General features: G+C 36.6%; 2 protein-coding genes across 2 annotated transcripts; both read right to left on the bottom strand.

Annotated features, from left to right (window-relative positions):
• Positions 1 to 7252: 7252 nt before the first annotated feature.
• LOC105042661 (probable serine/threonine-protein kinase PIX13) lies at positions 7253 to 11669 on the bottom strand. Its single transcript, XM_010919955.4, has 6 exons — positions 11470 to 11669; positions 10596 to 10945; positions 9827 to 9962; positions 9174 to 9316; positions 8965 to 9088; positions 7253 to 8069 (listed from the first exon to the last, which is right to left on the bottom strand). The coding sequence occupies exons 1-6, from the start codon at positions 11534 to 11536 to the stop codon at positions 7603 to 7605; spliced, it is 1287 nt and encodes a 428-aa protein (XP_010918257.1). The 5' UTR covers positions 11537 to 11669; the 3' UTR covers positions 7253 to 7602.
• A 27143-nt stretch (positions 11670 to 38812) lies between these two features.
• Positions 38813 to 53432, bottom strand: LOC105042662 (probable serine/threonine-protein kinase PBL21). The gene is made up of 5 exons (XM_019850174.3): positions 52536 to 53432; positions 52311 to 52456; positions 52020 to 52209; positions 40628 to 41019; positions 38813 to 39336 (listed from the first exon to the last, which is right to left on the bottom strand). Exons 1-5 carry the CDS (start codon positions 52636 to 52638, stop codon positions 39025 to 39027), a joined length of 1143 nt encoding a protein of 380 aa, XP_019705733.1. The 5' UTR covers positions 52639 to 53432; the 3' UTR covers positions 38813 to 39024.
• Positions 53433 to 72089: the final 18657 nt, after the last annotated feature.

Here is a 72089-nt window from a genome sequence, read left to right as displayed (position 1 = left end):
AGCGAAAATTCAGTACAGAGGTAAAATGGTAATTTTAAAATTTTTTTAAAATTATTATTTTACAGCTGAATTATTAATTAATCTCATTAATTAATACTAATTAATCCTACACTAGGATCTAAATATGATACTACAGCATGCATTTAAATTTGAAATTCAAATTTGAAACAGTAAACTTTTTACTGTACTGTGTTCAGAACACATCACCTTTTGCGGATAGTCGATCACCACAATCTGATCACCGTCGGAGGGCTCTGATCGTCATGTCGTAGCCACACTAGTATCTGACCTCTGCGGATCATCCACACGAAGCTCCTGTCTGATCGGCTCCTCACGAATGCTAGTTCATGATTTTACCTTTTTAATCGCTGATGTTGATCGAACTCCTTCGATCGATGTGTGCCGACTCCTCAGATGCTCCGGATCATCTGCACGATTGGTTGAGAGGCTGATGGATCTCTCCCTAAAATTTGATGGGCTCACGACACTCGTGGCATACAAATCTCACTTTCCGAACCCTAGGTAGAAACCCTAGGGTACACACCAAAAACCCTGCGCCCAATTTTCTTTCTTTTCTTTCTTTTTCTCTCGAAAGGTTTTGGACCTTCACCTCACGCACAAGGCTTCCTCACGCCCCACTTTCTTTCTCAAAATTTTTTTACGCACGCCCCAGCTCCCTATCTCTTTTAAAATAGTTCAAAACGTGTCTTATCCGCGTGAGAGGATAAAGACAAGTGATTACACATTTGAATTCAAATCAAATTTGAATTCAAACTAAAACCAACTCATCCCTATCCACTTGGGCATGAGAAGAGAAGGTGCGAGTCTGCTTTGTGCGTGGAAAGGTTTCACGAGAAACTCTTTCTCGTGTGAGATGTGGGGTGCTAAAGTGGATAATGTCAATGTATGCGCAAGAGATAAGTTATCCATTCAAATTCAAACACGCTTTGAATTTGAATGGCTAACTAATCATCTTTATCCAAATATTGGCTCATGAATTCAAATGGGCGCAGAGATTTAAGGTGGTGCAGGGATTCAAATTCAAATGGTGGTTTGATCTTAATTGAACCAACATAATCAAAATAGGTTAAGCACAATTAGACTAAATTAAACCCAACTTAATTAGGCTTAATTAGGCTCAATAAAATCCTAATCAAATCAAAAATTGACTAAGCCCAACCCCTGATCAAATCAGGGACCAAACCATCTCGACGATTAGGTCAACTCTTAACCTAATCGGGTCAAACCCAACTGAATCCAATTCAATTGGACTTGATCCAAAAATAATTACTCAATCAAATTGAGTTAATTAGCGATCAAATCACTAATAAAACCTCTCATAATTATTGAGTCCAAATCCGATGGGCAATCGGGTATCAAAGTTCATCAATATGAAATCTTGATCGAAGAGTTCAAATTTCAAATTCAAAATTTGAAATTCAAAATTTTGACTCCGGTACCCAAAATGTGTGGAACTCATGATCAGAGAATCCTAATTCTCAATCATAAAGTCCCAGACACATAAGACTCATAATCAGCCATCAGATCAGAAAGGAACCTCTAATGTGTGTGACCCCGCAGGTTCGAACCTAAGCCGGTAGCACAGGAACCAATTCCTGTACTAATCGAAGTGACCATCTAGCAATGGTACCCGACGATCGTATAGGTCGAATAGTCGCAATCGCAACATTCAGAACCTACGTGAATATGGTTACCGTATAATTCATCCCTTTTAACCCCTGTGTTTAGGACGACTCAGGGTTAAACTGTCAACCCTGATGAGATCATCCGAATCATGCTCAACTCAATCAGTCCTGTGACTCCTCACTAGGACTATCCTGGCCAAGATTTTGCTAAATTGAAACACAACTGTACACAGCTCCTAAACTGGAGTGGTCAATCCCATCTTGACACACGCACCGACAAGTCAAGTACTTGACTACACCCAGTAGCCTTCCATCACTGAATTAGAAATTCAGGTAGTCCAGTGCCTAAGTGCAGTGAGTTGCTTGCAAGTCACTGTGGCGGTCTCAGGTTGGAGGGATATTTACACCCATATCCCATCGAAGCAAATCTTGACAGCAGAAATAGCTCCGGAGTCGATCACGTTCAGTGTAGATGTACCATTACATCTCACCTGTATGCCATACCAGTGTCTCCACACTCCTTGGTTATGAGGACAACCAACCCATATGGCACACAACGATCTATGCTCGATGAACGTTGTCGTCCTTGGTAACAACGTATCATTTGGTCGCGAACAGGTTTAAGGATTAAGCGACAAATCCTCCTTTGTCGAGTCTAAATAGTCCTAAGGACTTCACCACAACACAGGAGTTCATTAGAAGATGAAACATTTGTGATGAAAAAATTTCAAAATAACTTTTATTTATTTATAATTCATGTACTAATACAAAAAAAGCACAACCGTCAACAGGCTGACGATTGGCTTTGGGATACTATTCCCAACATTACTAACATGTCATGTGAAATATGTTTAGGTTATTTTTGTGATTAGCGGATTTATCAAATCTATCTTCGAACAATTTGATGTTGAGCATTATTCTATGAAACATGTCATAAAATTACAGTATCTCATGTAAAAGAGGTATAAAACTTTTATTTCATGCATTCAAAAAGGTATGTTGGCATGGTGCCAAACTCAATGGATGGGATGGATCTGCAGGGGAACATATATTGATTAGGATGGACTATATTTTATCCATTCTAGTTCATTTTGACTTTTGATGGAAACCCAAAGGAACCCCTGAAGAACGAAACCCAAGTGATAAATGGAGCGACGTTATTAAATGTCAAAGACAGCTAGAAATATTAAATTTCCTGCAAATCTAGCCTAGATAGAGCAGTTGAGGATTGCGATAGCTTTAATCAAAAGCTAAGTAGTTAGAATAAGATTCAAGCTTAAATATTGCCTGGAAATTTCCATTTAAAAAGTTCTTCACAACCTGCAAACCATGAACTGGTCCATTTAGTAGGCAGCTACTACACGATAATCAAAAACAAGAATTAAATAGAGGACAAAAATAGTTAAAAAGATCTATGAGATACTGGACAATCCCCACACATCATTAGAAAGCAATCACTCTTTGCATTTCTAACTCAGGAAAATGCTGATACAATGCAAAACATCCTACATTTTTGGATATGATGTTGCACAGTTAGTTTTAGCAAAGGACAAATCTTGAAATATGGGAAAATCCTTTGATACACACACACTTGGCACATAAACCAACACGGTTAGAAACAGTAGCAGGTGCAAGTAGCAACAAATACTGTGCCAAACAACCGATCACACAAGGAGTTTGAAACTTAGGTACATGACTAAAATAAGATCATACTCATTTAAATCTAATTTTCATTAAACTAATCAGTTTTTCAAAACTCTAATACAATTGATTTTACTTAAATATAAAATAATTATAAAAATAAATAATGTTGTCATTCCAACTAAAAGCCTATTTATCATGATACCACTCTTCACCTAATTCTTCAATCTTATAATACAATTTTTTTGACTCTATCCTTAAATCACTATTTCCCTTATAATATCTTGAAGTGAATCATCAACCGATACTAATGACTAGCTTGTAAATTGATCATTTCTAGACAAGCATCAATCTATAAAGTGATATTCTTCACAACTATAATACAACTTATTTAAAATTTTTTGAGAACTTAAAATTTTTATTGATTCTATACAACCACAATAACACTGTTTGTTAGAATAATTTAGCCACGATGAGCTACTCTGAGAATCTATACTAAATTGAGACATCAAGACAACTTATAGGAAAAATAAAATAATATTAATTAATAAAAGAAAATAGGAATAGATGAAGTGACATTAATCTCATATCAAGACAACATATTCTATAAACTTGACTTTTGATACATTATTAACTTCTAATGGTTGAGACATCTACCAGTTGCATTTAGGTCAACAAGAAATGTGCCTGTCAGGAGGGGATGTTCATTTATTCCATGAATTAACAGAATAAACACCGAAGCATCCTCTAAATTATCCTAATGGACGGGGATAGCATGCTTGGTATTTTTAGGAGAATGCATGTCCTGACACGCTAGCAACAAATTTATCCTGATATGGCAGAACCACTCATGTACGTTGTGAGGACCCTAGATTGATATAAACTTAATATATTTGGATAAGAATAGAAGAAAATTTATATTCATATTTTGCAAACAAAGACTGAAACAGACTGGCTGGCACCATTGCCTAGCACGTATTAACATATTTTCTGTTGGACCATTGTACACTGCATTAAATAAATACTTCATTTGAAATCCTGAGAAGTTTGCCACAGCTGAAAGATTTTCTAGTGGGCATCTCATTTTTCACTTGGTCACCTCCATAATTATCCAAGTTGATGCTTCAAGTCATGCTCTTATGAAAGTATGGCGAAGAGTATGACAAGAAGACTAGTAAGCTGATTAAACATCCGATACATTCGACCAGAAATCTAATTGACTTTATTAAATGATACTATTACACTACATACCAATTTCATAAAAGAGGCATATCAAACAATAAAAATTTCATAAATCTCTATCAAAATCAAACAACACTCCAATAAATTGCCTGTCAAAAAAAAAAGGGTTAGGGATCGAATAAAGGACATCAATCTAGGGCTCCGGTAAGGCATTGAGATTGGACGGAGAGGATGGATCAGAAATAGAGAAGGCAAAGTAGCTTCCAATAGGAGGGGAGAACCTGAAAGGTAGCCCGGGATGCATGAGAGGTAAAGAGCTAAGATGCACCAGGAGGCCATCGTCGAAGAGATGAACAATGAAGCTAGAGGGATCTTAGAGAGAAGGCCTATTTTCATAGAAGGGAAGGGTTTTCGCTTCATTTTCTCATCCTTTGTTCAAGGCTATTTCAGTTATTTTAGAAAATTATTATGACATAGCAATTAGGTCCAAGTTAAGATCAATAGGTCACCTAACGGCATGGGTTAGACTATAAGATTGAATAAAACATAAAGAATATAAGTGTAGGTTTTGAAAATTACTAGATATAACTATAATTTTGACCTAACCTCAAGGGGGGTTTTTGTAATTTATAAAACTAAAGAAATTTGGGCTCAAATTATGATTTGGGCTTTGGGTATGGGCCTCACAAGTTTAGCATCTTTATGTTAGTTTTAGATTGGGGCTGAGTGCAAGTCTAGTAGAAGCTTAGCAGACCACAGCTAGGCCCAAATTGGATCATCAGCTCCCACGTAATTCATTTGCTATTTGTCTAAATCCATTTCACAAGTTTTGATATAATCATTTCAGGATATTGCTTACGATGAGATATATATATACATATATATATGTGTGTGTGTGTATATATGTATGTATATATGTATATATGTATATATATATGTATATATGTATGTATATATGTATGTACATATGTATATATGTATGTATATATATATACATATATATATACATATATATATATATATATATATATATACATATATATATACATATATATATATATATATATATATATATATATATATATATATATATATATATATATATATGTGTATATATGTATATATATGTGTGTGTGTGTATATATGTATGTATATATGTATATATGTATATATATATGTATATATGTATGTATATATGTATGTACATATGTATATATGTATGTATATATATATACATATATATGTACATATCTACATATATGTACATATCTACATATATGTACATATATACATACATGTACATATATATATATACATACATGTACATGTATATATATATATATATATATATATATATATATATATATATATATATATATATATATATATATTCTCTCTTTGATGATAACGATGATGATAGTAATGATGACGATAAATGATGACAACCAGCTATTTCTAGTTACCAAAGTCTTCTAAGAAATTATTATTTTAGTAAACAAATGAGATTAATTTTTAATCTTTGATTTATTAATATTATAGTATTTTTAATCCTAGATTTTCTTTTTTGTCTTTTCATTATTGTATATGTCATGTGTTGCCCTCACGTGATCCTTATTTGCATGCATATGAATCAACTACCATTTCTTAGACAAGAAGGATGGCCTCCAAACTCTACAATGTCATCCTAAACTCCATTTTGCCTGCTTGCTGCTAATATAAGAAATGGAGGAGTTCATGCAGTCCATTCTGTGGTCACAGCTAGAAGAGGAACCAGAAATTAAAAAACCGGCCAACAGATCTTTTTTTCTTACACATGACCCCATGGTGGGACCGCATGTTAAATTAGTTTAAAAGAATAAGAAAACAAGATCTGAAATCAAGTCCCAGCTCGGTTGGTTGGGGAATAGAAAGAAGATAGTGGAATTGTAACAATTTTCTCAAGGAGGCAGTTCAAGTAGTTGACTTCATGGCTAACAAAGATGGAGATCAGTCCACATATTATAAAATGGAATCATAACTTTTTCAAGTATTCTGGCCTAGATGGTAACTGCAAATGCTATTTCTTGTTAGGAAATTTGATGGAATTTGATAATAACCCAGCTTAACTTGAAGGCCATATTACTTCCTACTATAACAAATGACAAATGGTGATAAACCAGAAACTCAGGGAAAAAAGGAAAAAAAGAAAAAGGACTTCAAACTGTCTTCTTTTGTCATAATAAAAGAAGAATGAAAGAGTATAAGAAAAGACCAGTTGAAAAGATCCAGCAGGAATTATGCTAAAAATGAAACCAAAATCAGAGTTTCAATAGTTTCTCTTGATCACAAAAAGGGGGTTCTCTGCTTGCAGAGAATAACGGGAATCTATTAAGAAAACTGATATTACTCAAAGGAGAAATTGGAGATTAGGAAGCACAAAAGGTGAAACTTATTGGTCATTTATGTAATTTAATTACATTTGCATGTGGTTGTGGACTGTCTTAACACTCGAGGCATTATCCTCTAACCTTGGACTTTGATATTCTCATGGAGCCTTTCAATTTTGCTGACTTTGTGGCTTAAACAGATGGAGATCGGTCAATACAAAGTAGACTTGATGTCTTTGATTTGTATTCATTCTGGTTAAATGAAGACCTCAGTCACTTAATAAAGAAAATAAGACGGTAGTCATTAGAAAGAGGCCAGAATAAAGTTGGAAAAGCAGGTAACACCTTCAAATGGCAATTGAGTCAGACATTGATGGCCTTCCTCTGATAAATGATATTTCTTATCAAGCTCTCATATCTTGGTTATGCTGATGCTGTCATATTATATGGATAACTATCATACAAATTATTGATGCTTTCTTGAAGCCACATAGCCCTTTGAAGTTTGAATTATAAAAAATAGCAACAATTAGGTTACATAGAACAAAAATGGGCTTGATCTCCAAGTACAACTAACCAAAACAGGGCTTTGATGTCATCTTACTCTAGGATATAGTAATAACGGATTACCAACACAAATTACTTACACATCCTTCAGCCCCTAGAACACCCAAGATTGTAAAAAATAAAATCGATAGTTAAAGTTACATAGAACAAAAATGGGGCTTGATCTACAAGCACAACTGATCAAATCATTGCTTATTGCATCATCTTAATGTAGGAGATTGGTGATGATTGGCTCGAGAACTACTCGAGCCAGTACCATCATGCCTTGGATGAAGTGGTGAGCATTGATGCACCGGGGTTGGGCTATGATTTCGGGCGATATGCCGGGAAGGCAGATCTTTAGACTCCTTTGATCTGGTTTTCAAGGCTTCTATATGCTCAAGAGTCTCCACAACTTCCTTCATAGATGGACGGTTTTTAGGCTCACCTGCAAGGCACCTTAGAGTGAGTTGGGCTGCCTTAAGAGCAGCTTTAGATGAATACTGCCCCTCAAGACGTGGATCCATCAACCTTGCCAGCTTTCTCCTGTCTGATAGGAGTGGTTTAGCCCAGTCTACTAAGTTATGCTTCCCACTTGGTCGGCTTGTATCGAGTGCCCGCTGACCGGAGAGCATTTCCAGCAACACTACTCCAAATCCATATACATCACTCTTCACATATAGATGGCCTGAATTATATAAACTTTGGTCAGGAACTCAAAGAACTGATAAAATACAGTCATCTTCAAGAGGAACCACATGACCCATCAGAACCCTGAGTTAATTAAGAATGCCAATATGCCATTAAATTCTCTCTGAGCTAAGTTTTCACTTCATCCAGATGTAGATGAAGGACAACTACAGGCCTTGGAAAAGGTTGTTTGGTTGAATTTTGACAATATCTGAATTCTCAAGTATAGGCTGTGTCTTCAATGAGATCCACAAAAGAATGTTTATTGCCCCTTTTAGATCTGAAAAAAATTGATGGAGAATGGCTAGAATTTGATACCGTGATCTTCTAGCTAAAGTACAACAGGATTTGACCACTGTCTAGCAGAGAGTAATTTGGTAGAAGTATGGCCGCCTACCATGTAGTATGGGGCATATTGTACTATACCAGGAGGAAACTAGTACGAAACTCAACTTGGAATCAGTACAAGTCTTGTATTGTTTTGTACCAAGCCATACCACCCTATACTGTGATCTACCAACCTATATCAAGGCATACTAAGGTGTGTACAAATACGTACCAAAATGTACCGACCTGTATTGAGGCATACCAAGATAAAAATTAAGAAAAATAGTTAGAAAGCTATTTCGGTACAAGATGCATACTATATTATACCGACCGTATCGCATTGAATCAGTAAGGTACCAATATGGTACCTGGCACCAAGATTGTGGACCTTGGGCACAAGAGTTCTGAAGCATCTAGTGGTCCTTCGTGAGGTCCAAGGCCCGCATTACAGAATTGGTTGGATCAAAGCACCATGATTTTAGCTTTGAGGTTTCATTGCCAACCTAATTATTTCTATCATGAGTTATGTGAACGAGTCCCTGAGGAACTGGTTCAGAGATACGTACCGGTAGCCACATATTCTGGAGCTGCATAACCGTATGTTCCCATGACTCGTGTGGAGACATGGGACTCTCCACCAGTTGGCCCATTCTTTGCCAATCCAAAGTCGGAGAGTTTTGCATTGTAGTTCTACACATGAATGAAGATTCAGTGAGTTCAGTACATCTTCAGAAGAACTTTTTGATCTTTTGGGAGGCATAGGGAAGAAAAATACCGAGTCTAGAAGAATGTTGGAAGCCTTAAAATCTCTGTAAATTATTTGTTTCTCTGATGTATGCAGGAATGCAAGACCACGAGCAGCACCTATGGCTATCTTCAACCTTAGTTTCCATGACAGTGGCTGGAGAGCTGCCCCTCCTGCACAAAAATGATATGTCATTCCCTTGGATCATGCACTATATAATTAATGAAGCCGATAACAAATAGATAATTCTATCAGAGAATATAATCATGATCTTTTGGGTCATTCTAGACTATCATAACCAAAATTACCGAATTGAAAACTTTTTGGCATCACATATTAGAATAGTCAATGGTCTATCTACATTTGTTATCAGTGATAAGCTCCGAATTTTGCTTAAAATCTTTCATTGGATTTTGAGTTATATAGTTGAATAGAGGAATTAGACGGTACCATAATGACAGTTAATAAGAGAACACAGGAGGAAAATAATAAGTTGTGCTCTGTTAATAGAATATTCCCTCTCTGGTTTCTTGAGGTGGGTGATCATAACATTGTAGGTTTGACTCCTTTCAGTATAAATTAGTGAATGATTACTTGGTAGAAGTAATGTTATTATAGCCCAAAAAAGATGGTAGTTCAGCCATTTATTATTTAGAAGCAGCAATTTTTGTCACAGGACTCACTTCTGAAGAGGTGATTTTCTAAGCTCCCCTTCGCCATGAACTCGTAGACAAGGAGGAGTTCCTTATCCTCCCAGCAATAACCCAGGAGTCTGACGAGGTTGGGATGTGAAAGCCTTCCCAAGAAATTCACTTCAGACTGCAAATGCCCACCAAGAATAGAACCAGTAAACAAACTAACAAACTAAACTGACATGCATACCATTAAACAACATCTATTAATCAATCACTGCCAGTAATATTAAAAAAAAAAAAAAAAAGAAAAAGAAAAAAGTTGAAATGACTCTAGCTTCTTTCTCTAATCTCTCTTTCAACAGTTTTTTAAAGCTGAAGATAGGATTACTATATATGCATTTGAAACAAACAAAGAGGATGTTGTGGTGGTCGAACGAAGCAAATAAAGACTAACCCAACTTAAGGTTATGAATGCATCTCAACATCCAAAATGAGAAGCACCAAACATCTGCATTTCTAGAATTCATTGGGGTTGGAAAAAGAAAATTGGCAATGATTGAGAAATAGACTTGGTAATTGAAACTCCATGTGTGAATTGGAAAATTGAAGTATATTAACAAATAGTAACAAAGAACAAGGAAGAAACTGCTTAAACGATAACATCTAAGCTTATCGCCTTTGTACCGGTTCCAAATCCTTGAAATAGCTAAAACAAACTATTTGATCACAGAAATATGATGCCAAGAGAGCTAAAGGATGAATTAGATGCACAAAAGAAAGAAGAGGTTTCCTGAATTGAATGGATATAAGCTATGACCTGCCATTCCTCCAAACCCTGCATGCTCTCAGGATTTAGTTTCTTAACAGCAACCACCATCGCGGCCACACTCTTCGAGGGATTGAGAGACTTCTCATCAACCCATCCCTTGTACACCCTCCCAAATCCTCCTTCTCCAAGGACGGTGTCAGGCTTAAAGTTCTTGGTGGCAGTCTTCAATTCAGCAAATGCAAATATCCGAAGGTTTGGCACCTCCAGGATGCGGCCCTCTGGGTACACCTCATCTATGCTTATGCCGCTGCCCGTGGACTGCCCGAAGGTGCTGTTGCTGATGCTCGACAGCTTCTCAGTCGTGGGAGTGCTGCTGATGCTCTTCGTCGTCAAGCGTCCTGAGCAGTGCAAGGGAGAAGGAAGAGAAAGAAAGATGAAAGGAGGTTACATCTTAGTCCTTAAAAACCAATTCCAATTTACTTAGTCACAAAGGCTATATTGCTCTCCAATGTTTTTGTTCAGTCATCTTACTGGATATTTAGAATTAAGGCATGTTTATCTAACCATGAAGAGAGATGGTAGTTCTCGAATTCGAAAAACATGAAACTGTCTGTGTTTGGTCATAAACTTATTATAATCTGACAAGAAGACAAGGAAAGAAAGATTATTTAACAAACTAAAACAAAAAAAAAAAACAGAGTTTTCATATGCAACCTTCATCACAAACAGAGGGTGCAATGAACAACAAGAATTTATTACGAAACCTTTATTACTCAAGATAAGAGAAATTGGAACAGAGAGAGCAAGAAGAAAGGTAAAAAAGGAAGCACATAATTTGTATGATTCTATAGTTAGCATCAGGAGATAACAGGAACATGAAGTATATCCATAAAGAAGAAGGCAAGCAAATTATAAGCAATACCTGGACTGGGAGGTCTGGTGCTTGCAGGGCTCAAAGATTTCACGGGAGCACCAACGCAGTTTCCCATTTCGAAACCTCTCCTTTTCTCCCGTAGCCTCTCTCTCTCTCTCTCTTTTCTTCTCTTTTGCTTCCAGGATTTAGTGAGAGAGAGGGGAGAAGAAGGAGAAGAGAAGTCAGAAAGAAAGCGAGGGAGAAAGGGGCCTTTGTTCTTGCCGTTGGTGTCCGGCTATATAATCGCAAACGTCAAGGAAGGTCTATTTTTACCGTAAGACGGCCACTTTGATTCTCGGACCTTGTTTTCACCTTCTCTTGTTTTTACTCTTCCATAAATCGCTGTTGGAAGCACTAAAACAATATTAATTATGACTAATATTACTGCTGCTTGTTTTGCTAATATCATTTCTTTATCTCTGTTTACTATTATTGCTATAGCTCATCACTATACTAAAACTGTTATGTTATAGAAACAATTTTTTTATTTTTCCAATATAAGTTGAAGGACCAAACAACAACAACCATGATTTTTGTTTTAATAATGATAAATGTATGGGTTAATTATGTTGGTGTTATTGAAATTTTAGTGGTAGCACTATGGGGCACTGATAGACTATACTTGTAATGCGGATTCATATCTAAAATGCAAACAGTATCGACCACAATCGTATCATGTCAACTTACAATCAACCAAACTAAATCTAACCATGGCCAAATCATGCCGAACTTGTGGAACCATTCTGAGTGGAGTGCTCAATTGATCTGAGCCATGCTAATTTTTGCTAAACCATTTTCCTTTAGGCTAAACTACCCTACCCCATAGTGCTTGAACCATGTTTTCATCCTCACTATATATATGGCATTTTCTTAAAATAGGTTCGGCAATAGATCAAGTCGATTAGGTTCGTGTTGTACAAATCATGCATGCTATATAAACATATTTATCTTAATATAAAACAAAGAAAAAAGGAACTCATCTCATCTACAATCTCATTTCCTCTTATAACATCCACAATCTCATTCTCTCATTCAAAGAAATATTCTCAAGACAGCAACAGATGTAGCTTTTCAGAGTCTGTATCAGGAATGTGATACCTTGTCTGAATTATCCAACAAGAGATGTACTTCTTGCACAAAAGCACAAGTAGATGCAAAGGGATAAGGGAGGGTTGACTCCATGACATTGTGGTACTGCAACAAGTGTCACGCTCTTTGGTTTGTCCAATTTTGGGACCACAGGAACTGACCTTTTCTCAACAATTTGAGTTGGCAGAGAAGAACGGTGTGAAGCGCCCCAAGCCACAATGGAGAAGTCAAGCCCAAAGACAACCCAATTTTGGCCTTTTCTTTATACTTTCTCAAGTCAGACGAAACGTGTCAGTTGATTAACGCGGTCTCATTAACCTACCTCGTAATCGTGGTTAATACAAGACTTTAGACTTGTTGGCACCGCCAGGCGAGAAAGGTTGCTCATGTTCGATGGGAGAAACGTGTGGAGAGCACGGTTTAGAGTAATGTGATGTATAAAAATAACATACTCTTTTCATTGGATTATATATAAAAATAATGTATAAAATAATAATTAATTATAACATAATTTTTAAGCAAATGAATCGTAATTGAAATTATAAAAATGTTAATTTTCAGTTGGAATCTATTTACCATAACACCATGTGATTTTTTTTTAAAACATGAATTTTTTTAATATTATATTTTGAAAGAAGAATTGTTATAACTAGATAACTCTATTATTGCACTTCTTTCCTCCTCGTACATAGCATCATCGTTTTCCAACTGATGTTTCCTCTGAAAAAGATGCCATAAGCACTATTAGGATTTTGAAATTTATGCTTGATGTTACTATGGACCCGTTTGGTTTATGGAAAATGGAGGAGAAAAGAAGCAATTTTTGAACAGTGGAGAGAGGACCTCTTATTTGGTTGGAATTTTAAGATGAGAGAAAATGAAAAAATCTCTTACCACAGGAAGATATTTTTCATATTTCATAGGAAGTGAAAACCCATGGGGGAGGTGGGTTATGAAACTTCCTATGGGATAGGAATTGATAGTCTTTTTTTTAAAAAAAAATATCATTTTAAGATCCACGGTTAGGATTTTGTAAAATATCAATGGATGGTTAGAATGAAATACTGAATAGTGATATTTGTGATTGCGGAACATACAAATTCTTGAAAATATTATTTAAATATTATCCTTATCAATATTAATATAATATAATATTAATATTATCCTAATATTTATATGAATATAATACAATATTTATATTTATATCATAATATTTATTATATTTATTATATTATTTTAATATTTATACTAATATAATTTTTATTAATATTAATATAAATATAGTATATATATTAATATTATATTAATATGATATTATTATTTATATCTATATTAATAATTATATTATATTAAAATATCAATAATATTAATATAATAAATTATTATGATCTAATTTTATATTATAATATATTAATATTATATTTATATTAATATAATATTATTATTTATATAATGTTTAGGAGCAAAAAGGTATAGTCTTATTTTCATTAAGAGTATAATAGGTATTTTATGTAATTTTTTTAGAAATAAATTATTTTTTTATGATCAACTAAATATATCAAAATTCTATTCTTAAGAAATAACTCCTTCTTTTTATGAACCAAACGAGTCCTATAATATTGCAGAAGAGATGTAAAAAAATTTCCATATCTATTTTCAATAGCTGCTCAAAGCTCATGCAAGAAACTAATTTACTAGTCAATTGAACAGGTGATGAGAATCATGCTTGCAAAAATATAGCATCGCATTCAATAGGGGGATAAGTGGAAAGTTATCCCACTAAATGCTTAAAAAAGCCATAGAATAGTCATATCCAAATGAGGTCACATATTCAGATTACGTTGGAACGGAATTATTACATGGAGAAAAGGGATCTTATCTCTTTTGATCATAATCTTGTTCCTATCTATTCTTTCAATATACTGGAAAGAGAGACTATAATTTTATCCTTATGACAAAATTTAAATAATCAAAAAATTTGATGCATTTATGTATCCCTATGAGAATTTTCTAATTATGGATTACCATTAATTAATTAATTTTTTTATTTTATTTTATTAAAAACGGATTGATTATATGATCCAGATCGATGGAGATGCATGTAAGCCCAATATTGTTAGTGATCCTTATGTTTTGGGCTATGCAGGCCTAATGTTGGATGGTGTAGTTGGGACGGTACAGTATAGGCCTGAACCTAATTTGAGCTCATGATGGGAGGATCTATTAAGTTTTTTTTTTTGAATGGCTAGATCTCCTCTCCACTTCCTATAAAGATTATGAGATTAGTTCTCAGGCTTGCCCCATCGAATAGTCACTTATTAAGAGAAAGCTGAAGAGAAGGACTTGACTTTTGGTATTCATTTGAGCATATGAGATTGACCTATTATTTGAAATCTATGGCGAACATAGTTATGCATTTTAGATCTTGATTTATGAATCTCCTACATGTAAAGATTTATTTTTGAATTAAAATTTTGTGTTCTAATCTTCTGCATGAGATCTATGGGAAAATTCTAATAATTATTATCAGAGCACGGTATTTTTTGTAGAGGATTAGAATCAAAATCAATATTTTTGTAAGGAATTAGAATCAAATAAAGAATTGATTTGATTTGATGTAATCAATTAAAAAAAAATTGAAGAACGAAAGGGATGGATCCATGTGGCCATGCCCTCTTCTCCTTTTATGCTCGCTGGCCTGACCGATCTCTAGCGAGATCAAGCTCTGATGGCAACCGAGAATAGTTGGCGGTGAGGGGCCGGTGGTTCTGATCTAGATCCCAAGATCCAAAAAAATAAAAAAAGGATGATGGAAGTCATGAGGGCCGGTGATCCTTCCCGCCATCGTATCCTCTTCTTCCTCCTCCTTACAGTGACTTCCGGCCCCCGTCCGAGCAAGTGGTGGTGACCTTGCCGAGCGTGGGTCTTCCCTTTCCTCGTATTAATGTTCAAACAAAAGAAAATGTAGGGTTTTTGAGGGCCGACAGTCTTCCCTTAATCACCAGTGATTGGCGGCAAATCATGGCGGTAGTCGATGGGGAAGGCAGGAAAGGGGACGGCGGTCGACCTCCCACCGACCGTCGGATCAAAAAGAGATGGGGAGCGGCAGATTCGATGCCTCCTGTGCCACCGCTCTGTGGGGCTTCATTGACTGCCAGTCTTTATGCCTACTAGAGGTGGACGGTAGATCGGGACCAGCAGCCCACCAAGACGACCGACAAGAGGAGGGTGGTTGGTCTCCCGTCGGCCATTAGAAAGGGATTTGAAGAAAGGGGCGTTGGTTCTTGGCCCCCTCTTCCACCGTGAGGGATGAAACCCACTATTGGATCTTGGGTTCGATCTGAAATCTTGACCCAATTTGATTATTTGTTTATGTATTAAATTTATAGTTAAATCCCTATAGAATACAATATTTAATTTCAGTCCAACAAAAAAATTATATTTTAGTCTGTGTGATGTAATTTATTGTATAAAAATTTGTGTGTTACAATTTAGCCTCTGCTGAAGTTTATTATTTCATAATAATCCTTCAGAAACTTCAAATTACTCCCTGAAAAGGTTTATTTCTGATAATAGTGCTCAAAAAATTAATTATTTTTATATTTCTATAATTATATGACATAATATGCTATTTTTGAAATATTTTCTGAGACATGATAGCTTGAAAAATTAGTTTGGCATATGATAGACCTTCTGATAGCATGTACTTTCCCTAGTTGTATATATTTTATATACTTCTAATTTTTCTTGAGGAAGTTAAATTGGTTAAAATCTAAATTATTTATTTGAGCTATACAAATCTGTTACTGTAGCTTTGAGATACGATATTATATTGTAATATGATCAGTGGGATGCATATTGTTAAGTATCCCATTTTAGACTTGATCATTTGTGGGCATACATATGGTTAAAGTATGCTGACTTGCATTTGTTTGGATATTTATTTTTTTGTATAGATAATTTTATGGGTTGGCATGAATATTTATCATCAAAGTGGTTTATTTATGTCAGTCTATTGGATTTTTTATCATAAGAGGGGTATTTTCTAGTTATGACATACAATCATCTGTCCAAAGGGAGTTACTATGTATTTTAACTAGGAATTAATGGAGCTTTGTGTCGTGAGAGTGCTCTAGCTTTTCGGATCTTTCTACCCAAAAGGGATCGGCTTCTGAATACTAGGATATTTCTTCTTATAACTTCATATGAAGAGTATTTATGCATATTGCATATTCTGCCTAAAGAAAAATTTGTGATATTATATTTGGGCTCTTGTTTATAACTTATGTTATTTATGTATATGCCCAATTGACTAATATTCTGCATTCCTATTGTTTGATTGTACAGTCTCATTCGGTATTAATAATAATAATGTTGTCGTTAAGATTTTAACTGGATCAAATTACAAGAGGTGGAAGCAAGATATGAAATTTGCTTTAGGGATTCCTGATATTGACCTGGCATTGCATGAGAATAAACCTAATGATCTCTATGATCAGAGTATGTATACCTAAACAAAAGAATTATTTTACCAAATGAAAAAAGTCTAATAGGCTTAGTTTGATTGCTATTAAGAGGTGTGTTTTTGAGCATTTATTGAGTGGTCTATCAGAGACCAATAATGCTAAAAAATATTTGATGCCATATGATACAGATATCTTGTGTCTGAAAATGCTGAGTTTGGATGCCTAATGAAAGAACTAACAACCATGAGATATGATAATATTTGGGGTGTTAGGAAATATATTCTAAAAATGATTCATTTCGCAACCAAGCTTAAGAGTCTCAAAATTGATCTGCTTGATTCTTTTCTTGTATCTCATGCTGTGAATTCCTTATCTATTGAATTCTCCTAGATCAAAACTGCCTATAACACTGAATGAAATCTAAAATATTAATGATTTGATCACCAAATGTGTTGCTGAGGAAAAAAAATTTAAGAAAGAAAAAAGTGAGAGTGCCCTTCTTTTCTTCCAATCCAAATTCCATTCTGGTAAGGGTTTTGTGAATTAGAAAGGACATAAACCTACTGCTCATAAATAATCTTGGGATCCTAAAGGATATGGAACAACCTTAGTCAGAATTGTTCTATAGCTGGCCCCAAAGCTGTCATTAAAAAAAAATATTAGGTATTTTCACTGTAAGAAGAAAAGCCATATAAGGAGTTAGTGCCATAAGTTCAAGTCTTAAGTAGAAAAAAAAACAGAGAAGCTCTTAGCTCTTATTTGTTATGAGTCAAATATAGTTAATATCCCTATTGATTCCTGGTGGATTGATAGTGGTGCCACAACTTATGTTACCATTTCTTTATAGAGGTTTATAAGCAAGTAAAAATCAAGTCTGAAGGAGGCCAAACTAAAAATAGAAAATCATCTTGAAGTTGAAATAGAATAATAGGAGTTGTCAAATTATCTTTTGAGTCTGGTTTTAAAATTTTTTTAGAGAACACTTTATATGTACATTCATTTAGAAGGAATTTGATTTATGTTTCCTCTTTAGATAGGCTTGGATGTAGTTTTGATTTTCGTGATAAAAAAGTTAATTTGATGTTTAACTCTCAGATTGTTGGTTATTATATTTTGAATAATGGATTATATAAATTATATTTAGCTTGTGATAATCCCTATGCTTCTTTAAATATTGAGAATATAGTTGCAAAGCATTCTAGGATTAAAGATAGATCCTCTATATCATGGCACAAGTGCTTAGAGCACATGTCTGAGTAAAGAATTGATAGATTGATTAAGGATGACATCCTCCCTATCTTAAATTTTGAGGACATGGAGACTTGCATTGATTGTGTTCGAAGAAAATTGACTAAGACTAAAAAGAAAGTGGCGATTCGTAGTTTAAGCTTTTTGAAAATAATTCACACTGACATTAGTGGATCTTATCCTCTACAATCTATGGTAATAAATATTTTATCATGTTTATTGATGATTTTTTTCGATATAATTATCTTTATTTAATTAAAAAAAATTGGATACTCTTGAAAATTTTAAAATCTTCAAAATAGAAGTTGAAATACAATTGGAAAAGCTTACCAAAATTGTGAGATCTGACCATGGAGATGAGTATTATAGCAAACATAATATGACAGGACAGCATATGGGTCTGTTTGTCAAATACTTATAGGATTGTACCCAATATATCATGCCTGATAGCTGTGAGTAGAATGGTGTGGCCAAGAGGCATAATAGCATCCTTAAGGATATGATGAGGAGCATGTTGAGTAGGTTTAACTTACCAGAATATCTATGGAATGAGGCTCTTAAAACCATCTTGTACATCCTTAATAGAGTTCTCAATAAGTCTGTGCCTAAAAATACCTTTCGAACTTTGGACAGATAGGAAATCTAGCTTAAATCATTTTTGAATTTGGGATTATCCTGTAGAAGTAAAAATATATAATCTCATAGAGAAAAAGACTGATTCTAGAATCAATCATTATTTCATTGGATATCCAGAATATGTTAAAGGATATAGGTTCTATAATCTTGAGAGAGGTAACAAAATTGTAGAGTCACTGACTACTAAATTTTTAAAACTTGATGTGGCTGATGTTGAATATTTTCAGACTGTTGATGTTGATAGTAGTTAGATTGAAATTATCTCCATCCTTATATCCATATCACATGAAAATATAGTTTCTGCACCCATTGATAGAGTGAATGTTCAGGCTCCTGATTTTCCTGTTCCTGTTGAAAATTTTCAACCAGTTCAGCCTATTGAGGAGGTGCCATTAAGAAGGTCTGCCAAACAAAGGAGGTCTGCCATTCCTGATGATTTCTTTGTCTATCTGGAGAAAGTGATTATAACATTGGAAATGTGGTTGATTTAATAATATATCATGATGCTGTGAGCTGTCCCCAATCTGATTTGCAGATAGATACTATGAAGGAGAAAATATAAACTATGGCTTGAAATAAGTATTTAGGCAATAGTACTTGAAATTTGAAGAGGTGGTAATCTCTTTTGATTTTAAGAAAAATAAGGATGATTAGTGCATCTATCTCAAAATTAGTGGGAGCAAGTTTATCTATCTTATTTTATACGTTGATAATATCTTGCTTGTTAGTAGTAATTTTGATTTGCTTAATGAGACTAAACAAATGCTATCAAAGATTTTTGATATGAAAAATCTTATAGAGGCAACCTTTATCCTAGGTATTAAAATTCACAGGAACAGATCACGTCATCTGTTGGATTTGTCAGAGAAGGCATACATTAACAGGGTTCTTAAAAGATTTAATATGCATAATTACAAACCATATGATATGTCTGTTACCAAAAATGATAAGTTCTATAAAGATTAGTGTCCCAGAAATGAGCTTGAGAAAGATCAGATGAAGCATGTGCCTTATGCCAGTGCTATAGGGAGTGATATATGCTCTAATTTGCCCCAAATCTGACATTGCCTTCATAGTGGAAGTTCTTGGTAGGTATCTGTCAAACCCAGACTTCCAACATTAAGTCGCTGCAAAGAGAGTGATGAGATAGTTACAGAAAACTAAGGATTACATGCTTTTGTATAGAAGATTTGATAACCTAGATTTGGTCGGCTATTCAAATTCACATCTTGCTGGATGTCCTGATAATTTTAAATCAACTTTAGGATATATTTTTATGTTTACTGGAGGTACAGTATCCTAAAGGAGTGTTAAATAGATCTTGACTATTCTTCCACTATACAAATTAAATTTATTGCCTGCTATGAGGCTGCTACTAAAGCTATTTAGTTGAAAAATCTTATTGCAGGACTTCAGATTATTCATTCTACCACTAGACCATTGATAATCTATTATGATAATAGAGCTGTTGTGTTCTTTACAAAGAACAATAAATCTTTCAATGGATCTAAACATTTGGAGCTGAAGTACCTGATAATAAGAGACCTTGTGAAGAAAGGGGACATAACTGTCGAACATATAGATATAGAGTCCATATTGGCTGATCTTCTAACCAAGACTTTGAAGCCCATGTGCTTTATAAAGCTTGTTGAAAATATGAGAATATTAAATTCTTTTGATGTACTTGGTTAGTGGGAGTAATTTTGTATTTATAATTTATTGATATTTTATTATTGTGGACCTTTTTCATCTCACACACCTATGATAAATATTAATATACATTGTTGATATGGCAGATCGATGATACATTTATGTTAATTCTTTTCATTATGTGTATATATTTATTTTAATATACTTGGAGATATCTCTTGTTTATGTACCTATTATATGAAACCTAAGTCAGGTGTCGAGTCTCAGATATATTATGCTATCTTGTTGTTGGCACCATGTTGAGTATATGAGATAGAATGGCTTATTGTTGAAGCAGTTAAAATTTCTCTTACTTATTTTGTATCCAAGCATGTTGAAGAGAAATTGAAGAACTGACAATGAAAATAGCATGTATTAGAATTATTTTTGGATGCTATTTTTTTGCTACACTACCACACCAAGACTCATGTAGATAGTGTTAGTGATATTCGTAATCATGGATAGGTCTTGTGTCAAATAAAGGACACAATGACTCTCATAATTCAACATGATTGATACTATTGGATCGAGTCAATTTCAAGGTGTTGTTCATGGATCATATGTTTTTCAAAAATCATGGCCATATATTATATTTTCTATTGTTCAGTCTGAGAGTCATTTTTAAAATAAAATATTTTTAAAATTTCGAAATCATAATTAATGTTGCCCAAGTGAAAGAATATGAGTATTTATCTAATTATCATTATTTATTTATTTATTTTATTTTATTTTATTAAAAATGGACTAATTATATGATCCAGATTGATGGACATGCATGTAAGCTCAATATTGTTAGTGATCTTTATATTTTGGGCTATGCGGACCTTATATTAGATGGTGTGGTTGGGGCAGCATAGTATAGGCCTGAACCCGACTTGAGCCCATGATGAGAGGGTCTGTTAGCATTTTTTTTTTGAATGGCTAGGTCCCCTCTCTATTTTCTATAAATATCTTGAGATTTGTTCTCGGACTTGCCCCATCGAATAACCGTTTATTGAGAGGAAGTTGGGGAGAAAGACTTGACTTTTGGTGTTTGTTTGAATATATGAGATGAACCTATTATTCAGAATCTATGGCGGATATAGGTATGCATCCTAAATCTTGATTTATGAATCTATAGAGATCTATTTTTGAATTAAAATTTTATATTTTAATAATTTTTCATACGAGATCTATTAGAAAATCCCAACAATTCCTCCAACCAAATGTCAAATGTAGTTTATTCCATGGAATTGATTAACTCATCTAAGGGAGAGGGTGATAGGCCTTCAAAAGTTATGGCCTCAACGTACCAGACGCAGCTTAAGGGATACACAAAGTCATCTATTTGGAACTTCCTTTTTGAACTTTCCAGGAAAACTTCAGTATTAAAATGAAATATACTAGTCTATGGGTCACAGCTCACCACTAAGTATTCTCAAAGTGCAAGCCTAACCCACTTCTTGCATGGCCTTTCTATTTTCAAATATTTTTTTTGCCTGACAAAGTCCTTTTCCTATATATAATAACAAGAGGATTCCAAAGGGTGTCCTTTGCAATAATTAAGATGAGTAAAAGTTTCGGCAACTTTATTACGCCACGCATGCAAGGATAGCTAATGGACTTTCCCACTCTAAACAAAAGGTCATTAGCTTCTCCATAGTGCCAACCACACTAGATAATTTTTATTATCTTGCTTTTGCCTAGAATTCTATTAAGAATCTAACATCTTTGAATGTGACCCCCTTTAGAAAACTATAATTATCAACGCACTTTCCAACAGTGTGTAAATTCTGCTCGCATGTAATTTTCTTCTTCTTCTTCTTCTTCTTCTTTTTTTTTTATGAAACTTTCTTGTAAATTTCTGAAGTTAATGGTTGAGGTTGATCACTGTCATTAGAAACTAGTACTAGTGTTCTGTAGTACGATACACCTGAGAGAAAGCGTGGATGGTTATATAACCATGTGAGAGAATCATTATTAGCTATCATTTTTGTTTGATTAGTGTGGTTCAAGTAAAAGCAAAACTAGTATAGCACGTCTTTCGATTAAAAAACTGGATACGTATACAACTCAAAATAGCTAACCAATATTAATTTAACCATATTTGGAGGCTTAAAAACTACATATGAAGGCTGAGGATGGTACTTTGCAGTGTAATAGCATAAAATGATGTTAGGGGAATAAGAAAAGGATGCACATCATCATTCTCTCATCAAATGTCTGAAGATTATTTACACTCACTATTTACGGAGCAAACAGTTCATCATCTTTTAGGATTTCCAAAAGTTTAAGCAAAAAGTTCATCATCTTATAGGATTTCCAGGAGTTCATCATAACATGTAACTTCTTCTTTTACCTATCATCTCAATCTTCACTCGTCAAACAAATCAGCATATTTGAAACGACATCGTCTTATAATACACCAAGATGATAAAATGTTTGTTTTATTTTTTCCCAATTCTAAACCCCCGCTAGCTTCCTACTGGCCATGAAAAATTCATAAAAATATACTAAGAACTAGATCCTTGGAGTCCTCTTCCTCTCATTGTTAGCCCTATCCCCCTCAGCACGCGTGAGAGAGAAAGAGAGCTTTGGGTGGGGGAGAAGGAGATATTATATCCTGCACTATATGCACTATGTTTATTCATCTCGATGATTGGTCTATAGAAATGAGATGATGTAATTGATGTGATGCATGGCTACTTTAGTGCATGCAGTGGGATACTATTGGCTAAGGAAGAAGAAATGACAATAAGTATCCCTATTGACCCGAGCTTTAACACATCCCATGGTTATAGACTACTAATTTTAGAACCCAGATTATACACTTCAAAATCCGCAGATCTTTGACTTGGAAATTGGCATTAAACTTATGAAGACAAGTCCTTGTAGTAGCTACAATATTGTTCATACGGTGGAATGACCCACTGGCCATCATGGCTCGTGACACGCTACGGCGAAGTTGGCAACGTATCCTAGAGAACAACGTTATGTACGGTTTGTTTAAAAGCACCAAGTCCGGCTGACCATATAATTCTGTAAACATGCCGGGTCCACCAAATGGACGGTGATGTAGCAGGTCCAACGGATAGCATCAAATTCAAAAGGCACAAACTATTTTATTTAGTCATCTCTCCTCTTTTTAATTATTTTAATGGTGGCTGAGTCAACCAGCTTTAAGGCGTAAGCAAACCACTACTCATAGATTTCTTCTTATCCTGGTCAAAGATCAAGCTGGCAGCGAATTTAATAATTCCTACTCGGTTCTTCTGACCAGGTCTAACTTTCAGAATTGGACCCACATGTTGTGCAGTATTCCATCATGGGGAACAGCAGAATCTGTATCCTTCTGTTTGATCTTGACTCTTCAGTGATGTTGGATGGGTCCTACCAAAAAGGTCAAAAAGGTGAAGTCAAATGATTAAACTTGGGAGATAATGTTTCTTTAACTCTGATAAAATATTACTTTACAAGATTAATGGATTCAATGAAAAATATAACTTAAAAAACTCTCTAACCATATTGGATGCTATTGTAAGATTTGCAGGACAATTTTCTCCTTGGCAGCAACGAGACAAAATACTTGCTGCTACTAATTACATAAAGATAAATATTAGAGTGATTAGTGAAGTGATAGAGTCCTCATTTCATTAAGTCCGACGCTCTTTTGCTTGGAAAGAAGAAAAAGAACGAAGAACTGATAGTATAATACCCAATATTTTTTAAAACAATACCTACTCAAAAATTTAAAAAAAAAAAAAAGAATGGACCAGCACATGCAATGCATGTGTTGGAAACTCACCATGAGAGAACTCCCGAAGGAGTTTTTTTTTGATTCAAACTCTTAAAATCTCTGGAATTAGAGATTAATTCGAACTCTAAATTTCTTTCATTAGAAATCTATTTTAAGACTTCAATTTTTTTGAAATTTTTCACACAAATCGCCGTTAAGATCCCTTGATTTCTTCTTGTTCACTGGTGGTTCTTTCTTACTTTGGCCATCAGAAATCAAATTAAAATCCATCAAATGTCGGTAAATCTCTTCAATCCTTCTCTTTCAATCTTTTATGAGATTTTAAGCTTGAATTTGTACCGATTTTCTGCTGAAAATTTCTTGAAATTTTTTTTAATTTTTCTGATTCTATTCCACCACTATTTTGCTATGTTCTCCGACGCCATTTGCCACCGCCGATCATCGAAACTAGCTGGCAAGGGGTCGCCGAGGACTACCCCTCTGGCCTTGAGGGTCGCTGGCAGGGGTGGTTGTCATTCTAGCTTGGTAACATAGAGAGTAAGAGCTCTCATGTTCCATGAATGAAGAAGAAGACTGTTGCCCAAAAAGATAATAATCCAAAAAGAAAAGATGAATTGGATTGTTTAAAAATTTTAACTAAATCTAAAATCTAAAATAATTTATACTTTAAATTAACTAATCTGAAGTGGTTATGAAGTGTATGCTATGTATAGCAACAAAATTAAAAGCAATGATATAATGCAAAAATGTAAAGCAAATAAATAAAGCAAGAAAGTAAATAAAGCAATCACACTATAAAGATAAGAAAATTTATCAGTGGTTCAACTCCGTACCTACGTCAACTCTTCAAGCTCCTCTGAAAAATTTTACTATAATCAACTCAATTATAGTATGTTTTTTTACCCGGACTCACAAATAAATTCAATTGATTTTTTCAGATCACCAATCAAAATTTTACATCGATTGTTTTTCGAATTCATAATCAACTCAGTTAGTTTTACGGGCTCACAAACCAAAACCTATAGACCGATTATTTTTTGAGCTCATAATCAACCCAATTGATTTTATGGATTCATCAACTACAATCTATATACCGATTATTTTTCGGACTCACAATCAATCTAGTTGATTTTATGGGCTCACCAACCAAAATCTATAATATCTAATTCTGGACTTCAATGGACCTAAATTCCAAGTTTTTTTTCTCCAAAAAAATTTGTAAAAAAAATAAAAATACAAGATGAGATTTTAACATAAAATAAAAATAAAAAATATAAACTCTTTGAAGCCCGAAGTAGAAGCGGAAAGGTTGCTCTTTGAGGCTTGACTTCTCTTTAATTGAAGCTTGAGAGGATGTTGAAGATGGTATAAAAGATTGCTCTTGAATGGCCTCTAAAATTAGTACTTGATTTCTCTTTTTTTTTTTTCTTTTGGATGTTCAATGAAGCTCTTATAACTTTGAATTGATTCTCTCTTTTAATCCACTTCTCTTCTTTTTCTTTTGATTCTCTATCTTTTAATAGACTTGACAATAACTAGGAAAGGAGTTTGGATTGTTGGAGGATTTGAACTAGTCGTTGGAGTAAAAAAAATAGTCGTTGGAGATGTTGCAGAAAACTAACCGTTACGCTATCCTCGTGCTTGGGGTCGACTCCAATTCTATAGAAATCGACTCCAATTCTAAAGAGGTCGACTCCAATTTTCAGGAGTCAGCTCCTAGACTGCATTCAGAAAATTTGCTCTCTATTTTTCTGAAAGAGTCGACTCAAGTTTTTTATGAGTCAACTCGAGCTCTATGCCATTTGATACCAATGTGCCGGAATTGATTTGAAATCTTTTGGAGTTATCTCAAAACCTTCCAACTTCATTCTTTTTATATTTTATCCTTTTAAACTTGAATTTTTTGACCCTAAATTTTTCAAATGATATTTGCTTCTTTCTCTTTTATTTTCTTCATAATGAGTCATCCAAATTTGTAAAAATTTTTTCTTTTAAGTATTTTGGTTTGGCATCTTGAGAGAATTTCTTTGAAAGATAATTTCTTCAATATGGACATTTGAGAAATCCTATATTCAATCTTAAAATATATAATTAGTAATATTTTTACTCAATATTTTATGATCATCAAAATCAATCATAGAGTTAATAATCTTTCCCTTTTTGATGATGACAAAACTTTGAGTATATATGCAATAAAAGCAAATAATGTGTTTCAATACATTTTATCAATATGTATCATGAAGTAATGAGATGAATACCTATGAATGTATACTTCATGAATATTCTCAATTAGTATTTAGTTCATTGCGCATATCACATATGCTCATTTTAAAAGCATATCTCAATTCAAATCAATGAGCATTATTATTTTTCAAATTTTATATTAATGAGTATTTTAAAAATTAATTCATTAAGCATATACTCAACATTTATCTTTTTCTTTTTGACAGTATCAAAAAGCTCATGGAAAAGATCAAAAAAAATTATCAAAAATAATAAGAATGTATCAAAATGAGAGATGCATCAAGTTCAGAAAATCAATTCAAATCAGCTCATCTCCTCTTTAAAAAAATAACTTCTCTATTGATTCAAGATATTCTTAAAATATTGCTTCCTTTTTAGAAATTAGCTTAAATTTAAATATTAATAGCTTCCCCCCTTTTTTGAATGAATATGACACTTTAATCAGATTTTCAAATAAGTACTATTAAGCTTTAAGGAGAATAGAGCTTTACAAAAGATTTGAACATAAAATTAAGCATCATATTTAATTTAATATTTATTTTTTTTTCTTAATAAATTTTAGTTAATTAAGTTTAGAAAAGATATGTATCGAGAATATATCGAGAAATCAATAATTGTATCAAAATAAATAAGAGTTACATTTTCAAATTCATTTCTTGAGTAAAAATTGCTTTGATACAAATGATGTTATAAAGATTTTTCAAGGTACATCAAAAATTCTATATTATATTCAGATTTTCAAATGTGTTTCAAAATTAGAAGCATATATCAAAATTAATTTGTTTGGAGTAAGAATACATTTTAAATTCACTTTAACTCCAATTGATGGTTAAGAATGATTAATCAATCAAATCATATAAATCAAATGGAATAAGTACATGAAAGTTCAAATTAAAAAAAACTATAAAATAATTGATTGAGAATTTAAGGTTAAAGTTTATTTTTCTTAACTTAAATTAATTAGTATTTTCAACTAAATCAAACTAGATAATATTTAGCAAATAAATATTTCTCTTTCTATTTTTAAGAGCAAATATCAAAAAAATTATTTTTTTTACTATTTCAGCAATATTTTCTCCCCTTTTTAGTACCAAATTGTATCAAGTTCAGATTTTATGGTATATTTTTTTTTTCAAAGATAACTTGAATTCAGATTTATTTTAATCAAAATAGATCTCTCCCTTTTTGAATGAAACTGATTCTTTAATCAAATTTTCAAATATATCTCTTCCCCTTTTTTTTGAATCAAAATAAATGATGCAAGCAAATTCTCAAACTTAATTAGAAAAATTCTTTTGGCTTTAAGGATTCAAAAAAAAATATGGAGCTTTTCAAAACTAAAAATTTTAAATAGATTATTCAAAAATATATCACAAGATATATTTAGCTTTTTCAAGAAATCATTTTTTCTTTTTCTTAAGAGGGATCAATCAATATGAACCATAAGGGCATTAATCTCATAATTTGTCTCAAGATATGATGACAAAGATATATGCTTGCAAAACTAAATTTGAGATAAAGTAGTCATTTTTTGTTTGTCAAATAATAGATCAATACGGTGTAAGATAAAATTAATGCCATTGATACCAAGTATGAAAAATATCTCAAAAAATATCTTTTTGATATCAAACATGAAAAATAATTTAATTTTGGATACTCAATATTTTGAAGAGAAAATGATAACATCTTTGAAAGGTCTTCTTTATACCAATTGAACTAAAGTAAATCAAGATTTTTTTAAGAGATTTGATATCATTTTAAGATTGAAGAAAAGTCAATTTTCAAATTCATTGCTTGAAAATGATGTGAATAAAATATAAAAATATAGTTCAAATTTAATTTGATACCAAGTATGAAAAGTATTTTTCAAGTTTGTTTATGCAAAGTGTTTTACAAATTGGGCTTGATACCAATTAATTGTCAAAAGAATAATCTAAGCAAAGTATCAAGAATACAAATATTCATCAATATTTTTTTTTTAGAGATAAATAGTGATTTTTATAAAGAAGTCAATAGAGTAAATAGATTAGGATAAGCAAAGTATAAATGATCATCAATAATTTTTATTTTTATTGAGTTTTCAAAATAATTTTTTTAATATTTCAATAATATTTTTTCTCCTATGTTTCATTATAAATGTTAAAAAATTTATTTTCTCCTGATTCTTCTCCTTTCTCTTTCAAATTGTGCATATTCATTTTAGAGTATTTTACTTTCTCTTAATTTTATGAACAATACATAATTTTAATCAAATAGATATACACAAATATAAGCATTATCAAACATACTCGATTTTTGAAAAAAAAAAAATAGATTACAATACATCAGTACATTCAAAATATATGAAAGCTATATATATCAAAAAGATGGATTGCTAGGGATACTAATGTACTAAGAAAAAATCCTAGCATCATGAGTTGACTCCCTAGGTTCAAGAGTTGACTCCTCAATACAAAAAAAAATCAAAAAATTTTGATCCAAAGAATAATGACTCAAATTGAAGAGGGATCAATAGGTAATCAAATCAATATTCAAGAGGGATATTCAAATTGATTTGGGAGATCAAGAATCAATTGTTTAGGAAATATGATAATTATCCAAATCAAACAAAATCAAATCAAGTAGAAACTAGATGATGGCTCTAAGGATTAGGTTTAACTAGAGAAATTTCAACTCTTTATGGTTCAAACTAAAATGCAATGCAAATCATCAAGCATTAATCGCATGATCTTTTATGAATGTATGCCTTATCTTAAGATTCTTAGGTTAAACAATTTTTTAAGGGATTTCAATGATTACATATGAAAATGTTAAAGTTTGATTTGTAATATTTGCACATAAATAATTTGTTATCAAATCAAGCTCATTTTTAATTTAAGTCTCTTAAGGTAACATGATATGTGGAACTAAGATAACTTACTGAATTTAAAACTTATGAAAATTAAAATGATACTAAGACTAATGAGGGCAAAAAGGTCAATACATCAAAACTCAAGTTATAAAATGAAGTCATAGCAAATATTGAATGAATCATCACAATCAAACAATCAATGATATAAAATAAATTCAGCAAATAGTGATGATACGATGTGAAAAAAAATTAGCTTATAGCAAATATCATATCCATCCATCCGAAGCATCTATTTTCAAGAATTAACTCTTTTCATACCTTTGGATGCTTGGTATACCTACAAAATCACTTTTTAATTTTCAGTACCTAAGCCATCTTGGGTCTATTTGGGTTAATACACATGGTTTCTTTAGGAATCCAAATTTGTTTAACCAAAGTATGACCAATTCTTTTAAAGCTATATTTAAAAATTTTATGGCCTACTTTATTGCATTTAAAACAAATGATAAAATAATTTTCAGATAAAGCTTTAGTAAATAAATTTTTGATAAATTTTTATTTTCTAGATGGGTTGAAACCAATTCTAGCTTTATTAAAAATAATCTTTTGATTATTCAAAATTGATTAAAGCTTTTATGGTCTAAGTATAAACTTCTCAAGTATAGGCTTCAATGTTTCAATCTCTTTTTTTAATTTAGCATTTTCTTTCAAAAGAGATTTTTCAGATCTTAGAAGTTTTTCTTTATGTTCCATGTAAAGTTTTGATTTTTTAAATTTCTTTTTCAACTTAATATTTTCTTCAACTAAAAATTTTTTAGATTTAAAAGGTACATCCTTTTCTTTAGCCAAAAAATTTAGTTTTTTCAAAAGATATTTCTTTTCACTCAAAAGATCATTCTTTTCATCAGCTAAAAGAAGATTTGATCTTTTAAGCTCTTTATTTTTCAATCTTAAATTTTTGAATGCATCCATTAATTCATAAGAGGCTTCTTGAAGCTCATCAAATATAAATTCAGAATAATTATCAATGTTTACCTCATCATTTTGAGCCATCAAGCAAGGATTTATAATGCTTTCTTCTTTTTTTTTTATTTTTTTTCTTTACTTTGCTCTCTCTTTATCAATGCCATCTTTTTCTTTTGTTTCTTCTTTTTCTTTTTCTTTTCATCCTCATGAGATATGAGGCATAAGTTGGGGTGAGCTTTTTTATTTTCTTGAGAGCTTGATGTTTCTTCTTGATTTACTCTCTCAAAGATTATTTCCAATTTCTCTCAAATTTATTTTGTTAAAATGCAAGAAAAAATTAAGTTAAATTCATTTATATCCAATGAGCAATAAAGCATATTCATTGTCTTAGCATTCAGTTGGATTATTTTTTTATCATGCTCAATTAATGCATTTGAGATGTGTCAGCCATCAACTATAATCCTCCATAAATTATAATCATGTGCTTGCATAAAGATTTTTATTCTAGCTTTTCAATAGGTATAATTTGAGCCATTAAAAATTGAGGATCGATCTATAAAATAGCCTTCATTGAAAAAAGATTCAAATTGATTGTCATGATCTTTAACTCAAGACCGCTAGGTCAACAAATAATATTAGAGCACTTGCTCTGATACCAATTGTTGCCTAAAAAGGTAGCAACCCAATAAGAGGTGAATTGAATTGTTTAAAAATTTTAATTAAATCTAAAATCTAAAATAATTTATGCTTCAAATTAACTTATGTAAAGTGGTTGTGAAGTGTATGGTGTGCAGCAACGGAATTAAAAGCAATGATGCAATGCAAAAATATAAAGCAAATAAGTAAAGCAAGAAAGTACATAAAACAATTACATCGTAAAGATAAGAAAATTTATAGTGGTTCAATGTAATTCTTCACCTACGTCCACTCTTCAAGCTCTTTCTAAAAATTTTACTATAATCAATCTGATTGCAATGTATTTATTTTATCCGAGCCCATAAATAAATTCAGTTGATTTTTTGGAATCATCAATCAAAATCTTATATTGATTGTTTTTCGAGCTCACAATCAATCTAATTGATTTTATGGGCTCACCAACCAAAATTTATACACTGATTATTTTTCGAGCTCATAATCAACCCAATTAGTTTTACGGGCTCACTAACCAAAATTTATACATCAATTATTTTTTAAATTCATAATCAATCCAGTTAGTTTTACAGACTCACCAATCAAAATCTACAATATCCAGTTTTGAACTTGGATAGGCTTAAATCTCAAGTTTCTTTCTCCCAAAAGAACTTATAAAGAAAATAAAAATACAAGATGAGATTTTAGTACAAAATAAAAATAAAAAATATAAACCCTTTGAAGCTCGATGTAGAAGCCAAAAGATTGCTCTTTGAGGCTTGACTTCTCTTCAATTGAAGTTTGAGAAGATGTTGGAGATGGTGTAAAAGATTGCTCTTGAATGTTCTCTAAAATCAGTGCTTGATTTCTCTCTTTTTTTTTCTTTTGGATGTTCAATGAAGCTCTTACAACTTTGAATTGATTTTCTCTTTTAATCTACTTCTCTTTTTCTTTTGATTCTCTACTTTTTAATAGGCTTGAAAATGGTTGGAGGAGTTTGGACCATTGGAGGATTTGAACTAGCCATTAGAGTAAAAAAATAGTCGTTGGAGATGTTGCAAAAAATTAGCCATTATACTGTCCCATGCTTGGAGTCGACTTCAATTTTACATCAATTTTTAAGAGTCAATTCGTAGACTGTATTTAGAAAATCTGCTTTCTATTTTTTTGAAAGAGTCGACTCAATCTTTTTATGAGTCGACCCAAGCTTCGTGCTACTGGATACCAATATATCAGAATCGACTCAAAATCTTTCAGAGTCATCTCAAAATCTTTCAACTTTATTTTTTTATTTTTTATCTTTTTAAACTAAAATTTTTTGGTCCTAAATCTTTCAAATGATATTTGCTTCTTCCTCTTTCATTTTTTTCATAATGAGCCATTCAAATTTGTGAAAACTTCTTCTTTTAAGTATTTTGACTTGACATCTTGAGAAGATTTCATCCAAAGATAATTTCTTCAATATGAGCATTTGAGAAATCCTATATTCAATCTTGAAGCATATGATTAGTAATATTTTTACTCAATATTTTGTAATCATTAAAATCAATCATAGAGTCAACAAAAACATAGAATGTGCAGGTCCTCTATCCCATGAAAGAAAAAAAAAGAAGAAAAAAATAAGAAAAAAAAGATTTTTCCTCTCTCCTCTCTTTCTCTCCCTAGTTTTTGTCTCTCCACTTTCTGGTCTTTCTCTCTATCCTCTGTCTATTTTCTTTCACTAAGATTTTAGCCCTTTAAATTTTCTCTCTCTTCAATATTCTCTCTCTTTTCTTAGGATTGGTAAAATTAAAGGTCCGTCTTCTATCATTAATTTGATCTCACTTTAGAATTGATTCGAAGAATACACCCAATTCTTGGTCTAATCTTAAGTGAAAATTTGATTTGAAATTTATTTTTGATTTAATTATAAATTATAAATAATATAAAAATATAATTTTGAATAATAGGTTCTGAAGAATCTCTTCAATATTAATCGACCTATTCATTCAATATTCTGTAGAGGTAAGTAATGAATCATCTTCTCGAGATATTTTATATTTATTTGAAAGTAAATAATTATTCTTTAGAATTATTTATGATTTATGAAATTATATTTTGAATGAAAAGTGATTCTAAAATTTTATGGTTTATTGATTATGTATATGTTCAGTAAATATTATGATATGTTATGATATAAAAGTATTTTGATATGGATCGAATTTATGCTTTCAGCCTAACTATATTTTAGTGGACCCCATCAATAGAGATTATATGTTGATAATCAATGGGCTCTATCAATGAGAATTATACGTTGGTACTCAGTAGATCTTGTCAGTGGAGGTTATGCGCTGGTATTTAGTGAATCCTACCAGTAGGAGTTGTGCATTGGTATTTAGTAGACCTCATCAATGGAGGTTAAACGTTGGTCATAGTCGAGGCTGTTGAGTTATGAGTGTTTTGGTTCGAATCAAATTTATGATTATATTGTATATGGATATTTGAAAAGATTATATTTATATTGAATTAGCATGAAATATATTCTTATGTTTATTTATATCATTGTCTTTGAATATTATATAATATCTAAAATATCTAATTGAGATATTCATTTTTTACTGAGCTTTCAAGCTCATCACCTCTTTTTTTTATTTTTTAGATTCAGATAATTAAATTATGAACATAGGCATTATTTTTGAGAGAGAAATTTAGAGGCGAGACTTGGCATCATTTGCTGCATTGAACTTAGATTTATTTTTATGTTATTTTTAATGAAACTTTATTTGATGTAAGATATTTGATTTAGTTATTTGAATTAAAGTTGAATAATAATTATTTAAATTTTATTCCACTGTGATGCATTGATGTCGTGATGAGATGTCTTGCATGCTTATAAGGAGAGTTTCCTATGATTGTGCGGCGGTTATCATGATCCATCGACTCACGATCTCGGATCAGAGGTATTACAATTAATATGGTATCAGAATATAAGTGGATAAATTATAACACATAGAATCAAATATGAGTATAGGTGGGTGGATACTAGAGATATTGGGATGATGACTTATACTAATTATAACATAACTTAGAAACTTAAATATGACATGAGTGAATTGATGGATTGATCAGAGTGTGCAATGGATGCATGGTGGTGTAGATTCTTTGAAAGCTAATCAAAATGAGAATTTGAGTTGGAAGATATTATAATGAAAAAATATAATTTTGAAATTAAAGGATGACTATAACTTGAGATAAAAGTAATCTAAATTTTTGAGAAGTTAAGCAAGAAAAATTTTGAGGATAAAATTTTTTTTAGGAGGATAGAATGTAATACCCATTTTTTTCAAAAATAAGACCTACTTAAACACCAAAAAAAAAAGAATGGACCAGCATGTCATATGCTGGAAACTCACCATGGGAAAGGAAAACATGCGGAAGAACTCTCGAAGGAGTTCTTCCCTGATTCAAACTCCTAAATCCCTTAGAATTAGAGGTTAATTCGAACTCTAAATTCTTGTCACTAGAGGTCTATTTAAAGGCCTCAATATCTTGGGATTTTCCACACAAATCATCATCAAGATCCCTTGATTTCTCCTAGTTCACCAGTGATTCTTCCTTGCTTTAGCTATCGAAAATTAGATTAAAACCCATTAAACGCCAGGTAAATCTCTTCAATCCTTCTCTTTCAATCTTCTATGAGATTTTAAGCTTGAATTTGTGCCAATTTTTTGCTGAAAAATTCTTAAAAAATTTTTTGATTTTCTTGATTCTATTCCACCACCGTTTTGCTCTATTCTCCGACACCATTTGCCACCGCTAGACATCGAAATTGGCTGGCAAGGGGTCACCGAGGACTGCCCCTCTGACCTTAAGGGTCACTGTTAGGGGTGGTTGCCATTCTAGCTCGAGAATATAGAGAGCAAGAGCTCCCTTATTCCGTGAATGAAGAAGAAGAAGACAGAGGATGCGCGGATCCTCTATCCCATGAAGGAAAAAAAAAGAAGAAGAAGAAAAAAGAAATGAAAAGAAAAGAAAAAAGATTTTGCCTCTCTCCTCTCTTTCTCTCCCTAATTTTTCTCTCTCCACTTTCTAATCTTTCTCTCTATTTTCTCTCACTAAGATTTTGAACCTCTAAATTTTCTCTCTCTTCAATATTCTCTCTTTTTTCATGGGATTGGTAAAATTAGAGGTCCATTTTCTATCATTAATTTGATCTTTAGAAATTTGATTCAAAAAACACACCTAATTCTTGGTTTGATCTTAAATGAAATTTTGATTTGAGATTTATTTTTGATTTAGTTATAAATTATAAATAATAAAAAATATAATTTTGAATAATAGGTTTTGAAGAATTTCTTCAATGTTAATCGATCTATTCGTTCAGTATTTTACAGAGGTAAGTAATGAATCATCTTCTTGAGATATTTCATATTTATTTGAAAGTAAATAATTATTCTTTAAAATTATGATTTATGAAATTATGTTTTGAACGAAAAGTGATTCTGAAGTTTTACGATTTATTGATTATATGTATGTTCTGTAGAAATTATAATATGTTATGATACAAAAATATTTTGATATAGATCGAATTTATGCTCTCAGCCTAACTATATTTCAGTGGGCCCCATCAATAGAGATTATACGTTAATAATCAGTGGGCTCTGTTAATGAAGATTATACGTTGGTACTCAATGGATCTTACCAGTGGAGGTTGTACACTGGTATTTAGTGGACCTTGCCAGTAAGAATTATGCACTGGTATTCAGTGGACCTTGCTAATGGAGGTTAAACATTGGTCATAGTTGAGACTGTTGAGTTATGAGTATTTTGTTTCGAATCAAATTTATGATTATATTATATATAAATATTTAAAAAGATTGGATTTGTATTGAATTAGCATGAAATATATTTTTATGTTTATTCATGATATTGTTTATGAATATTATATAATATCTGAAATGCCTAGTTGAGATTTTCGTTATTTATTGGATTTTCAAGCTTATCACCTCTTTTTTTTTTTTACTTTTTAGATCTAGATAATTAAATTATGAACATGGGCATTATTTTTGAAAAAAAAATTTAGAGGCGAGATTTGGCATCATCTGCTTCATTGAACTTAGATTTATTTTTATATTATTTTTAATGAAACTTTATTTGATATAAGATATTTGATTTAGTTATTTGAATTAAAGTTGAATAATAATTATTTAAATTTAATTCTGTTGTGATGCATTGATATTATGATGAGATGCCTTGTATGCTTATGGGGAGAGTTTCCTATGAGTGTGCAGTGGTTGCCATGATCTCTCGACTCATGATCTCAGATTGAGGGTATGACAGATAGAATGTTTCAATATTTATTTTTTTTTTAAGAAATATGAGAGGGTTGCTACAACCATCAGGATTTAATACTTGACTCCTTATACGAGAAGAGGAATGCCAAACCACTAAAATAATATTGGCCGGCAAGTTTGATAGACAACCACAAGGATTCAATACTTGACTCCTTATGTGAGAAGAGAAATGCCAAACCACTGAAATAATATTGGCCGGCAAGTTTGATAGATTTAAATTTATTTTTCTTCATTTATCTAAATTGTGATCATAAAAGTTTTTTTCTAAAAGAATCAGTCAAAATATGCTATTTAAATTTCTTAACTCTATATAAATATCCAAGATCTTGTTGGTTTATAATTGATATAAAACTAAACATATACCGCACAAGCTCTCACATACTCTTTCTATATAAGTGTCGGTATCTTTGCTAAACTAAAGATTCAAATTTAATCAAATTTAAATATTACTATACGATCATGTGTTTATGCTCATCTTAGTTATGTATTAGAAAGATCTTAGATACTAATACAGAGATAATAAATCCAAATAATACTTTTTGATTAACCATTTTAGTATCGTTTTAGGTTGTTATAACCGATATCAATATGGATTTGGCACATGGCTAAAAATCTGCAATTAAGCCTAATTTAAGCACTTAAACTAAATATTAAAATAATGATAAAATAAATTAAAATAATTAAAAGATAGGCTTTCACACACGTGCATCTAGCCTAACCAAGTGGAGCTCGCACTTGCAGTGCATTGAGGCTTGAATGTATACATGAGATGAGTAGCCCACCTATTTAATTGAAGTCCACCATATTGAAGTATTAAATGCAACTCAACTTGCATTTATTTTTGCAATGTGGGAATAAAGTTTATTGCACTAGTTAAAATGTAAATATTTTAATGATCGAAACTTTTCCTGCCAAAAATTTAAAAAGTTAAATAATTAAATATTATCAAATAGTATCCGTATCAGGGTCCCCCCGAAAACGTCCGCTCCCACTAGCTTTTAAAGTGCTTCCTCTTTTTTTGAGAGAGATGGAGATCCACCTTCCTGTACCCTCACCCAAATACGCTTCCAGAAACTTGTGGATTATTGGATAATTACAAGATACAAACCCACAAATGCTCCTGAAACCTTATGGTAATTATGAGATATACTGCCGTGCAATGAGTCTTTGAAATCAATCACCTCTTTCAATCTACCAGAAATGAATTGAGAAAGCAGTCAATCTGGCTTAAATTGTTCTTGTCCAAAGTTATGACTTGCAAGAATAAGATCCAATCCTCATGTAGTCCTTCATACTCTGGCTTTCGAAGAAAATATATACAGTGATTCCGTTTGACCCCAAAGTCAAAGCTCAGCCTATAAGCATGGAAAACAAGAACTTCACGTCCACATGAAACCACTAGAAATCAAAACAAATGCTCCAAAACCGAACCATGACATTTTATGATGATCATGTAGCATTCCTAACAATCACTTTTAAGAAAAATAATCTGAAGATCATAAAATGTCAAAACTGGACCTTTAACTTGGAAGAAAAGACATGAAATTCTATGAACGCTTAGCAGGAAAAACACTGCAGTTTCATATGCAAGTTAGTCAACCTTTGACTGCTCATCAGCAGGCAAACACCAGGACAAGCGTATGACTTGGAAGAAAAGTGCAAAGATAAATTGTCCACTGATGTAAACTGACTCGGGGGCTGTGAAATTTTGGACCTTCTATGTACATTTACCATCATAGTGTCAGAGTCAAAAATATTATGGCATGCCTTTGAAAAAAACAAAAAAAATTCTTTCATGAAAACATGTTCATAAATCATAATCCACTATTATGATCATGCTTCTTGTCTCCACCATCTATACCTATCAATCAAATACAGCCCTGAGATCTTTCTCAGTTTCTTATCAGCAAGCTCAGTTCATTTTGTATGGCGTCAATCCTCTTGTTGCAAAATTGAGTAAGCACTTCTTCATACACAAACAGCATTAACCAGATTGTCCAAATAAATACAAGTGTTCAGCATATCCCAAATTGTCCAAATAACCATTAGCATCCCTGCACGCCAATCTAAAAAGCTTTGCCGGTTCAATTTGTCCACCTGAAGCCCCGAGCTTTCAGAAAATACTTTCAAAGACATCAGATAAGTAGGCTAGTACAAACGAACCAAAAGTTACCAGGATATCTAATATTAACTTTGCCACTGAATAAAATGAGTGAACAAGAATTTTTTAAATGCCATTAACTCGTTCATTCTTCAAGTGTTCAATTAATTTCCATTTTCTCTCTCCAATCTCTCTAAGTGCAGCTGCAAGATCTGGATTGGAATTCTGTTGAAAACATTATCACCACAGCCCATCAACACGTACAAAAAAGGGGAAAAAAGGCTTCCAACACACATCCTGCTGTTTCCATAACTGGAAATGACTTCAGATGTAAATGCTACGGAGGCTGACAAACCATTCACAGATCCAGAACACAAACATCCACTGATTAAAACTTAAAATCTGAGGACTTGAAGAAAAAAAAAAAGAACAGGTCAAAACATGGTTACATTGGATCAAAATAATATCTGACCTTTTATATTCTACCTTGTTCTAAGCTATATGCTGTAATGAAGTCCAATGCCACGAAGACTGTGCATTGGCCCGCACCCCAGTTTGCAAATTGGAGGGCATTCTTAATTATATGCAGAACCCTTTCTAGTGTTGCGTTTTCTAGAAGGCGTACTAGCAGCCTGAAGAGAAGGTGAGGATGGTGCTGCAGGGGAGCTCATGATCTTGGTATCATGATCCGGGATGTAAGGCTGAGATGCTATATGGCTGAGGGCAATCACAACATCACGCATGATAGGACGAACATGGGCCTGCTCCTGGAGACACATTGAGGCGACGACAACCAGCTGGTGGAAAGCACGTGGAGGGTAGCAACCTTGTAGCAATGGATCAGCCAGTTGTCCGAACCTCTTCTTGTCATTGAGAAAAGGACGTGACTGGAATCAAAAGAATGCAATAAGTGAAAAGCAATATAAATCTGCTGAAGTTTTAATGAAAATAAAAATAGAAAGTCAAAATCAAATGTCATAGTGGTGAATTATTAAATTGCATGTGCATTATACGTCATATGTTTTCCATAAAATGATTCTATTATTTTAATATGATTATTTTTTAATAAGGAATAGATGGTCTACATGGATTCATCAGTTCATGAAAACAGAACGGTGACATGCACATTGGGCCTAGATTTGACTTCAAGGTACTTCAGCCAACTTTTCCTTTTGGAACTATCTGTGAACCACATTTTACATTAAAACTATAAAAAGTTTCTAGAAGAACTCGTTATGCTCTTCAAAAAGATCTTATACTTCAAATGAAATCAACATCGTGATTTGGCCTGTCAGGTAATGCAACCCTTAATTCCCCTCCACACACACACAGAGAGATTATATATATACACACACACACACACATACGTATGTATATATATGTATGTATATATGTACGTGTGTATATATATGTATGTGTGTGCGTGTGTGTGTGTGTAAGGGCAAACTTGGATAAGGTCGATCAGATTTGGGCTCAGATCCGATCAGGTCAAAATTGGATAATGGGGGTCCTACATCGATGATCCAAGTCGTTGGATGCGATCTACTACCTCAAAACTATTTGCACATAAAAAATCATATGATTTGAAGACCCCTAGCTTATGCATCAAGTGATCAAAAAATATATCTAATTAAATTTTATTTAGGCTGTCCAATTTTTGACTACTTGATACAAAAGTTAGAAGTCTCCAAATCATATGATTTTTTGTGTGCAAGCAGTTTTAAGGTAGTAGATTACATTCAATGGCTTAGATCATTCATGTAGGACTCCTATTATAAAATTTTGATCTGACTGGATCTGAGTTCAAATCCGACCGATCTGATTCTATCCTAGCTCTCTCTCTCTCTACACACACACACAAACACACACACACATATATATATATATATATGCATGTGTATACACGTGTATACACACACGCGCACACATACACACATATATACATATGTATGTATGTGTGTGTGTGTGTGTATGTATGTATGTGTGTGTGTGTGTGTGTTATATCTATATATGTATATATATATATATAGACACGTATGTGTGTGTGTGTGTGTGTGTGTGTGCGCGTGTGTGTGCGTGTGTGTATACATGTATATCTATATATTTATGTATATACATGTGTGTGTGTATCTATATATACATAGAGAATAGCAATCAAAATGTACAGCACCGGCATACCCATTTCATCAAATTCTTGTCTCCCCCCGTCTTTGTGGAGTCAAATGCTTTTCTCCCAGTGATCAGCTCCAATAGAAGCATGCCAAAGCTATATACATCAGACTTTAAAGTCAGCTTACCACTCATAGCATAATCAGGATCACAGTAACCATATGTTCCCATCACCCTGGTTGAGACATGTGTGTTGTCACCAACAGGTCCAAGTTTAGCGAGTCCAAAATCAGAAAGCTTGGGGTTGAAGTCATTGTCTAATAAAACATTAGCAGCCTTCATGTCACGATAGATAACAGGTGGATTTGCTACATCATGCAAATAGGTGAGTCCTTTTGCAGCACCACAAGCAATTTGTATGCGCGTGTTCCAGTCAAGGGGTTGTTTTCCAGGAGATAAATCTAAAAGTAAGCACTCGCTAGTCAATAAGAAGTACAGAGGTAAAGCTTTGAAAATAAAAGAAAACTACATACCATTGATCAAAAAATCAGAATGTGACACATACTGTCTGATAAATAAACAAAAAAGTGAAATATCGCATTCTACTCTTTAGATGTACAAACAAATAACAATTACATAACGAACTTTATTTCATGTATGCAAATCATGAATCATACAATTAATGGAAAAAGTTTTAAGAAAGGATTTATTTTCTTTAAATATTTGACACACGCTTATGGTACTGTTCATGAAGACAGAGGTTACAGTAAGGATATAAAAGCAACAGCAAGAAGAAGAATTTATGGAAAAGTTGCACAATCCTCCAACTGCAGTAAAACAGTACCCTGGACGTAAGTCGAATAACTAGAACTCTACTTAAATTGCTTTGGTGTAAAATATTTACATATATCATCATGTTAGACTATAGCATGGCTAACTAGTAAGATGCAATGATGGCAGGGTGCTTTGTGAGATCTAAAATTTAGACTTATCAAACAGAAACTGGGTTTCCATGGCTACAAGTCTATATGTTGCATGCAGGTGTTGTTTCATGGGTTTGAAAAATGGAATTATCCAAACTCTTTGACAACAAGTGGGCATTACTTAAGCAGATGCAACACATGTGAAGGAAAGAGTGTGAGATACAACAGAAATACAAGCATTAGGATATGAATACAAACAAAAAATAGTCTAGCGCAAAGCCCTCATCTATGATACTTTTGGATATTAAAATAAAAAATGCTTAAACAAAAATTGAAGTTTAAGATGATATACAAAAAAATAAATTTAATTGTCCTAACTAGTAAAAGATGAAGGATTTATTCATAATGTATTATAGATTAAAGTCTTCATCTAAATTGATTTGATGCCAAAGCTGAAATGCCTACATACCATCTAAAGTCAAGAGGTTGCATTTTCCTTTAGGGTCCGTTTGGTTGGCATGTGTCAAATTACGGGATAATCTGACGATTCATGGGAATCATTTGTCTAGAAAAATGATTACGAAGGAAAATAATTTTTATTACATTTGGTTGATAGAAAAATTACTCAGAAAAATGACATTGAAAAAAGATTACTACGTTTGGCTAAAGGTACTATATAGTAATATGATAAAATTTATAAAAATGCCCTTCAATATAAAATAATTTTTTAATACTAAGATAACATTGTTATCTTCAATTAATTTTTATATAATGACTATAATCATAAAGTCCTTTGCATAATGCCATCTTCATCTTAATTTTTTGGCAAAAGCTCCTCATTGAATGAATTTGGAAAGACATCAGAACAAGTTTAATGATTACATATACAGCTTTATTAGGGGTATTGTTGTCAAGTATGGATTACCACCACTTGAAAGTTTATCAAATACCAACCCTCCTATAGTATTTGTTTTACTTTCTCTCTCCGAAAAATAAACATGGGGCCATCGATTTTTTATCATCTCTCTCTTCTATTTTTCATACCAAATTTCGTAATCTGACATAGGATTCATTTTCCCATGCTAGATTACCCCCAACCAAACGGACCTTTAGGGTCAACTTATCAGGTTTTCAGTAAAAATGGTGAAAACTGCACAAGACAATGTGTGTGTGAGAGAGAGAGAGAGAGAGAGAGAGAGATCTATGAGGGGGGAGATAGAAAGGGAGAGAGTTGAGCTAGAATCCTGATGGTAGGATGGGAATCCAAACCTTGCCAATGCAAGATTCAAGATGGATCATCTAAATGGAAATCCAGAATGCTCATTTTGATCTCCAACATTAAAGATGCTTTAGTGGACAGACTCTCTGAAGCAATTGTTTGCAAAGCCTAAGATCTGACTTCATGATTTAGATTTAAATTCTATGTTAGATCTTAAAATACTATATCAGTGCTGAAAATCAGTAGATAGAAGCGCCAATTGTCCTTCAGAGGCAAATACTAAGGCCATAGTTTGAAAGGAATCAATCAAAGTCATTAAAATCAAACAATAATGAATTTAGTCCAATTCTTTCCCTCCGTTAAAATTTGAAGGCTGGTAGAAAACAAAATATTTGGAAGCCAGAGACCCACATCATCTAGTGGCAGAAATAAATAAGGAAAAGAAAGACTTAAAGGAAGGCCTAATCAAGTAATCTGAACACTCCACCAAAATTCTCAATCTAAATAATTTGAAGGCTGATTCTTGAGGCAATTACGATCACAAGTGGTTTGCATAATTTGATCTTAAATTGGCATAGCATTGCCAGAAGAAGATAGTGCAGTTCTTTCCTAACAACATGCCAAAGCATTTCTTTTATTTGGCTCCAGATGGTAATACAGCTGCATTAACATATTTGGGGGCTCTTGCCAGTAAATTTATTAAAATCCAAAGTACAAATTGAGTTTTATGAAATCCTTGTTAGGTTACTTATTTGTTTTGGGAAATGTAATGTGTCATAAAGCTTTAAAAATGAGTTTTATGAAAAATTAGGGCTCACTTGGTGTTGCTTTTGTTTGCTGTTTCTGTTTTCAAAAGTCCAATAAGAAATTAGACTAAACTGAACAAATGCATCATGAAACCATTTTGATATTTAAATTATCTGAACACACCTCCAGAACTTTTAGCAGCAAATATCTATTGCTTTCAAAAGAAAAAAAAATTTGTAGAGATAAAAGCAAGGAATGCCAAGATTTCCATATAAATGCTATCTCAAACATCAATCTCCGTGTGGTATTTCACTAATTTGTAGGAAAACAAAACCCCAAAAAAATGTAGCAAAAGGATCCCAGTGTGCTCCTTTTTATTTTGACTTGTTATACACAAAATTAGGTTTTGAAATTTTGTTGTTTCCCATGGTATTCACAAACTCGCACGAACATTTTGCTTAGTTGGAGTGAGCATACGGATAAATAAGTATTCCTGGACAATTCTCATTCTAAACATTATCATATTGCTCAATTTTTTGATTCTTCGTTTGTTGTTACAAAGGTTGTTTTTGCATTTATGGGACTCTTATTACGTCTATCCTTTTCCACAGAAATGTATCAGATCTCCAAGGTCAAGTTTGATGAACAAAAAAATATAGGGCTGTTTGCCATACCCAGATAACTTCTATGGGTACTGAAATTTGCCTGCTATGCGAACTAGGGAATATCTGAGAAAAAGGCACTTCATGTAGAAACAACCAGAGTTTATAGAATCTACAATATTATGGGATCTAAATTTTATTTCAGATCAGCAATCATATTCCATAATTAGGAGAAAAAAATAGATTATCATAGGAAAATCCATGTGAGGAACAAATATATTCTCTCGCAAAGTATCCATGACTGCAGTAAGATTTCATGCCCAAAGAAAAGAAAAGAAGATGAGGAGGAAAGAGGAAAAGATAGAAGAAAAGGAATTAGTTCATTTCATTTAACATCAAAATCGAGTTTAAACCATGTCTACTCCTTTTATAGCTAAAGACAAATAGAATACTAAATAGAACTCTAAAATTAACTAGGACTTCTCCAGCCTTTTACCCTTATAAAGAAATAACAAAAAAAATAAAGTGCTCTTAGAATTCCTAAAAATAGCAAAATTCATATTTCTCCAGTACCAACACAGAATGCCATCAAAATCAATTCAAAATACAATCCTAATCATTAAAAAAGTTTCCTAACTCAACCTACACAAAAACTAGGATTTTACAGAATAAATTAGTATGAAAATCATAAGAACATGGAAAATTTCTAACCCACTCTTAAAGATTATATAAGCAGCTGGCAAAAAAAACTCAAAAAATTTAAGATAATCAAAATTGAACATAGTCTTAACCTAAATTACAGCAATTTATCAAACAGAATTTACTTTGTCTTCAGGATAGTGTCAATAACTATAAAGGATGTAGTGTAGCAAACCGCATATTCAGGGATTGGACAATGTTGAGGGTCTGGCAAGACAACAATTTGGTTTTAGCTTGATATCCATGGTGAGGAAAGTGTTCTGCCTTTACCCAACATAGAGCACGGGGACCTGTATCAACAGAAGCGACTCAAGCCTAGAATGTAGAGTCCTACAGCCAGTGGCCTGGTGTCTAAGGCTGTATGGTTGGACTGATGAATTAGTTGGGGCAAAATTGATGCAGGAAGTTACAAGCAATACAAACTTTAGCTCTGTTAGGCTGTTAAAGAAACAAACAATAACATTCAACTTGCTAGAACTTCTCTGCTTATATGAATCAACACTTAAGTCGCACTATAAAGTTGAGATCCTTTAGTAAAATTGATAATGATAGTCAGATGCAATACCACAAGAAGGGAAATGGATTTTTAGGAGTTCAGAATAAGGAATAAATGAATTTTTAGGTTTTCTGGAAATAGGGCATAATAGAGATATTACAGTTTGTAAAAAGATAAATGAGCATACAGTCAGATGTGATACAAAAGTGTTGAGATGGGTTTTATATGTCATTAAAGGGTTTAGTTTAAGGCAAGTATAGAGAGGTGAGAGTAGTATGAAGAAAACCACACGAAGATGGTAGAAGAAGATAAATTGGAGATGCTGCACGGCAAACATCTAAGCGTTAAACGTAAGGTTGAAGGAGTCCCTCCCCCAACTTCAAAGCACTGCATAAAGAAAGATAGCTCTTACCTCATTAGATCTACTAATGCATAACATGAAAGGGTTGAGGCTGGTTTCACCAGCTCTCAAAAAATTGAATTTATTTCTCCTAAGACATGCGATACCCTCGTGGACCCCTGCAAGGGCATTTGTTCTCTTTGAAAAACAGACTAAATGTTTGGTCAAACCAGGATGGTATCATAGCTGTCCAGTTCATGTGCTTTCTAGTGCTCTATGCTTTTTTCCCATGGCACTCTGGTCCCACTGCTTGCAGAAAAGAAAATATTCTATTCAGATTTCCTGGAGGATAGTTATTCTTCCATTGAGCCTTCCTTGCCCAAGCTATAGAATTCTATATAAAGAAATATTTTTCAAAGAAAGACTTGTGAACTTTCTTTAGGAGACTTTTTAGATCTAGAACTCTTTCTAATTAATCTATCATATACTATTATGCGATGCAGATCCCGTGCCTAGAAGACTATGTATGTGCAAGGCCACATTAAAAAAAAAAAAAGCCCTTTCATTTTCTATCATCACTCTTTCTAAAATACCACAATAAAAATAGCAAATATATCACACATAAAAAATAAAAAACATACATATTTATATTTTTATTAATGACCTAGATGATCAATTGCACATGCATGCACATGCCAGACTCTAGTGAAGCATATAATAGCACACTGACAAGGTAGCCTCTATAAGACTTATAGGTCCCTTACAGCTTAAGGAATATGAAAAACAATGGCATCAATAAAGGAAAAGGAAAGAGCCTCCTTGTAGGAAAAAGAAAGAACGTTCTTGTAAGTAACAGCAACTACCAAGACTTAAAACAAAGTTAACTAGTCCTTCGCCAAAGAGAATCACTACCAAAAAGGGGGAAACAAAAAGAAGAAAGTTATAGGTTTTATTTAAGAAATATGGGGCGAGAAAACCTAATGCAACTGCTAAGGCAGATCCAAAAGTGCGAGAAAAACTCTTCCACTTAAAGATCCGGATGAAGTAGGATAACATCGAAGCTATTGTAGATCCTGGAAGCTAAAAGAACCTAATCTATGAAAGTCTGTTCAGAAGCTAAGATCGCAAACCAGGCCTCATCCGCATCATAACCCCATTGGTTGGATTCAAAAGGACATTGAACAAGATCATGAAGCAGTGCACCTATGAACTTGCAACGGCCAGAAGGTATATTGACAATGTGACATGCAAAGTAGGTACCTCAGATGTTCGTGAGGTTATCTTTAGGAGTCCGTGCCTTTGGGATCAAGAAGCAGTCTTCTATAGAAGGCAAAGGACTTATCAATTCATAAAGGATGGGAAGAAACTTATGATCAATGCTTCCAAAACACAAGAAAACATAGAACTTGTGATTGTTGCCCAAGCGAAGCGACTTATGAATGACTGCAATAAGTTAGTGTTGGTGATGATACGTAAATTGATACCCTATATAAGAGGACAATCTCTCATCCTCGGTTCCACCAATCGATCGACCAAGACCGAAATAGTAGTGGAGTCATCATTGCGGTCGTCAATGAGAAAGGATGGCAAGAAGCGGTCCTACCACAGCCACAGGACCTAAATGTGAAAGTGGGACACCAAGATCTAAGAGCAAAAAAGACCAAGGTCAAGAACCGGTGCTACCAACTCTACATGATCCATGGATGGAGCAAGAAAGGCAAGTGGACTGTGTTGACAAGAGAAAGACCACAAAAACCAGGCTCGGAAGGATTAAGTCTTTTTTATAATTCAGCCACGAGACAGTGAAGCCGGCATTCCCCCACATCTAATTGTGATTTAGCGGGAGCTAATTCCCTTAATAGAGAAAAGCTTTGACTAGGCATATATCCCAATCTAGATGGTATTAGATGACGGTTGAAGACAAAATCAATGCAAAAGTCGAGATCTATTGCCAATAGAATTTTAATTTTTTCATGATCATTTCCACTAATCATGTTTATTTTGGAAAAACTGTCCGTTTTCAACTAGAAGAAGAATTTGACTTTAATTGTACAAGGGTCGATCTTACTACTATAAAGGGAAACTGTATAACTCAATTTATTTTTCACTAATGAAAGAAAAGGAGATTGGAGACCTAAACCCTACTTTTCCCAAATGTTCTATTTTTTCTAAATTTTCTTAAGAGATTCAAGTTTAGCAGGTTAAGGAAATTACTTTCTTCTCTTGGATTGGATCGAAAACTAAGTTCAAGTCCTAAAATTTTCTTTTTACTTGAAATTTTAGTTTGGAGCTAATAAAACCTTCGAGCAAATTTAACTAATATTGTGCAAAATATTGACCAATAGTTTGAGTTTATAGGATTGTAATGCTACAACTAGCACGTTATTGGACATCCATCGACGAAAATGTAGGCATAGAAAGCCCAAGATTTGGGACAGATGCTAGACCAAAGCACAGAGCTCCACATTGGAAATGAAGGGAAGTTCCATAATTTTATGCATGTAAATAAAGGATCATCAACCAGTGATGACAAGCTTTTATTTTTGTTTCATTATTATTCTTTGTTAGGTAAATCATGAGATGTGGATAGATCAATATACCTTTTATTATCCCTTTATTTTAAGTAATTTGGCAAGCATTAATGAAGAAAGGTGCCCACAAGCATTATATTTGTTGAGAACAGGTGTGCTTGGGTGGTAACAAATCTCTAAGCATGGTTATGGTAGGACAAGACAAGAGTGCTGATCAACACAATTAGCTTTGTTGTCCTTGACCAGACCAACACACGCACCAATGACTACATCAAGCATGCAATGCTATTTGGTTTAGAATGTTAAGCAATAGAAAGAATCCATGCCACCAACATGAATGGTAATAAACTTGCGAAGGATAGACTATAAAAAGAAAGAGTGTATTATGGGAGGCACGTCATGTTGATTGAGGACAAACTATTGATTGAAATGGTAGGAAATAGACAACACACCCAAAAAAAAAAAAAAAAAAAGCCAATTAGATGAACTAATGTTGAACCTATTGAGATTGTATGATCTACAATGTGGATCTAAGAAGGCCCCATGAGAAAACATACTTGAGTTCACGTTGAGAAAGTTACCTATATGAGGTGAAGCACTTAATTAATATGGATGGAACTTGCAAGGGCTTGCAAAAGCTTTTAGTTACATCAAAGACAGCTCTTAAAGAATGATGTATAAATAAGGGCAAGTGACCTGACCCTTATAATTAAGAAGATTTGCTGGTTATGGTTGTCATTTCAAAATCCTTACAAGAAGGATGAATATTCCAAGGCCTCTCTTCATCTACATTAAAGTCCTAAAAAATACTTGGCTTTATTATTGGAATTGGGAGGGTCACATCCAAAAAGAAAACACAAGTGGAATTTGTTCTCAAAGGTTATCTAAATTATAAAGTAAAGCTGTAGGCCCAGGATCAACCGGATTAGTGTATTTCATAACCAGGGGAGCTTGAGAAATGGATATTATAGGTGATTGAACGATTTAATATTTCTTTATTTCAGATCACTTATCAGTGCATAAAGTGATGCTGATGAGAAACTATATACAATAATCCTAGATTATATTTCTTTAATGGGTAGCCTCAAAGGATTCACCCAAAATTTCTCTCTAGGAGAAACATGATGGGTGGGTAGGCAGCTCACTTTGGACCAACCTATGACCTCATTTCTAACCATGAATGAGAGGTCCTTTGGTCAGGAAGGCCACGTAGTGAATGTGAACTAAATAGCAATACGAGGTCGCATGCTCTTAGTCTCAAATAGAAAAGCATGTTATTTCCATAGTCCTCTGCTCGTATGCTCCATAGCAGCCAAAACATACTCTATCAATTATGTTTTGTTAGCGTTATTTGTTCAGAAATGAAAGGCAATCCAAACATAAAATATCTTTGATTGTGAGGAAAATATCAAACAAACCAAGACACATTTTCAGACCATTTCTTGGTAACTATAATCCGCCACAATCACTGCATTTCCACAATCACTACCTTGTAAGAAAGTAGACAATTACTACTGTCAATCAAAAGGGTGGACTAAGGAATTTTATGGACATATGAGCAAGTATTGCAAGAGTGCTACATGGATTTTAATGAAATTCATATAAGATGAGTTTTGAAAATCATCTAGGCCTACTATCAGGACTCATGGATTAAATAAAACTCCACACCTTCCTACTCTAAGCAAAAAAAGAAATAAAATTCCACTACTAATCTTTTATATGGTTCAAAATGCCAGGAATTAACCCACAGAATCCGAACTTGGTTGAAGCACTACGTAAAATTGTAAATAGTTAAAAATTTGAGGCATCAACAATGCTTGCACCAGGCTTGACTCAATTTGCACCTTAACAACCTGGCTAGAAGTGAATCATTGTTGACATCAACTGTGAATCATCAAAAATGGAGGAAGATAAGAACAAACAGCTGTTACCTTTTAACTTATTGATGTGTAAGATTTGTCTACTTGCCCACATACCTTTTGCTTCTACAAAAAAAGTTCAATAGGCATGGTAAAATACTCATGCATCGTGATTATATTTGGAAAAAAAGAAACTATAAGATTTCCTCGGGACAAAGATTGCCTTCGTAAGCCTCCTAACAAGTATCCGCTAATGGTCAAAAGAGGATCTAGAAAGCAAGAGATCGTTCTTCAATGAAGCTTGTTGGGTTTTCGTGGTTCCACACCTCATCTTATTGAAGTAGTTTAAAAAGTGTCATTAATATGTGAACCGTAAGTGGAAACATATTGGAGGCTTAGTGCAAGGTCCAAAAGCTACAATCAAATCTTGTAGCCAAAATATGTCAATTTTGCCGATATCAAACTAAAATTGACCCCCCAAAACTCTATTTCAATTAGTCTAGCTTCAGCCCAAACACCAATATTATGGATAAGGATATGGGAATCAGATTCAGACACCTGTCCAAGTGTCCAACTAGGACAAAGAGAAAAAGGAGACAAGGATAAATTAAAAAAAATGATTAAACTACAATTTATTTTTAATTTATTTGTATAAAAGAAAAAAATTAGAAGATATTTTTGGTCAAGGTCTCTCACTATATTTTTTTTTACAATATCATAAAAAAAGGATATTTTGCATAGTTATTTAAATATATACCCCACAACCATTCTCTGAAAAAGAAAAGAGGTAACCTCATACATTATTATGGCATGTTGAACTCATTAACAAAAGTCAAATTATCCACATATTTATAGAAACAAGAAAAAAAAGATAATCATCTAAGCATCTAACATGTATATGATTCAGATGCATATCCAATATGCAATCTTGGAGCCAAACATGGGTGCCCATGTAACATAGCCAAACAAGCATATATAGTAACGATAACAACCTTATTTGGCTGTTGTTTATCCTGGTTTTGAGTGCTCACAAGGTGCTAATTGAGTCCGAAGAAAGCATCTTTGCAAGATTAAATTGGGATTTGGGAGTTTATAGTAAATTAGAAAGTACATTGTTCTAAATTGCTAGAGTTGTAGGGAAACAAGTTTTCAAAAATAATTTATGTAAATTACTTTTTGAAAATAAGTAAAATATTATAAACTTTGCTTAGGTCTCTTATGTTAATTCTGCTAGAATGAATTTGAATGGTGGACACGATTCTTACCAGAAAAGCACATCAATACCTTAAATAGTGTCTAATCTATTTTTCAGACTTTTGCTTGCTTTTCTTTGATAAAATCTAAACAATATTGTAGACTCTGTCCTAATAATGTTTAGCGGTTTCTTAGGTGGTTTGTCATACCATAAAACTATATATAATATGTCTAGGACATCCAAACAATACAAAATACTCCATACTGATATCTAATATACTTGTTTTATTTTTTTAATCGTATAATGACTTTTTTTTATTTTTCTTTTTTATATCTTTATTTGAAAATTCACTGAAGGAGTTGCGAGGCAAAACAGTTTTGCTAATTATACTGCTTAAGCAGTAGATATGAAGAAGTGCAAATTCTAGTATATTTTCCATTTAAAAATTCTACAGCTCTGAGCATTTCTTTATCCTTTATTGATCTCCTCCTTCAAAGGTTGCCCTTTGTCTTGTCAGTCATCTCACTATTATATTCTATTATCTTTGAGTACATCTAGCTTCAAAGAGCACATAGAAACAAGAATATACAATAGAGGTCTCACCACAAACATTGAATTTATCGACCAACGGAAATGAGTTGATAAGAGGTGGAAAGAGCAATGCAATCTAACAGTTCTGAAACAATAGCAGTCTAAATAGACAATGGTCGAGCAGAATTTTACAAAAAAAAATAATAATAAAAATAAAAATCAAGGTAATATATGCATATACAGGAAAACCCATCAATGGAGAATTAGAAAACAAACACATAGAGATGGATCTGGAGAGCTTTCAGCTAAGAAAGCCTACCAAATAGGTGATCTTCCAAGCTACCCAGTGGCATGTATTCATAAACCAACAGCCTCTGATCTCCCTCAGCGCAGTATCCAATCAAGCTCACAAGATTCTCATGCCGCAGCGTGATCAGCATGAGAATTTCCACTAAGAATTCTTTGCTCCCCTGGAGCCCATCGCGATTGAGCTGTTTGATGGCCACCACCTGTTCATCAAAATCCAGTTTTTGATTCATAGATTACAAAAAGAAGATACCTTTCCAGCAAAAAAAAAAAAAAAAAGAAAAGGTAATCAAATAGAACTCACCTGGCCAGAATGGATCCGCCCTTTGAAGACCTTTCCAAAACCCCCCTCGCCAATCAAATTGGTCGTCTTGAAATTCTGAGTGGCAATCGCAAGATCTCGGAATGCGAAGCTCCGGGCACTGCTCTGAGATGCCTTCTTCCCGCTCCCTGCCCAAGAACAAAAAAAATCCAAAAAAATCGGAATAAAATAGCAATAAAGTAATCGGATGGTGGAATTCCATAATACCCGAAGTGCCCACAACGACAGCATTAGATCTGGAGCCCGTACTGTCATCGATCCTCCTGCTGATCTCCCTCCTGCGATAGCTGAAACAAGGAAAACAGCCCATCTACGGCTTCAATCCTAAATCCAACTGAAAGATTCCAGCTCCAACACTATCTCCTCCCTCGCAATCGAACCCTAACCCTAATCATCTATATCGCCCTCACTCCCCCAGCTCTCTGCATCACAACACGAGCAACCCGAAGAGCAAAATCCCATCGCCCCCCCGCCCAACACTTCTCATCCCCTCAGATCCAAACAAAAGATCACTTTTTTATAACAACGCAGACACTCCAAATGCTAACAACAAAAGATTAGAAAAGAACAAAAAAATAATCCCACAAAGAGTCCATGCTAAATTCGCTCAATAAAAAAAAACCCTATCCACCACCTGTGAAGAAGAATCTGAATACGGCTCGAGAGTACAAGATCCGAGAGAATTCCAAGAGAGAGAACCACAACAGAGACAGAAAGAATTCGGAATCCTTTACAGCAAAGGCGGCAGCTTTAATACCCGAAGCAGAGGGAAAGAATAGGGTAGGGTTTTAACTGTTCTTTCATTTTTCCTACTTCATCAATATCGGATGTTGCTGTTTATAGGAGAAACAAGAAATCCCCTTCTGCATTGCCTCTGCCTTCTCTCTTCAATCATCGATGGCTTCCCTTCCTCGCTCCAACACGGAGAGCAGTGAAGAAGAGGAAGCGAAAAGAGAAAGGGACTTGCCGTAGTTTTTCGCCTGGTCTGCTTCTTCGTCGTCGTCTCTCTTCTTCGTACATCGCTTTCTCTCCCGCCGGTGAGATTTTTTTTTTTCCTTCTTCTATTTTTACCTTGCACTCTCTCATCACGCACTTTGTCAGGGGGGGCCTTCGCGCATGGCGAGCATTAATGAAGCTATATAATGGAAGGGCCCTCCTTGGTCTTTTTTTTTTTTCCACATCCTCGTCCATCTCCTTTTTATTATTATTATTATTATTATTATTATTATTATTATTATTATTATTATTATTATTATTATTATTATTATTATTATTATTATTATTTATTATTATTATTATTATTATTATTATTATTATTATTATAATATAGATACATTTTTTTTATTTACATTAATTTTACTTACATCCTCTCAAATTTAAAATATCTCAATCTAATATTTTAAATTATCAAAATATATCAATATATCTCTTCCATCCAACTCTATTAATGGAATACTTTCACGTGAACTTTACATGATATATTATTTTTTAAAATAATAAAATTATCTTTGATTTTAATTAAAAAAAATTATATAGACATCCACTCAAGTTTATCTTAATTTTACTTACACCCCTCCGACGTCTTTCTCTACAAAATCCGACCGACGACGGTCGAAAATCAGCCAATCAACAGGCCACCGTCATCTCCTTGACATGAGTCGAGGACGATGGGGGGCGGCTGTCACAGGCGAGGGGCCAGGGAGGATGGGGCTACGCAGGATAGGGGCTCAGTGGTGTCAATGGCGGTGTGGTGGTGAGGAGAAGAGGAGAAGAGAAGGAGAGAAAGAGGATGCTATCGTGGGGTCGGAAGGGGCTGTTGCAGGCCCAAGGGCAGAGAGTCAGGGGGGAATGGGGAGCGGTTCACACCAGGGCCAGATGATGGTGGAGGGGGGTGGGGGTTTCATGAGGGACGAGGGAGGGCGAAGGGGGTGGGGGGCAGTTCACGCTGGGGTCAGAGGAGGGTGGAGTGGGGGTGGGGGTTTTGCAAGGGGTGAGGGTTTTGCGAGGGCCGAGGGAGGGGCGGAAGGGGGGATGGGGGTTTCATGAGGGCCAGGAGAGGGCGGAGGATCACGTCAGGGCTGGAGGAGGGGGGTTTCGAGGGCAGAGGGGTCACGCCGGGGTTGGAGGAGGGGGTGGGAGGTGGTTCACGCTTGGGCCAAAGGAGGGTGGAGGGGGAGAGGTGGGGGTTTTGCGAGGGCCGGGGGAGGGCAGAGGTGGGGGGGTTCATGTTGGGGCTGGGGGGGGGGAGTTTTGCTAGGGTTGAGGGGAGGCGGCTCACGTCAGGGCTGGGGGAGAGAGTCGGGGAGGGGTGTGTTGGGGGGGTGAGGGCTATGCTCAGAAGGGGCGGTAGGGCGGTCGCGGGAGGGAAGAGGGGGGTTGTGAGGGAGAGAGAGGAGAAAAAATGGGCGACACGAGCCCCCGCCACCCACAGTGCCTGCAGCTCCACTCTTCGTCCACGTCGGTGGATTTTTTTTGAAAAAAATAATTTAATGATAAAATAATTATAATTTAATTATAATTTAAGTATAATTTAATTATAATATATAAATAGTAAAAAGACTGAAATACTCTTTGGAGCATCCGAATGAAGGGATGGGTATTTTTGTCTTTTCGAAGGATAACATAACGGCGTTATTACTTAAATAGATGGAAGGGGCATATTAATACACTTCGATAATTTGGAAGGTCTAATTGAGATGTTTTAAACTTGAGAAGATGTAAATAAAATTGAGATAAATTTAAAAAGATATTTATATATTTTTTTTAATAAAATTTTTGCTAATTTGCTCAGCATCATAGAGAGTTGCCTCACTGATAGCAAAATGTATGGATGGCGGAGTAGATGTAGCAATAGAGGGCAAGAAAACATAAGGATTGGAGTGTATTTGTCGAGATACAGTGAAAATAGGATCTCCACCAATTGTGTGAGGTGGTAAGATACATATTGGCTCGCTTGCAAATAACCCATGCAATATTTAAAAAAAACTATAATAAAAATATATATAATTATTATAATTATTAATATAAAATAATAATATATAGTAAATATTATAATTATTATTAATATGCACTGAATAAGGAAGATCTTAGCCGAGAAATAGATCAAATTTAATGGAGAGTGAATGACCTCCCAGCTGGTTGAACGAGATGCTTGAGATGCTGAGACATTTGAGATGTGTCACTAGAACTTGTTATATATTTTTTTTCTTTTTATCAATTTTGGAGAAGTAGAGTTTTGAGAATTTAGAAGCAAGAAGACCTTTTCAGATGTAGTATTATTCCACTTACCAGATCTCACACGTCCCATCCACTCGTTACGCGTGGATCTAGCATCCAAGTTATAGATACTCTCACGACCACTTATTACTGGACCATCATCTTTGATGATTTGAAAGAAACCCTAAAGAATAGATGATGCCACTACCAAAATAGATCAAATTATAAAAAATAAAAATAAAAAAAAAACTAAAAAAATAAAAATTTCAAAATTTATATATAAGATAGAAAAATAAATACTTTTAGACCAATCAAAATACAAATCTTACGTATGTATTTGAACTAAAGCCTATTTAAAAGTCAAAGATCCTGAGAGATATCAATTAGTTCAACAAAATGAAGAAAGAAAGAAAAATATAGTCCCTCCAATACATTGTGCTTCTACCTGGCAAATCATACACCTTCCTCTCCTTCACCTTTGACGGAGAAGTTGCATTTCAACCTTCTTTCCAAGTACCTCCTTTTCCTCTTCCTTCTTCTTTTTCTTCTTAAAAATAAAAAAATAAAAAAAAAATAAAAGAAGAAGAATTGATTAGATCAGGAAAGCCACAATGCAATCAAAAAAAAAAAAAATCTACAGAAGAAAAAACCTTATCAACCTTTTTGTCTTGCTCTTCTTAATTGTTCTTTCTTTACTTTAGCAGGCTTTGCATTACTCTTCTTTCCTTCTTTATTCTTCTTCATCTTTTCTACTAATTGGTTCTCGTGCTTATGTTCTGCAAGAGAGGTCTTAAAGATTTACTATATTTTTATCCAAAAAAAAAAAACTAAGAAGAAGAAATGAAGAGGAAAATATCCAATAAAAATAACCAAATAAATAACCATCAGAATTTCAATCTCGAGGGAGATGATTTCAAAATTAGAGTATTGCTACTATAATATAGAAGAATTGATTTTTCTATCATGTGCATTATATATGATAACATATTTATTTATCTATATATCTATCCATTTATCTATCTTCTTTAGATTGATACAACATATTAGTCACCCATGCGACGAGGACAGAATGTTGCTCCCAATTGTTGCAAACCGGGCTTCAGCCGAGCAAAAAATCCACTGCTAGATTGTTGCCCAAGAGCCTGGTTTAATTGAAGAGGCATTAATTAGTTCAACAAAACAAAGAAGAAAAAGAAAGACATACTTCCTTCAACAGGTCATACTTCTATCCAGCAAATCATACACCTCCTTCCATGGAGAAGCTGCCCCCCAACCCTCTTTTTGACCACCTCCTCCTCTTCTTTCTTCCTTTTCCTATTCTTCTTCTCTGAAAAATTAGAAGAAGAATCAATTCGGAGTGATAACAACATTGATACAAGGGATCAAATTGATTCTCCAAATCTTCATCAACTCGGTAAGAATCGGCCAAATCCTTATGATTATAAAGAATCCAAATGATTCGTTTGATTTTCATAAACTTAGAAATATTCTCCAGATCTTCATCAACTTGGCAAAAATTTGAACAAATCCTTCGTGATTACAAGAGATCAAAATAATTCTCCAGATTTGCATCAACTTGGAAAGAAATTATGCAAATTTTCTGATCATGTGATTATTATTGCAACTGAAGAGATTCTTTGCTCTCGTGATAGAAAAAAAATTATAATATTTTTTATTTAAGATTTGAATGTAATATTTTTTATAATCTTGATGAAATATAAAATCATATATCGTTGCTATTAATACAATGATATGCATGCCAAATTCTCATATTGAGTCACCAAAAGTCTATTATCTTTCTATTTTTTCTTAGTATCAGAGTCTTTCTCTATGCCTTGTGAGAGAGACCTTCAACCCTCCATCCATGGACACATCAAACATATCCTTGGCATTGAAGTATCCCTACCCATCAACTCTAAATATAGAAAATTTTGTATCCCTGAAATTGACACAAACAAACTAATTTAGTTGGAGAACTCAAATGCTCGCTTTGATTGAGAGCCAAGATCCCCAAAGCCTTATTGATGGAGATTATCCAATGCCAAGGCCAACCATACCTGCTTCCACACTATATGCTTGTGAGGCAAATGGCAAGAAGGAAGCAATAAGCCCAGACTATGTGTGGTGGAGGAGATCAAATAATCTTTTATGTACGTGGATAGTTGAAACTCACTTAGAAGAGATCCTTGTATATGTTGCTAGTTTATAAACATATACTGAGATATGGCATGCTCTTGAGAGCATCCATGCCACAGCTTCTCAAGAGCGAGAATTTTCTCTATTTCGATAAATTCAAGACATGCATAGGAATCGTTATTCATCATTGAATAATTATATTCTTGCTTTCCAAAATGTTTTTAATGATTTATCTACAATTGGATGCTGATCATATACTAAGTTAAGACCATGTTATGAGCTCTTTACTGCCACCATACTTAAACCACCAATGCTTTCTTACAAAGAACTCGTATATTAATTGCAAGGCTATAAGACTCAAGTTAATCTTTATCATCCACCTGGTGCTCAACAAACCGTGGCCTTTAATATCTAAAGGAGTCCTAATACTAATAATGAAAGAAAGAGAAGAAAAATAATTTTTCAAGAAGTAGCCAATTCGCATCCAAAGGAAAAGACTTTTCTCACTTTAGACAATGAAATATAAATTTTTCGTATGGACAACGTTCACAGCAAAAGAAACCCAAGTGAGAATAAGGAATCAAAAGGTAAAGCTTCTGCACCAATTCATTGTTAATTCTATAACAAGTTAGGACACATATCCATCAATTGTTATTAGCATCTCCATCAAGCATTCCTTCTTGATGATTTTCAAAAGGTATTCGCTTCAGTCTCAATTATTGATGACTCTAAATGTAGCATGGTTCCTAAATGCAACCACCTCTTCTCACATGATGAATAATGCAAGTTATAAACTCCATAATTTAAAACCTTAAAGAAGCAGCGATTGTGTTATGGTGGAAATGGAGAAACACTTTAACTCTCATATACTAGTGATGCTAAAATCTTTAGGGATAGAAAAATATTAACGGAAAAAATGTTCTTACTATTGTTGATACTAAAAGAATTTAGTCTCCGTTGGCCAATTTAGAAGTGATTTCCCATTTAATATCAAATTTTTTGATGATGGCTTTGTGATAAAGGACAGAAAATCACATTAAGTGACAGTGAAAGGGATTTATAATGATGACATATATGCTTGGAAGTTATTCAAACAAGTACTTTTCTCTAATCGATTCCAAATGTAAGGATTTGTATAGGCATGTATTTAATCCCACATCAATTATTCATCGAAAAGATCTTGAGTACTTATACAACATTATAAAACTTAAATAATACTTTTTGACTAGTCTTTTTGGATGAAGTTCTGGATTGTTATAAATGGTATCAGAGCCGATTCGGCCTATAGTCTATATGGACTAAGAGATATTACAGTATGGGATTCAATGGGGATGACTACGACTCGATCATATTATTTGTGAATGAAAGTATAGATTTGAACTCTTAGCCTAGTGAGAATGTTGAGGCTTAAAGAAAAAAAATATGTGAGGATCCGTACGAACATGTATTTAGTCCCATATCGATTATTCATTGAAAAGATCTTAGATAATTTTATAAGATTAAGGAATCCAAATAATACTTTCCAACTAGCCTTTCTGGATGAAGTCTTGGGTTGTTACACCAAGCATCAAAGGTTAGATCATCTCAAGCATCTATCATTCAACACTTGCAAAATAAAAGTCTCATAATTGTTAATAATTCAAAAAAACCTATATCAATTTGTGGCAGTTGTCAAATGAGAAAATTATTTAAGCTTCCTTTTCTTCTTTCTGAATCGGCTACTACAAAATATTTTGAAAAGATTCATTATGATTTATGGGGAAAGGCTCAAGTAACTTCTATTCAAAATTTTCAATATTATGTCAATTTTATTGATGATTATACTCATTATGCATGGCCATTTCCATTAAGAAAGAAGTCAGATTTCTTTGCTTGTTTTTCTAATTTTGAAAACTATGTCAAATATAGATGTGAAAGTGGTATGGATAATATCCATCTCGATCCATTTTTATATCTGAATTAATCTAGATATAGATAGAAATTTGAGGATCTAATTAATATCTATATTTATATCCATAAATGAGTGGTGAAAGCCGACTATACTACAAGGTTGTCTCCTCCAACGATCATTTAAAAGCAAACCAAATTTGATTATGCCGAATCCCTTAAGCTTAATAAAACACTTCTGGGCGGATGATGAAGGAATTAAAATAATTCTTGTATCCAAAGAGCCAACTCTTGTATCCATAATCTTTACGCCAAATTCCTATAAGAAGAATCTCAAGTGAATGGTTGTAAGAGAAATCTCAAGTTTCTTTCAATAAATATTTTAATTTCTTAAAAAATATCTTCTTTTCTGACCTGTGTTTACTTTTTTTTTTGTTGCTTTATTCTTTTTAAAATACTATCCAAAAATGACTGTGATTTGACTGCTAGCAAAATTCAGTAAGAAATTTACAAATTAAACTCAGAGGGGATATTTTTTTAATCTGAATGGCATTACATTCCATTCAAATTGACCAAATGGTACCGTAAAAGCTATTGTATATTTGTCTTTTTCATTGATCTAGATTTGCCAAATCCAAATTTCATGTAGAATTTAGGAAAGACTTTTGTATCTATAATTCTATTTAATAAGTCTTTCTCATTAGGAATTGGATATCTTATCCATTTTAAAGCATTATAGAGGGGTTTATAGTTAATGATTAACCTTGGTACACTTCTTTCGATTGCAGCATTTTTTCTGACATAAAAAGCAGCACAACTCCATGGAGACTTGTTGGGTCCGATTAAGTTTTTTGAAATAAGGGTTTCTATTTCTTTTTTGCAGCATTCTAGCATTTGTTTATTTATCTGTATTGGCCTAGCTTTTATTGAAACTTTCCTTTCATTAAAATCTTTTTCATAGGGTAAGTCTACTGTATGTCTTTTTCTCTCCCAAAATACATTTGGAAGGTCAGAGCAGATAGTGTTTTGGATTTTATCTTTGATCGTTTGTATCTGTTTTATTATAGATCTATTTTGTAATTGTTCTTCTACTTTGTTTATATCTTACTTCTTTTAAATACTCTAATTGTTTCTATTTTTTATTTATTTGGTTAACCGTTAAAGTTTTTATAGACTCTAATTCTTTAGAGTAGGGTTGATGAATGAAGGAAAAAAAAAGATTTTATCATAAAAGTTGAGTTTTAATTCCTCACTATTTCCAGCTACATAATACAAGTATAAAATGCAACCTTACTTACACAATATCTACCAAAGCAACATTGGACCTATCCAAGTTAGCAAAGCTATTCTCTACCAAACAATCCTGCAAAATCCTCATTAGTTCTGACATTATCTTTTAGATCTGACCTAATTTGACAAAAGTATTTGCAAAAGTAAAAATTTCAAGTCAACAAAGTATCCATCGGACTCCAACACAATACCAGTCAGTACAAAGCATAATTATTAGACTACAGTTTCGACAGCACAAGTTCCAAAGCATCACTCAGATTTCAATATGGCACTAGCTATCACAAGCACAAATTCTAAAGATTCTAACACAGCACCAACCACCAGCACTAGTATCTCCAATAGCTTTGGATCCTGGCAACATAAGTTCCAAAGATTCCAACACCGACAAAAGCCATTGAAGCACTCAGCAAATTTCTGACAAATATCTCATCAGAAGGACAGCAAGACACGAGTCAGATTCAAGCAAAGATGAAATCTGACCTTAGCTCAAGTCTATATAAGAAGACCCTTTGCAATAGGAGGGGTAAGAGTTTTTGACGGATATGGATAGACAACTATTTGATCTATATCTGCATATCTGAATTTACCTATAACTCTATATAATTTCATATAGCACTTATTAAATTTTTTTTAAAAATATATAATTATATAAATATACTATTAATTTAATTTATTATTTATTTAATAATATCTTTGATTCTATAGTTATAAAGTTTAATTATCCAACTTATATCCGTAATAATATTCATATTTTCAGTATCCAAATTGTATCTATATCTAACTAAACCAACTATGAAAATAAATTTTTGTATCTGAATAATATCCGTATATATTTATATTTATTAGACAAAATAAATATGGATATACCAGTGTCTGATCCGTTTCAACCCTAGTCAAACATCAATTTAAAGCAAAAATTAAAATCTTTCAATGAGATGGGGGTGGTGAATTCAGCAAAAGAGATTTTCTTTATCATTTACAATAAAATGGAATCTGTCATCAATTATCTTATCCTATCAATCCTGAACAAAATTGATTTCCAAACAAGAAACACTGATATATATATGTGAGATTAGATTAAACTTGCTTCATCATTGTGGTGTTCTAAATGTTATTTGATAGAAAGCTTTTAGACAACAGTTTTCTACTTAATTGGCTACCAATAAAAATATTAGGTATGGAATCTCCTTATCAATACCTTTTTGGTAAGCTTGCTTTTGAACATTTGGTTGCAGATGTTTTCCTTGTTTATGATATTATGCCACGAACACATTCGATTCTTGCTCTCTATCATGTTGTTCCTAAGCTATAGTGACTGCCATGAGGGATACCAATACCTCTAGCCTTCAACTAGCCATGTATTCATTTTTTGACATATCATGGGTAATGAAGGAGTTTATCCTTACTAGTCTCCATCTTTCTTGTACCAAAATACTAAATGCTTGAGAGAGTACGAGGTTTAGTGAATGGATGAATCCCTTAACTACTGCATTCAACTATTCTTCACCTTCGATTTTTATATTACTTCTGAAAACCACTTATCCACCAACCCAGTCACCATTTCACCTATCATTTTCCTATGTCCCACCTCCAATAATCCTATTGGTGATGCCTCTATACTTATCTCGATACCAACATCCGACTGTTTATTCGAAACTACATAGCAGGTGCCTATTTTTACCTTCTTTCATAGTTTTTGCTTCTTACCTTTCCAAGGTGGCAAGGCCATTCTTGATATTTTTCTTCTCTTACACTTTCTTTACCACCATCACCCACCGCTATAACTATCTTAGGTTCTTTAATTGACCTGCCCATCTCTAGCCGTTCCATGATCATGCAAACCAAGGCTAGGATTGTCAAGCCAAACCCGAAATATGCCAACTATCATGCAATAAATTCAATCCCTATCAAGCCAAAGATGGTTAACTCTATCTTGAATCATCCTGGTTGACTTGTTGTAATGCAAGAGGAACTTGTTGCCTTAAATACAAATCAAACTTGGACTCTAATTCCACAGCCTCCTAATGCAAATATGGTGGGATGCAAATGGATTTGTAAAGCCCAATTAAAAGATGATGGATCTTTGAATGACTTAAAGCCCATTCAGTCGCCATGGGATATGATCAAATGCAAGGCATTGATTTTCATGAGATCTTCTCCTTTTAAACCTGAAAGTATTTGAATCATCCTAACCATTGCTATAATTTGTATTTGGCCTCTGCAACAATTGGGCATTAAGAATGCCTTTTGTTGCGGCCAATCGCCTCGTCGCCCGATCGCCGGGAAGCGTGCACCTGCAAAAGGAAGTCCGCACTGACCGGAGGCGGCTCCGGTGGGGACCCTCCGACGGTCAAGTCAGAGAGGTGACTGGGCAACAGTGAAATGCAGACAGAGAGCTCTGAGAGGGAGAGAGAGAGAGAGAGAGAGGGGCGAGCCTGCGTATGTGGGAGAGACGGGCGGATCGATCCCTTGCACTGTTGCCTTCCCCGGTATATATAGTGGAGCACGGTATGGCGCCATCATTAATGGCGCGGACAAGTGAGGAACTGTCAACTCACTGTAGGCTGTCAGAGCCGCCGTGAAAATGTCACGTCGCCGTGTAGCCGTCTAATCACCAGGGTTGACCCGGTTCTCGGCGGGACAATGCCCCTAGGTAACTGTGCCGCATGTCCGTGTCAGAGCTGACAACGTCTGGCGGCCGTACGGCGGTTGGTGGAGTCGGCCGACCCAGGGTCGGTGGCCAGCAGAGTGGGGTCGGACTCCTCCGTCGGTCGGCGAGCTTCATGTGGGTCGGCTAACGGACCTCTGGGTTTAGTCGGTCGGGAATGGATCGTGGAATGGCCGCAGTTAGCCGCTGATGGCGTCCGTCGGCCTGTCGCCCGACTTATGATCGGCCAGGCAGAGTCGTCCGTCGGGTCGTCGGTTAGTCGGCCGGGCTGCCAGGTCGGGCCCTCCGATAGTACGTCGGTCGGGTTGCCAGACGGTCGGGTTGCCAGTCGGTCGGGCCCTCCGACAGACGGTCGGTCGGTCGGTGGGTATCCCCCAACAGTTGCCCCCCTCCACTCCCAAGTCGGGTGGAGAGCTGGTCGATGCCTTCATTCGGGTAGCAAGGCCAGACGACTGGGAGTGGATTTGTCGCATGTGCAGATCCGACCGTACCGCCGGCTGATCCGTTGTCAGACATCTCACGAATCCCTGTGATCCGAACGTCTAGTCGATGCCGGAAGTCGCGCCGGCGTCAGGTATCAGACGCCACGTCTTGTCGTTGTCAGCCATCACGTCGGTGCCAGAAGATCGGGTGCCGGACGATACCGCATCAGTCGATCGGATATTCGGCGCCGATCGTGGATGAGGCGTCCCATCGGGAACGCGGACCGGCGCGGGCGGCCGACGGTGGAGCCAACCCCCGCGCGCCGCGTGTCAAGGTGGTTGGCCGGCGCCCGCTCCGGCATTTAATGCAGGCGGTGCGGGCGTCCCGGGGCGAAGCGCGCCGAATCCTTAGCCAGCCGGCGGGCGCCACGCGTCGCGCATCTGGGGGACCTTGGTCGGCGCGGGAGCATCTCGGCCGTCGGTCGGCCCTATATATATAGGACCTCCCGGACCCTGACCCACATTTGCCATTTGCTGGGGAAACTCTGTCCGGGCGATTTTTCGGTCGTCGCGGGCAGAGCTCTTCTCTACTTCCGGAGGGTCCATCGGGTTCGTGGTCCTCCTTCCCCTTCTTGCTTTCTTCCCTTCTTTCCTTTCTTTCGGTTCCTGCACAATGACCAGGAAACCGACTCAGGGAGCTCGGTCGGGGAACCCGGCCGACGACACCCGATCGGCTCCGGAAGATGAGGCCTCCTCGCTTTCGGGGCCGAACGTCGATCAGCTTCGGGAGCACTATCGCATCCCGGAGCAGTTTCGGCTCTATGCTCCAGGGGCCGGCGGTCGGGTCAACAACCCTCCGCCCGGCGACCTGGGGCTGTACGTTGAGGACCTTCGTGCGGGTCTTCGACTTCCGATTCCGGAGTTCGTCCGGAATCTGCTTGATTACTACGGACTCTGTCCGGCGCAACTGGCGCCGAACTCTGTCCGGCTAATCATTTCTTTCGCGCTGTTGTGTCAGCTCTTGCCGACCAACCCCCGCGTTTCCCTCTTCCGGGCCTTCTTCGTGCTCCGACCACACCCTAAGGCCCGAGGGTGGTGGCTCTTCAACCCCCGGAAGGGTCTTGCCTTCATAACCGGTCTTCCATCGTCCATTCATGGATGGAAGAACCAGTTTTTCTTTGTTTCCTCTTCCTCCTCTTGGGGCTTTCCTTCTCGCTGGGGTGTACCCCGAACTGAGGCCAACGACAACAGTCGGGTCGACGTGGACGACCGGGAGGACTTCCACCGACTCAAAGACATGTTGGTCCCGAAGCAGAGGGAGCTTGTTACCGAGCAAGCTCTCTATGATGCCGGCCTGAGTCTGGTCCCCCGAATAGGTATCGCCCAACTCCTCAGCTTTTCTTTTTGTTCGGCTTTAGGGTAGTTTCGGTCCGGCCTTTAACAGTGGTCGGTTTTGCAGGGACACCGCCGAGGATGAGGCCGACCGACGCCGAAATTCGTCAGTTTGCCGCCGCGAGGAAGAGGCCAGCGTCGGGGGCAGGCCCTTCGCGCCCTTCCAAGAGACCAGCCCCAGTCCCGCCAACCGTGGAAGCGTCGGCGACCGAGAGGTCGGAGCCGATTATAGCCCTCGCGGCTCCGACCGTCCGAGTCGAGGAGAGGCCGACCGAGGAAGTGGCCGAAGGAGGGTCGGCGGTTTCGCCGCCGCGGGTGGAGCCGGATGTCGTTCGGGAAGCCGAACATCGTCCGGAGGCGTCCGCTGGCGCAACGGGGGGCGCCGGGTCGAACTCCAGCGTCCCATCGCTGCCAGCCCCGTCGGTCGGGGCAGCTGATCGGGGGAAAGCCCCGATGGAGCCCTCGGAGGAGGAGAGATCAATGCCCCAAAGCGCATACTACCCCGAGGGTGCATCGGCCTTGGCCGATCACAACCTCGCGAGGAGGTTGTGCCAGGGGATCCTCCTCCCTACCGACGTTCAGTCGTTGCGATCTCGGCAGGTGACCGAGATGCTGTCGCGGTTCTACCCGTCGATGGTGGAGGTAAGCTTCGCGTCCTCTTTTCCCTTAAAAGTTTTTGCTCGCCACATAATTCTGACAGAGCTTTTTTCCGTCGGCAGCTGATCTTCACCATGTCCGAGTTGGAGGCCGGATACCGAAGGTTCGGCGACGTTCGGGCAGCCTTCAAGGAAAGGTCGGCGGCGGCCGAGGCCGAAAGAACGATGCTAGTCGACCAGCCACAGGAGTCGGTCGACCGGGAGGCCAAGTTGACGGACGAGGTCTCCCGGCTTATGGCCGAACTGAAGTCGGCCAAGAAGGAGGCCAAGCACAAAGGCCGGGTCGTGCGTCGTCTTCGACGCGAACGGGACAGTGCCACCTCCGAACTCCAAGGGGAATGCGAGCAACTTCGGGTCAGCCTGGGGAAGCTCGCGAAAACCGAAGAGGACTTGTCCATCGCCCAAATCGACGCCGAAATTGCCAGGGCCGAGGCGGAGTTGGCGAAGGAGGAGCTGGCCCACGTTGAGGACGAGGCACGGTCGGCGAGGGAGTCGGCCGATCGTGCGGTTGAGGACTTCCGGGCCTCCGACCGGTTCAAGGAGGAGATGCTCGAATCGGGCTTCGCCTCCTACCGGGTCGGGTTCGAAGATGGTCGGGATGCCGTCCATGCCTTGTACCCGGAGGTGGACGTCAGCCGAGTCGCGCCGCTACTCGCCGAAGAGGACGGAACCGAAGAGGAGGCCGACCATCTGTCGGGAGACATCATCCCAACGGAGGAAGCCGTCCCGGAGCAGGAGCCGACCGGAGGTCCCTTGCCGACTGAAGGACATCCTTCCGCCGCCGACCCAGCGCCGCTTATGGTCGAGACGCCGGTTCTTCCCGATCCTCCGTCGGTCGAAGAGATTATCCAGGACGAATGATCGGTCCATCCGACTGTCTTCCTTTTGTCTCTTTTTGAAAACACATGTAATCGGCTTCGGCCCGACTTTGTAATTTCTTTTAATCAATGAATGAAATTGTATTCTCTTTTGCTTCTTGTTTGTAATGCTTCTTATCGCTGTAATGTCGAACCCTAGTCGCCAACTTAGAGAAGTCGCCAACTCGGGTAAGTCGGTAGGACTCAACCGGCTTGCACAGCTCCGATATAGTCGCTATTCGGGCGCATCTGTTAAGTCGGGATCCGATCGAACCTGGTAAGGTTCGGTAGTCGGACTTCCATAGATGCGTTTACTCGAACATCGACCGGCGCAGTGTCGGGGGAGCGATAGTGAGTCGGATCCCCAAGCACTTGCGTCGGGTTCTCATGTCCTTCGACAGACGGTGGCGAACCGAGTGTCGTTCAGCCAGCCGCAGGTCGTGTCATGTGATAGACGGTGGTAAGCCGAATATCCCTCGACCGGCCGTAGCATGGTCGGAATGTCGCGGCAACAGCCGCGTGGGCTTTTAGCCTTTCTTCGGTCGGGGCCCGATCGATCAGTCGGCCGATGGATTCTGCCCGAAAATTCGACCGTAGGAGTACAAACTCCCGCCATCGTAGATGCATCGGTCCGAGTAAGGGGCCGATGTGTCGTCGGTTCCAAGTCCGTGTCGATGCGCCGGGGCTGAGCGCCGATCAGTAGTCGAAGAGTTAGAACTCCGATTTTTTCAAACTGAACTTGTATTCCGATGATTGAATTACAGAATTCACTGGTAATACAGCTTCAAGTTGTCGGCGTTCCAAGTCCGGGGAATGGTTTTTCCCTCAAGGGTTTCCAGCCGATAGGCTCTCGGCCCGAAGGTGTCAGCAACCTTGTAGGGTCCTTCCCAGTTGGGAGCCATCTTCCCTTGGTCCAAGGGCTTCGACACCTCCGCCTTCCTCAAGACTAGGTCGCCAGGTTTAAAGAGCTTTGGTCTGACCTTGGCGTTGTAGTACCGGGCGACCCTCTGTCGGTATGAGGCCATTCGGATTTGAGCCTCATCTCGCAGTTCGGGGAGGAGGTCTAGGTCGGCCCTCCGGCTTTCGGAGTTGTCCGGCTCGCGGTACCGCTCGACCCTTGAAGATGGCAGGCCAATCTCGAGCGGGATCATAGCTTCTGTCCCGTAGGCCAAACTGAACGGCGACTCCCCGGTCGGGATACGGGGGGTCGTTCGGTAAGCCCATAGGACAGAGCCCAGCTCGTCGACCCAGAGACCTTTGGCTTCGTTCAGTCGGGTCTTGAGTCCATGGAGCAAGGTTCGGTTCGTCACCTCGACCTCCCCATTGGACTGTGGGTGCCCGACTGAAGTTAGTCGATGACGGATGTGGAACCTGGCGCAGAAGTCCTTGAAGTCTTGGTTGTCGAATTGCCGCCCGTTGTCGGTGATGACGGTGTGCGGCAATCCGAACCTGAAGATGATGGACTTTTGGACGAAGTCCTCCATCTTCCGCTCGGTGATCTGCGCCAAGGGCTCAGCCTCGACCCACTTCGTGAAGTAGTCGATGGCGACAACGATGAACTTCCTTTGGCCCGACGCCGGTGGGAAGGGGCCGAGAATGTCGACTCCCCACTGAGCGAAAGGCCACGGAGCGACAATGGGGGTGATTTGGCTGGCCGGTTGGCGCTGAATATTGGCATACTTCTGACATGGCTCGCACCTTCGGACCAACTCTGCCGCATCCTTCCTCATGGTCGGCCAGTAGTAGCCCTATCGTAGGACCTTGAAGGCTAAGGACTTGCCCCCCAAGTGATTCCCACAAATTCCTTCGTGAACCTCTCGGAGGGCGTAGTCAGCGTCGGTCGGACCCAAGCACCTGAGCAGAGGGAGGGAGAACGACCTCTTGTAGAGTCGGCCGTCCATGATCACATATTGTGACGCCGACCATCGGAGTCGCTTGGCCTCCGCGGGATCTTTGGGAGTGGTCCCGTCGGACAAGTACCGGACGATCGGGTCCATCCAACTTGGTTCGGACGTTAGCTGCTGCACTTCTTCGACCCGATCAATGCTCGGCTGTTGGAGGTTTTCGACAAACGTCCGACCCAAAGAATCATAGGCCGACGTTGCCAATCTGGAGAGAGCATCGGCACGAGCGTTCTCCGTCCTGGGGATGTGGGAGATCTCGAAATACTCGAGGCGGGCCACGAGATCCTTTACCTTCTGAAGATACTGGATCATGGTCGGATCTCGCGCCTCGAAGTCGCCCTTGACCTGCCCCACGATCAGCTGAGAGTCGGAGAATGCCCGGAGGCTGTCGACGCCCAATTCCTTCGCCATCCTCAAGCCCGCGAGGAGTGCCTCGTATTCGGCCTGATTGTTGGAGGCCTTGAAGTCGAACCGGAGGGCGTATTCGGTGACTACCCCATCCGAGTTCGTGAGCAAAAGCCCGGCCCCGCTTCCCTGAGCGTTGGAGGCTCCGTCGATGTGAAGTACCCAGGTGGAGATCGGGTCCCGTCCAGAGACCGAATCTCGTCCCGGGCCTTCAGCTCCCGACCCTTTGTCGGTCGTCGGGCATTCGGCGATGAAGTCGGCCAAGACCTGAGCCTTCAAGGCAGGCCTTGGTTGGTACTGAATGTCGAACTCGCTAAGCTTCATTGCCCACTTAGCGAGACATCCGGATGTGTCGGGTCGGCGCAGTACGGTCCTCAGGGGCTGGTTGGTGAGTACCACGATGGCGTGGGCCTGGAAGTATGGGCGGAGCCGTTGCGCGGAGACGGTCAGGGCGAAGACCATCTTTTCCGTCTCCGAGTATCTGGCTTCGGCGCCGTGGAGCACTTTGCTGATGTAGTAGATGGGCTGATGGGCCCGGCATTCGTTTTCCCGAACGAGCACCGAACTGATCGCCTCAGAAGATGTAGCCAAGTAGAGATACAAGGTCTCCCCGATCTGCGGCTTTACGAGCAGCGGCGGGGAAGCCAAGTACTTTTTCAGGTCTTCGAAGGCCTGTTCGCACTCATCCGACCAAGAGAAACCGTTCGCCTGGCGCAGGGTCTTGAAGAACGGGAGGCACCTTTCAGCTGATCGGGAAATGAATCGGCTAAGAGCGACGATTCTCCCGTTCAGCTGCTGGACCTCCTTCTTGGTGTTCGGATGACGCATGTCGAGGATCGCCTTTATCTTCTCAGGGTTGGCCTCGATCCCTCTCTGAGAAACGAGGAATCCGAGAAACTTCCCCGAGGTCACCCCGAAGGCACATTTGGTCGGGTTGAGCTTCATTCGGTGTCGTCGAAGGGTGCGGAAGGTCTCTTCGAGATCCTGAACATGGTCCGGGATCTGCGTGCTCTTTACCAGCATGTCGTCCACATACACTTCCATGTTGCGGCCGATCTGGTCTTTGAAGACCTTATTGACGAGTCGCTGGTAGGTGGCACCGGCGTTCTTCAATCCGAAGGGCATCACCCTGTAACAGTAGAGGCCCTTGGGGGTCACGAACGCGGTGTGCTCCTCGTCTTCAGGCGCCATCCGGATCTGATTGTACCCGGCGAAGGCATCCATGAAGCTGAGCAGTCGAAATCCGGACGTCGCATCCACCAGCTGATCGATCTTTGGGAGTGGAAAGCTATCCTTCGGGCATGCTCGGTTGAGGTCGGTGTAATCGATACAGATCCTCCACTTCCCGTTGGCTTTCTTGACCATGACGACATTGGCGAGCCAATCGGGATACGTGGACTCGCGAATGAAGCCCGCTTCGAGCAGCTTGTCCACTTCTTCGTCAATGGCCTTCTGCCTTTCTGGGGCGAAGGACCTTTTCTTCTGCCTCACCGGTTTCATCGTCGGATCGATGTTGAGTCGGTGAGTCATTGTTTCCAGAGGGATGCCCGACATATCAGCTGCCGACCATGCGAATATGTCGGCGTTGGCCGTCAGGAGCTCCGCCAGTCGGTGGCGTTCGGCGTCGGGCAATTGAGACCCGACCCAAACTTTTCTGTCGGGATTTTCTCCTATCGGGATCGCCTCGAGCTGTTCGGCCGGCGAACCCCGCTCTTCCTCCTCCCGTTGATCCAGTTTGTCGATTGTCAGGGGATCCTTTGTCTCGTTGCTTTGGGCGGAGATTTGAAAGCATCGTCGGGCGAGCTGTTGATCTCCGCGCATCTCCCCGACTCCATTTCTGGTCGGGAATCGAACAAGGAGATGGTACGTCGAGACGATCGCCCTGAGAGCGTTCAGTCCGGGTCGCCCGAGTATGGCATTGTAGGCCGAAGGGACTTGGACGACCGCGAAGATGAGGGAGACCGTGCTTTGCCGTGGTTCGGTACCGACCGTCACGGCAGGGTGATTTCTCCTTCTGTCGTGACGGTGTCTCCGGCAAAGCCGATCAAGGGCGTGGAGACCCTACTAAGTCGATCCGTCGGTAGTCGCATTCGGGAGAAGGTCGAGTAAAACAAAACATTCGTCGAACTTCCATTATCAACAAAGATTCGTTTTACATCATAATTGGCTATTGTCGCCGACACAACAACAGCGTCGTCGTGGGGAGTCTGGATGCCCCGAACGTCGTCTTCCGAGAAGGTATCACGTCGTCCGGCGCGGCTTTTCGTCGGCTCCCCCCCTGTAGATGTCCCCGATCCCAGCCGCTTGGAGATCATATTGATGACTCCAGCCGTCGGCTGGTTAGTCGGCGCCTCTTCAGTCGGCTGGGGGCGTCGATCGGCAGTCGGTGGGCCGGTGGTCCCTTTCGAAACTTGCCGAGATACCCCGGCGGATGAGATTTTCGATCTCATCCTTCAACTGGATGCATCGCTCGGTGTCGTGGCCGTGGCTCCGATGGAACCGGCAGTACTTCCGATGGTCGAGGCCCTTTGCCTTCAGAGGCGGAGGCCGTCGCAGGTATTCTTTCCCTTCGATCTCCATCAAGATCTGCGCACGAGGAGCGGAGAGAGGAGTGTAGGAGTCATACCTGGGACGCACCGACCTCGGAGTCTGTCGGCGGGTGATTTTTGGATCTGTCGGAGGTGGAGAAAGCCGACTACCGGCCGGGGGCCTGCTTGGTTCGGCGGGCTCCCGACCTTTTCTTCGTTCTCCTTCGGACCCCTGGGCTCGACCAAGCGTCGGTCGGACGCTCCTTCGTCCGCGCGCATATACTTGTATGCGCGCTCCAATAGCTCGGCGTATGTTCGGGGGAGGGTCTTGTCCAGAGAATAGGTAAATCGGGATGACCTCAGGCCCCTCTTCATGGCTGAAACCGCCATGTCTTCGTTG

The sequence above is a fragment of the Elaeis guineensis genome, chromosome 4 (genome assembly GCF_000442705.2).
Source record: "Elaeis guineensis isolate ETL-2024a chromosome 4, EG11, whole genome shotgun sequence".
Taxonomy (NCBI): Eukaryota; Viridiplantae; Streptophyta; class Magnoliopsida; order Arecales; family Arecaceae; genus Elaeis; species Elaeis guineensis.
This window is presented reverse-complemented; position numbering and strand designations above follow the sequence as displayed.

Coding starts and splice junctions, on each gene's coding strand:
- LOC105042661 (XM_010919955.4), bottom strand. CDS start 11,536: ATGGGAAACTGCGTTGGTGCTCCCGTGAAATCTTTGAGCCCTGCAAGC. Junction 10,946..11,469: donor CACCAGACCTCCCAGTCCAG/GTATTGCTTATA, acceptor TGCACTGCTCAG/GACGCTTGACGACGAAGAGC. Junction 8,070..8,964: donor TCCAGAATATGTGGCTACCG/GTACGTATCTCT, acceptor TATATAATTCAG/GCCATCTATATGTGAAGAGT.
- LOC105042662 (XM_019850174.3), bottom strand. CDS start 52,638: ATGGGCTGTTTTCCTTGTTTCAGCTATCGCAGGAGGGAGATCAGCAGG. Junction 52,457..52,535: donor TGTCGTTGTGGGCACTTCGG/GTATTATGGAAT, acceptor GTTCTTGGGCAG/GGAGCGGGAAGAAGGCATCT. Junction 39,337..40,627: donor ACAAGAATTTGATGAAATGG/GTATGCCGGTGC, acceptor TTTTGATTCCAG/TCACGTCCTTTTCTCAATGA.